Below are 72089 nucleotides of genomic sequence, written 5' to 3'. Positions count from 1 at the left end.
ATGTGCAATAAGCTGCCCTTCTTAGATACAAGTTGTTCAAGTTGTAATTTTTATTTTTTTGTTACTAATATTACAATTACAAATGTAAATATCAATTATCTGTGCAGTACTATTTTCTCCATTGACTGTTGAAAGACCTTTTTTTTAAATTATGTACTGTTATTTTATCTTGTGAGTTGATATTATATCTCTAAAGGCTTCTTTTCCCACTTTGTTCAATAAACACTTATTAAAACTAACAATTATTGCCAACCCAAAACTAATAGTTTATTACAGAGAGGTAGTTATTGGATAATGTTTGTGAGACTTTTACAGTGAAACTAGATTCACATTTGTAAATTTTGGTCTGTTGTGGGTGCATTTTTTTTTTAATATCCTGCTTCATGCTTCCTCTATGCCAGTGGTTGCAAACCTATGGCACGTAGAGCCCTCTCGGTCGGCATGCGGATCCCTCTCAGTTGGCAGGCAAGCGAAGTCTTCCCAGCATCACCCCAGTGATGTCATGAGCCGCGACTCATTAGCCGTGACTCATCCGAGCTTTTGCATGGCCGGTCAATGCGCTGCCAAGAATATACAGTATATATTGGACTGGCTGTGAGTTTTAATACATTCATTTTTATTAACACAAGATTTTAGCTTGTGCTGGTAGTCAGTGGAACCTTGCCACCTTGTGCAGGTAGTCAGTGGAACCTTGCCCCCTTGTGCTGGTGGTCAGTGGAACTTTGCCCCTCGTGCTGGTGGTCAGTGGAACCTTGCCCCCTTGTGCTCATAGTCAGTGGAACTTTGCCCCCTTGTGCTGGTGGTCAGTGGAACCTTGCCCCCCTGTGCTGGTAGTCAGTGGAACATTGCCCCCTTCTGCTGGTGGTCAGTGGAACCTTGCCCCCTTGTGCCAGTGGTCAGTGGAAGCTCTGTTATTGTGTTTTCCTTTTAAGACAAAAGATGTTAGTGTATGTTTTTTTTTCCCAAACTAAAACCTCAATATTCAGGTTTAATTGCAGTGTTGGCACTTTGTGATAAATAAGTGGGTTTTGGGTTGCAGTTTGGGCACTCGGTCTCTAAAAGGTTCACTATCACTGCTCTATGCTGTCTCCTACAAAAACGCACTTTTCATAAGAATTTTCATGTAAAATGTACCAAAAATACACTGCAATCAAACTGCCCACAGAAGTGTGAATAAAAAAACATTTTTGACTATATACTACAGTTTGATGAAAATATCACATACATAATGCTTTTTTTTAATTTAATTCGATTTTATTTCAGCTGTGATTAAAGACAGAAAAAAGTAGTTTACTGTCATATTGTTGTAGCGCTCAACCCCAGAGGTGCCACTGGAAATGACCCAGGTTTCCTTGACTTGTTCAGAGGCTGCCCAGCCATGGACACTGACTCCAAGCACACCAACAAACACAGGCTCAGTCTAGTGGACAACATTTTGTAGATTTATTGGAGCAATTAACAGGAGAGAGGGATGAGGGTGCAGGATACTCCACAACGCAAAACAGGTGCAGGAAGACAGATTCTCAAGTGATATAGCAGTAGTCTTTGTGGGAGGTAGAGGGGATAGTCATTTAAATTGAGACTCTATGTGAGCAGCCCCAGTCCTTTCCACAACGTCTTTCTTTAATCCCCAAAGCAAATGCATACCTAAATTCCAGACAAAGGTCCTACTCACAATGTCCAAAGACAGCTGTCGCAAACCAGCTTTCAAGCAACATTTTTCAGTAAATAAAACCTTCTTGCCTCCCCAAACATTTATCTCCTCCCTGGATACCTTCTGGGTGCCCCCTCCCAGGTATTTGCTGAGATCAGGTAATATATTTATAACTTCAGTGGCTGACCCTAATGCTCTATAGGTAGTGCCCTCCAGCAAATGTCTTTTAATTGAGATTCTTGCAGGTCCTCTACCAGGCACATGCTCAGACCAAGCAACAGCTTTTAGTACACAGGCTGCCCCCCAGGGGCAGCAGCCCCTAAAGAAATGACCTGAATGAGGAAAGAACAAACAGAGGGTGCACAGGCCTAGTGCATTACCATAAAAAATGTTTAATAAGAAATAAAATAGGTGTTGTACTCACAAACGAGAATAAAGTCAAGGCACATCATAAAAGAACAGCTGGGTCAACACCGCGCTGAGTAAGAGTCCGCAATGGGGAGTGTAGACATCCGGCACATCCGATAGGCTGACGTGTTTCGAGGACTTGCCTCTTCCTCAGAGCCCATGTGGTTGTATGTGGTTGTAGCCTGCATCAAGTCCATCCCCAAGCTCAGGAGCATTTGTGTTTCCTAAAGAAATGACTCCCTGAGCAGGCCTCCGCAAACATTTATCTCCCCCCCAGTCACCGTCTAGGCACCCTTTCCCAGGGATTGGCTGAGGTCAAATAAATATTCATAACTTCCACGGCTGATCCTCCTGTTCTATCTCTGGAAGCTTCTTCGAGAGTCAGACAGGAGCAATCAACCACCAGGGAAATCTGGCCATACGTAGAAAATAGATTGCCACTCCATTTAATACATCAGACCCAAAAAACTCAATTTAGAGTAGGGCAGGGCACTACATCGTGATTTGCAAGTCATTATAATTCCTGCAAGGGTATGAAACTGTTTTTTTTTTTTTTTTTTTTCCAAGAAAATTTATTAAGGTTTAACAAGAAAGGACAAGGTAGGAAAAGTCAAAATGATGAGGCAGTTATGACATGAATATTACATCAAATGTATCGAGTCATAAAGGTTAGCTGATGGCAAATAGCACAAACTTAAAGAAATAGAAGCAGACATGAGAGACGTTTGAGGATTGCTGGAGAATAGAGCTTGCATAAGTAGGTGACGGAAAAAGAATGCGTGAGAGTGATGAGTGCGTAGCTCTTATATAAAACAGAGGTGACACAGGCCGAGTGAATTTGCCCAACATTACCATGTCGAGGAAGGATCAGAAAAAAAAAAAAAAGACCCGAGGATGTAAGAATTGGGAATGTATAAAAGAATAGGAAAGCTGGAGAGTGAAGATAAAAGTATAGGGGGGAAGAATCGTGAGCAGAGAAAGCAATCAGAATAGGTGATATGAATGAGAACTGGTATGAAAAAAAAAAAAAAATAATAATAGGTGAATGCGATTGCTAGGTTAAAGGAATAAGGGGGAGAGTGGAGGGTTACCCGGGGACCTGTCCGACCAGAATGAAAAAGAAAAAAAAAAAAAGTAGTAGAGAAGCTACAGAAAGGAAAATGGAGGCAGAAATCAGGACTTGTGGGTTCCGTCACAAGAGATATCTTGGAGAGTTCACATTCCAGATAACATAAGTGGGCCTATGGATAAAGAGGAGGAGAACAGTGGAGAAAAACATTGTACCATATACAGTTTAGCAATGCAAAAACGGTATAACCTAATCAAAAAGATGAATGACCCAATGCCGACGAGTTTACAGACTGATACATTGGGCGGTTCGAGCAACATGGATCTTGAAGAAAGAATGCCTGTTCACGTACGGATAGAGAACCTGTGATATAGGAAGTCCATTTGCCTAGGTATTGAGACTCCTTAGAGGAAGTCGGAGACATTATTAAATTTAGTTTGTCAAGACGTAGAAGGAAGTTGAGTTCCTGCTTAATGTCAGTCAAGGATGGAAGGCAGTTGGAGATCCACTTCCGAAGAATAGCCCGTCTTGCTATAAGTAGACATGAGGATATCCAGGCTTTGTTGTTCCTGAAGGACGACGTTTGAGATGAGAAGAGGCCAATGACCGGTTGTTCCAGGAAGCCAAAGAGGAGTGGTAACGGGTGGATAGGTAATCGGAAAGAAGTAATGACATGTATGAAGTTAACCACTTGTTTCCAGAATGCCGCAATGGCTGGACAAAGCCAGAGTCTGTGTTTTAATGACGGAGATTGACTACCGCATAGAGGGCAGGCTGAGAGAGCCGGATCGTTTTTAGAGTAGATGCATGGCATATAGGCACGGTGAAGAATCTTTAGCTGTTGCTCACGCCAAAATTCGTTGTGGTTGAAGGCACAGGTGGAGTTAAAGCCTGAGAGCAACTGTTCCGCCGTCAAGCTATTATCGAACGCCTTGATCCAGGATTTCACTGCATTGAAGGATTCGAAAGGTTTGGCGCACAGAAGGTTTAGAGGTCTGTAGATGTTTGCTATTTTATATTTTCGAGAGTTTGCCAAGACATCAATAAACGTCGACTGAAATCTAATTGCTTTATTAGGCACAACGGAGTTGACAAAGTTCCGTATTTGAAGAATGTAGAAGAAGTGGTGTGCTGGTAGTCCATAAGTTTGAAGGATGCAGTTGAGAGGTTTCGGTGTACCCGTTGAAGTATCGTAGAGGTGTTGTATCAGGGTTAAATTCTGAGCTGTCCAGGTACCATAGGCATCATGTAATTGCGGAGGGGTAAATGAAGGATTACGATGAATAGGGAGAAAGCGAGAGAGCCACGGAGAAACCCCCAATTTGCGCCTGACCTCCCTCCAAGTGATAAGGGTGTCACGAAAGAGTGTGTTATGTTTTAGATGCGCTGGCAAGGAATTAACATTGGAGTGCAATAGGGCCGAGAGGTCATAAGGGCATGCTAGGGCCGATTCAATGCGGAAATTAGAGTACTGGGAGGAGTGGGTGAGCCAGTCCAGACTTATACGTAGAAGACATGACAGGTTGTAAGCTCGAACATTTGGAAGGCCAGAGCCTCCCTCACTACGTGGTAGAAATAGTTTGGCAAGTGCTATGCGAGGACGTTTGCCTTTCCAAAGAAAATTGGAAATTGCCCGATTCAATCTCGTTATGTCACTATGTCGTAGTAGAAGGGGTATGGTTTGAAGTGGGTAAAGAAGTTTTGGGAAGCACACCATCTTAAAGAGGTGAGATCTCCCCAAAAGAGACAATGGTAAATCCTTCCACATTTCCAACTCCCCAATAATTTTAGCAAGGACAGGTGTGTAGTTTAGTGTGTACAGAGACGAAGCGGACGTCCCTATCTTAATGCCTAGATAAGTGATACACCTGTTAGCGATTTTGAATACTGAAGTCTGCGACCATTTCGGGGGGCGCGCGTGGAATAGCGGAAGCACCTCACTTTTAGAGAAATTTATGCGAAGCCCTGAACAAAAGCGGAAGGAAGAAAAAATATGTTGAATATAGGGTAAGTCGAGGGACGGGTGCGAGGTAAAAATTAAAATGTCATCAGCGAACAGGGCAAGCCTCAACTCCTGATCCCCAATGGTGATGCCATGAAGGTTTGAATGGAATAATAAGAATCGTGCTAGAGGTTCCAGAGCCAAGTTAAAAAGTAACGGGGAAAGCGGGCATCCCTGTCTAGTGCCTTTGTGAAGCGCGATGGGATTGGATATGTGACCCGCTGCAATAACTTGGGCTGAAGGGGATGAATACATGGCTTGAATCACATGTAGAAAAGAACCATCAAATCCAAATCTCCGTAATGTTAAGAAAAGCCATTCGAAGTTAACGTTATCGAATGCCTTTTCGGCGTCTAAGGAAATGATAGCCGCATCATGGGGTGTGCCGGTCGAGGTTTGGCTCAAAACAGAGATCACTTTGCGGATATTCGACGTTGCCGAGCGCCCCTGCACAAATCCCGCTTGTGAGGGATGAATGAGATCTGGCAATATTGTTGCAAGGCGTGATGCTATAATTTTGGACATGAGTTTCGCGTCGAGATTTAGCAAGGATATCGGCCGATATGAACCTGGTTCCGTCGGATCTTTGTCTTTTTTTGCAATCAGTTTGATATGTGCTTGAAGACCTGAGGGGAGATAGTTCCCTCCCAACTGAATACCTTGAAAAACCGATTGCAATGTAGGGGAGAGAGTATCAGACATGAGTTTGTAAAACTCGGCTGTGTAGCCATCAGGTCCTGGGGCTTTACCAGTCGTGAGCGATTTTATAGCTTGGGATATATCTGACTGAGTGATGGGAGCATTCAAAGCTTGGAGTGTAGCAGAATCTATCTGTGGCAGCTGGATGAGGTCCAGAAAAGAGGTGGCTTTGCTAGTGTCTATTGGGTCCGAGCCGTACAGGGTTTGGTAGAAATTTTCTAAAATGGAAATAATATCTAAGGGGTCGCCTTGCAACATTCCCTGTGCATCTTTCAACGCTGTAATGAGAGTGGGAGTGAACGTTTTTTTGCAGAGCCTAGCTAGCAGCTTGCCCGGTTTATTGCCGAATTTATGGTAACGGAGGTCAGTATGCGATTTATGCACGGCTTCCTGGGCCGCTGCCCAAGTGTCAAAATGTTGCTTGGCCTCCGCCCATGCTTTCCTATTTTCATGGGAGTTGAGACCTGCCATGTCTCTCTGTGCCTGTTGGAGACGCAGGCTCGCTGTTGTGTAGTTACGAAGAAGATTTTTCTTATACGTGGAAGTGAACGCTATGATTCGACCTCGTAGGACCGCCTTGCCCGTCTCCCAAAAGAGGTTAGGGTTTGTTCGATGTTGTGCGTTTGTGTCGCAGAACTCATCCCAGGCAGTGTTCAAAGCCCAGAGTAGGTCCCGATTGTTTGCTAGGAAGGACGGGAAACGCCAAGTGCGCGAACGATGATTATGTTGTGCCTGCTGAATGGAGACTGAAATCGGGGAGTGATCAGAAATCGCTATATCGTGTATATCGGAGTCCCTAACGCTTTGTAGTGAGTAAGAGTTGACAAGGAAGTAATCAATTCTGGACAAAGTATGATGGACAGTAGAGTAAAAAGTAAAATCTCTACCATCTGGATGGGTCAGACGCCAAACGTCCGTAAGTTGTAGCGCTTCTGTAAAGTCAGACAATAGTGAGTGAGTTGGGGAGAGAGCGGAAGGAGGAGGGCAACTAGGGAAGTCTGGTTTCAATTTGTCTTCCTGAGTGTTCATACATTGGTTGAAATCTCCTCCTAACACCAGTGGAAGGTGCGTAAAATGTGACAGTTTTGAGGACAGATCTTGGAAGAACGGTTTAGGTGCAGAATTTGGTGCATAAACGTTGGCTAAGACTAGAGGAGAGGAATCCAAGTTAATGTGTACAGCAACGTACCGCCCCTCCTCATCCGTAACTAGCGATCTAATGTCTGGGGTGAGGCGTTTATGTATGAGGATAATCACCCCCGCCTTGCGGTTGTTTGTAGGTGAGCCCAGTACCTGGCCGACCCATAGTTTTTTCATGCGCGAAAAATCTGATTGGCTTAAATGAGTTTCTTGGAGAAACGCAATATCCGCTTTCAAGCGTTTGAGATGGCGTAGAATGGCCATACGTTTATGGGGTGATCTCAGACCCTTTACATTCCATGAAACTACATGAAGCATGTGGATATAGGCCAAGGGGTGTTCAGCAATGAAGTAGGAGCTCTGTAAGGTGGTAACTCAACGTGTTCCTTTCTGAGATTCCCGATCGCTCGTTGCATTGTTAGAGGTTGGCACAGCATGGGGTCTCCGGGCATATGGATAGTGAAATGGGAAAAGCGACAGAAAGAGGAGGGGGAAGGGGAAAAAACATCTGTCAGAATGACCCAACAGGGGTCAAATACAGACAAAAAATTAACAAACAGCATAAGTTTCATGGACTTCACATTATTCCGCATGATATCTTTGCTCCTTAACCTGCGTTACCGGAGGAGGTAAGATGTAAAACCTGCACCGAAGGGCAGCCTTGTCTATCAGCAAACGGGAAGAGAAGGGAGGCCCCAAAATATTGTGCGGTTCGGCAGCACCTGTGGGTGAGATGCAGCCCGTGCTCAACATCGGCACAGCAGTCAAGGAGAAAAGTAATTGCGCCATAACATTGTGAGCGGATATAAAAACGAGCCAAAGAACCTTAGGTGTATCTAAACAGAACGGAGCATGTAGGTAGCCACAAAATAAGACAGAGGAGTACCATTACATGAATCAATAACCGCGAAAACGTGAGCCTGCAGGGAAAATTATCAGCGGGAATTAAGACGGCCTATGTTTTGCCGGTGAGAAGTTGATGCGTTGGCGCTTAGGCGGCTCTTTTCGAGGACTGCGTTGGTCTCTCGGACCGGGGTCACGTGGAGACTGCTGTATTTGTCGAGGGCCCAGGTTGTCGGTTAAATTCTGCAGGAACAAAAGGGCTTCCTCTGGGTGTGTGTACGATTTGGGTTCCCCTGTGGGCGTGGTGAAGCGTAGTGTGGCAGGATATGCCAGAGTGAATTTGACCCCCTTTTGAAACAGTATGGCACAAATTGATTGAAACGCTTTTCTTTTGCGGGAAACTTCTTGGGAATAATCTGCAAAAAGTAAAAGCTTATGCCCATCCAGCTGTAGGGAACGTGAATTACGGAATGAATTTAGTATAGCAAGCCGGTCCGCGTAATTGAGATATTTGACAATTATTGAGCGTGGCGTACGTCTATCATTGGAAGGTGCGCCTAGGCGGTGAGCCCTTTCGACCTGGCATGGTGTCAGTATGCCTAGTGCAGCAGGTATACGTTTAGAGCAGATTTCAGCTAGCAAGCCCGAATTATAGGATTCTGGGAGACCCACTACGCGTAAATTGTTTCTACGTGACCGATTTTCTAAGTCATCCAGTTTGTCCAGAATACTTTGTTGCTCACGTTTAGATTGTGTAACTCCTGCCTGCATAGCTTGAAATTCATCCTCCAAATCAGAGAGGCGGTGTTCTACATCTGAAATGCGCTTTACGTTTTCGCCGAGATCCCTTCTAAGTTGTTCTATGCCTTGGGTCACAGCCCTATCCACAGCCTGTGTAATGGTAGGCAATAGTAGAGAGGCAACGGCTTGTGCAATTTTTTCATAGCCTTGCTGATCTGTAGGACTACAGGTGCCCACAAGCCCCAGTGTGGGGGTATGGGGAGGTTGTGGTTCCCTCCTACCTGATCCATGGTCTGTCCCTGGCTGTGTGTCCATCTCCACATTACTGCTGTCCGCCCTGGGACCTGTGGTGCCACTGCTGCAGCCGTCCTCAGCAGCGTGTTCGGCGGCCATCTTGGCTGCAGGAGAGGGAGAGACATCCCTCCCAGGAATCGCGGCGGGATCGTGGCCGGGTGCCGCCGGTTTCAGGTACCGATCCATGGGGATCGGGTAGCGGGTCAACAGGGGGCACCTCTGTGCCTAATGCTGAGGCTCTCCGGTGCAGGAAGCGGGCGTTATATGCCGGGGTATGCCGGAGCCGCGGGATACCGCCCCTGCTACATGCGGCGCCGGAACCGGAAGTTGAAACTGTTTTAAAATACCAACCAATATCTAAATTTATCTGATAAACCTGCATTTCAGGATTTCATATCAGTGCTGTTTTCCTTCTCCATTTATTACCAACACCTTATGACTGTTTGAGGTTACTGATTTTTCGTAAATATTTGTGCAACATCCTCTATCTGAAATCAGTATGACACAGCAGGTCTCATATTGCTTATAGGTTTTTTAATAGCCTCTGCTGTGCATTTGACAGATCAATGAACATAAAGAAATACTTTTAAATGGTCAGTCAACCCAAACTCATAGTTCAGCTTTTAGTAAATTCAGAAATAAATAACAATACATTTTGGTTTTTCATACCTCTATGGGACTCTACTGGCAATTGGTACTAGGAATAATGTAATAGGAGAGGCTGGAATACACAAAAGTGGGTATGGAAATCCAAACCTCCCAGGTGGAAAACAACAGAATTGTGAATTATGGTGGGAATATCTTGCTGTTGCAGTATCCAATATATATAAGAAGACTGACTCAGCCCAGCAGACTCCACCTATAACTAAAAGTTTAGGTAGACTAACCTTTAAAATACAATTCCACATTGCTGGCAAAATGGATAATGAACGGCAAAATGCCTTAAATCAACTACTTTGTAAATACATGGTAAAGCATTTGTGAAAATACTGGTTTGACATTTTTTGCTTTGACATTTCTGGCTGTTAACTGATTTTCTATCCCTTAGTTACATTTTTAGGAGAAATGCAGAAAGACAAAGGAGGGCACTCAATACCACCATTAAAACCCTACTCAGTGGCTCTGAGTTTTAAAACTAATTTTTACATTGCAGTATGGCACCAGAACAATCTCTCCTCTGGGCATTCTATACTTACCTACAGAGCCGCTTGTGGAGTGTAGAGCCTATCAGGATGGTTGGTTAACTGAAAATCCTGGGAAGTTTCTTTGTCCACCTACTAGATGAGCAGGTGTTATTTGGCCCCTTGCAAATGTTAATTAAACGTTCAGTTTATTGTTCTTCTATTATGGTATTTTATGTCATGTTGATACAGTACTTTTGTTCTATTAACTGGTTCCTGCTGTTTCTTTGTGGACCAAAGGCACATGGTGTGGGGAGTGTGTAGCCCCAGTCCATAGCACTGGCAGGAGAGGATTGGCTGCACGGATCAGAAACTGATACTGCAGCTGCAATTTCTCTCTCCCTCCCTGGTGGCCAGTAAGAAGAGAAGCAGCTGTGGGGAAAGAGTTTAGAGTAGGGGTGTCAAACTGGTGGCCCTCCAGCTGTTGCGAAACTACAAGTCCCATCATGCCTCTACCTTTGGGAGTCCCGCTTTTAACTGTCAATCTTGCAATGCCTCATGGGACTTTTAGTTTGGCAACATCTGGAGGGCCACCAGTTTGACACCCGTGGTCTAGAGAGAGTCAGAGCACTGGCCATTTCCAGTATGGTATGCAGCCACAGAGAGAACTGCTGGAAAAGACCCACCCATCACCCAGGGAAAACAGAGGAAGAGGAAACTGAGCTGCTGTGGATTCTGGGAAGGACAGAGCCTGTTGGGAGAAGCTTGTGGGGAATGTAGTCTCTGGAAAGACTGATTTTGAATTACAGATTGACTCTGTGACTACATATCTCAGCATTACCGGAGCTCTGTGGGGAGAAAAAGGAAGGACTATTCTGGAACTCAGTCTCAGTCACATTGTAGCAGGCTGCTGTTGGGTCGTTTTGCCGTAGTGTTGGGGATGCAGATAGCCTAAATAGCGGATGTCTCCTGCTTTGTGGGAATGCCACTGTCGAGCCTGGTATATCTGCCTGATTGAGGAGAGGACATCACTGCAACTGACATCACCCTGGCGAGAGGCTGCTGTCCATACTCTATCTACACTACACAGCAAAGCATGTACCATGGTGCGGAGTGATGTTTTTTACAAGGCACCCCAATGCACTTCTACAATGCACCCCAATGCTCCTGCATTGCAACAAACCACACAAAATACTTCCGCTTTTCTGGCAGTATGGCCATTTAGAAGGTCTTGCACAGATTCAAAATACCACGCCGCCAGTTTCAGGTAGCTTTACCAAAACATATGGCAGATTCAGATAGTTTTGCGAAGTGGTGTTATTACTACACCACATTAAAAAATAAATACCTTGAGTTCATAGAAAACTATATTGGAAGTAATTTAGACCTGCTGTAAGTTTGCATAGAGACAGGCACAGTGCTTATCTCTGTATGATGCGCAGCAAGGCAGCATGTTGGATGCCGCTACCCCCTCCCCTCCCTACCTGTGAATGTTTGTCAAAGCAGAGCTAAACCCTCCTATCCTCTACAGCCAAGGAAGCTGCCATCTTAGCTTTTGTTTGATTTGCAGTTGCTATGATGCTACACTTATGATCAGGGGCGGACTGACAACTCATGGGGCCCCTGGGCAATAGGGGATCATGGGGCCCCTGTGCCCTTGCCCAAACTCAAAAAAGCCTATGAAAAAGGTACCAGGGGCTTCTCATGGGGCCCCCTACTGACCCTGGGCCCCGGGCAGTGCCCGAGTTTCCAAATGGTCAGTCCGCCCCTGCTTATGATCCATTAAGGATGGCTTGACAGTTCACTTGAGAGCAGTTGTGACAGTTACCGTTCACAGCATGCCTTGACTATAACTATTATGGAAAACAGTTAAATTGGTGGGTTTAGTCACACTTTACCCATTTGCCTACTGCCCTATAGCAGATATACTGCTACAGGGTACAAATACATGATTTTGCAGTTCCGGGTAGGGGGTACGCGTGCGCGGCGCCCTACCCGCACTGCCAATGGCTGCAGTGGATGTTAATCACTGGATCGGCGATTCTTGGCTAGCACTCAGTGATTGCCGCTAAAGCTGGGAGGGGAGAGATCTGTGTGTAAAAAAACACAGATCTCCCACCTGTCAGCGTGGACATGCTGCTTTCTCTGTCTCTCTGCACAGCACAGCAGAGAGAGAGAAAACAGCATGTCTCCCTAGTAAAACACAACACAGTGTAAGCACAGCCCACAATTAACCTTTTGATCGCCCCAAATGTTAACCCCTTCCTGCCCAGTGTCATTAGTACAGTGTCAGTGCTGTTTATTAGCACTGAACACTGTATTAGTGTCACTGGGGATGTCAGTACCCGTTACTCAGTTCCCGCCAATGTCAGAATGTCCGCCACACTCTCTGCAATCCTACTATAAGTCACTGATTGCCGCCATTACTAGTATAAAAATAAAAATAAATAAACATTCTAGTATATATACCGCTATTTGTAGACACTAAAACTTTCACGTAAACCAATTAATTTACACGTATTGGGATTTTTTTGTTTAACAAAGACATGTAGCAGAATACATTTTGACCTAAATTTATGAAGACTTTTTTTTTTATTATTGGATATGTTTTATAGCAAAAAGTATTGTTTTTTGTTCAAAATTGATGGGCTTTTTTTGTTTACAGCGCAAAAAATACAAACCGCAGAGATGATCAAATACCACCAAAAGAAAGCTTTATTTGTGGGAAAAAAATGACGTAAATTTCATTTGGGTGCAGCATTGCATGACTGCACAGTTGTCAGTTAAAGTAACGCAGTAGTGTATCGCAAAAAATGGCCTGGTCAGGGATAGGGGTAAATCCTTTGGAGGGCAAGTGTTAAGGATGCTGTCAGCTTCATAGCCAACAGCCTCTTAGCAACCAGTGGGCGGAGCAAGATAGGGAAGCCATCGGGCGCGCTTTCCTGGAGGGATTTTATAGCTAATAGCGGGCTGCCTATTGGCTATGGATCTGCCAATAGACTGCTGTCAATCAAAAGTGGAGCAGACCTGATGGAGGACTAGTCTCTTTGAATCCCCATCACGATCCACCAGTGCAGCTTCCAAACTCCCCACTGCTACTTTGTGTGACAGGTGCAGTAGCAGAAGGGAGTTCAGCTGCACTGAGGATGGAGTGTCCATATGGAATCTCCAGCCTCAGCATGTCTTCATACACAGTGCTTCCCACAAAGTCATTTACCTGTTCCCAGGGAGGCATAATGATATTCAGAACTTTATGAATTCCCTTGACTGTGTGTTGTGTCATACAAAATAGTGTGCATTCTATTTTTGCTGCATGGTGGTGCGTGGGCAACCTGTTCAAAGGAATATGCAGCAATAATGCAGAGCAGGTTAGTGTGCAAGATAATGTGTGCTAAGGCAGCACAAGGTATAGATCTGAATGGGCCTCCAATGTTCAGTTTTCCCTGGATTGTGTGAAAAAAGACAGGTTTTTGTAGGAAAAATGAAGAAATCTCTTTCAAACCTGCCTGTTAAAAAGGAACTGATCTCTGCAAGTTGTGCCCATAAAAAAACAGGCAGAGGGCAAAAGCCTAATCACCAGGTTTACCTTTGGCCTCCCTGCATCCTATCTTTTCCTGTTATTGAATAACCATACCTTGTTCTGCACTGTGTTTTTGTATGACGGTGGCCATTTTGGTAGAGACAGGGCTTTGCTTCCTTATGTTAGAGCTTCCAGCAAGGAGAACGGTAAGCAGCTGAATAGTGACATCACCAAATTTCACCCCAAATCTTCTAAGAGCAGCAGGGTCTTAGATCTCACACTGTAAACTGACAACTATGAGGCTGTAGGTACACCAACATACCAGAAACTGCATTACTATTTTATACAAAAGATACATTTAGAGGGCAGCACAGTGGCTAAATGGTTAGCACTTCCACCTGGCAGTACTAGGATCGCCGGTTCAAATCCCAACCATGGCACCACCTGCCTGGAGTTTGCATGTTCTCCCTGTGCCTGCGTGGGTTTCCTCCCACACTCCAAAGACATGCTGGTAGGTTAATTGGCTCCTGTCTAAATTGTCCCCAGTATGTGTATGTATGAATGTGAGTTAGGGACCTTAGATTGTACGCCCCTTGAGGGTTAGGGACTGATGTGAATGTACAATATATATGTAAAGCACTGAGTAAATTGACAGTGCTATATAAGTACCTGAAATAAATACATACATTTCCAGGGTACTGTATAGACACAATTAACATTTCTATACATTCCCTATGTCATAGTAAATCTTCATTTTTTTAGTTCAGGTCCAATTAACTATAAAACTTGTCAAAATAAAGCAGAGAAGCACTTTACATGATATGTAGCATATATTTTGTTTATTAGATGGTTATTTTGAATGTTCGTCATAATTGTAAACAGTGCTTTCCTCCTATGAAATCACAGCTAACAAAATTATTCTTTTGATTTACTAAGGTTTGAATTGCAATCAATCAAACCTTTGTTCTTTGTAAACATTCAAACATAGACAAAAAAGGCAATATTCTTTTGAGTTCCCCTGCACATCATGAATGTTTGTGTTCACTTCATTTTATCTCAATTCATGTGACACTTTAATATCTCAAACTTTATTTGTTACGTACATTACTGGAAAGATGATAAACCATTGTGTACATTCATTAAGTAGATCGGAAGGCAACGCTTTTTCTCATTTTGGATAGAATAATGGAGGATTATAACCCCTTGTGAGTTTTTTTCCCATCTGTGTCCCATTGGGGAGATTTTCCATCAATTCCTGTCCCATAGTTATTACACAAAGTGAGAAGATAGCCCTCCAAAGTGATGGAAATCTCTGGAAGTCACCAGGATCACCAGAACCTATTAGAAGATTTTTCCTTCTGGTCACCACTCAAAATGTAACATTTAATTTTACTTCAGATCTTGGGGATTATGGTCAACAGGACAAAAAGAGAGGGTGAATCTCCAAAATGGGGACACAGACACCTTACAGTTGTTCTAATCCCCCTCCACTCATGTAAAACTAAAAGAAAAAAAAAAAAGTTTTGCCTTCAGCTTTCCTTTAGGTACTAAAATAGTTATTTCAATGTAGGATATTCCAACTTGGTACATATTGGCGTAGGATTAAACAGTATAATGATCTATTACCAAAAAGACAACATTCTTGAGATTGTCATATTGTATATTTTGTAGCTTAAGCCAGGTAGTCAGGATTCCTTTACCACGATGATCAGGAAACCCTCGATAGTGACGGTTTTGTTGCAATCAACCACAATGTTTAATTGTTTGGAGCCCGTCATGTAAGGCTTAAATTCAATGGTCACAGTTGTCTTCTCTTTGGGCTTCAGTGAAATTCTACATCATAAAACAAAAATGCATTTGATTTGGCTAGGTGTGACACATAATATGTTTTAATAAATACCCAAAATGTCAAGGAATTTCACTTTAAAATGAACCAGCCAGGATTAGGCATCTGTGCAAGTTTTAATTTCCACCCATAAATTGAACTTATTCAGCTTTAGCTAATGGAGGTTTTTGTTTAGTTGTACCCTCTCCCTTTCAGACCAGAAATATCATCTACGTTTTAGGCTAATGTCCCATTGGGGATTTTGCCACTGGCAACACATCACCAAGGTACAGTGACCATTACCTGTAATGGTATTGCCCTCTCGCTAGCCCATAACACTGCAAAATCTCACTTGCTATGAACTTGCTGATTCATCCACAGTGACAACACATCTTTATTTGTGCTCTACTACCCTTTTACATCACAGAAGAATCCTCATTATCGTTACAGGTGTGGTGGGCCAAGCCTATTCATATTGTTATAGTTCAATATAGCGGAGGTGCAGAACACCACTTAAAGAATATGAAGAGGCAAGCATTCAGAGCTTAATCCATTTATCAGTAATCCTAGCACAAAAAAGTAAAAGGTAGCAGCACTTTATTCCTAAAACAGTTTGACTGCTTTCACTGTATGTCTTTAAACCTAAAAAGGGCTGTACTTTGACCTCTCAACCATGTAGTATGTTTTTAACCTTGGAGAAGTGGGTGCATTTTTAACTCCGAAACATGTAGTATGTGTTTAGCTCTGATGAAGGGGCTTCATTTTGACCTCTGAACCATGTTGTATGTCTTTAGCCTCAAAGAAGGGGGTGCATTTTAACCTCGGAAACATGAAGTATGTCTTTAGCCCTGAAAAGGGGGGTGCATGTTTACTTCCTAAACATGTAGTATGTCTTTAGCTCTGAAGAAGGGGGTGCATTTTTACCTCTGAAACATGTAGTATGTCTTCAGCCTTGAAGAAGGGTGTACATTTTAATCTCTGAAACACGTAGTATGTCTTTAGCCTGAAAACGGGGGTGCATTTTTACTTCCGAAACATGCAGTATGTCTTTAGCCCTGAAGAAGGGCTTGCATTTTTACCTCTGAAACATGTAGAACGTCTTAAGCCTCGAAGAAGAGGGTGTATATTTACCTCCGAAACAAGTAGTATATTTAGACCTGAAGAAGAGGGTTGCATTTTTACCTCTGAAACATGTAGTATGCCTTTCGCCTCGGAGAAAGGGGTGCCTTTTTACCTCCGAAACATGTAGTATGTCTTTAGCATCGAAGAAGGGGGTGCATTTTTACCTCCGAAACATGTAGTATGTCTTTAGCCCTGAAAAGGGGGTTGCATTTGTACTTCTGAAACATGCAATATGTCTTTAGACCCGAATAAGGGGTTGCATTTTTACCTCTGAAACATGTAGTATGTGTTTAGCCTCGAAGAAGGGGATACATTTTTTTTTTCCATTATATATTTTATTACATTTTCTTTTAAGAAAAAATTACCTTTCGAAACCATCATAAATCTTTTTACATCATACATATAAACTTTATCCCCATACCCACCCCAACACACCCCTGTTCAATCTCATCTTATCCTCTCTTTCCCCTCCTTTTAATCTAGTCAAATATATAGATCTCTTTAACCATTTAAATTCTCTGGTACTACTATCGGGGGAACTTTAATTTTTAAGTATTTTTCTGAAGTTCTAAACTCTTACCATTTACCCGAAATCTTTCTAAACTTTTCCATTTCATCTTTCTCCATGTAACAAAGTTTGTCCATCCTACTAACATATTCTACCTTGTCTATCCAATCCCTCATTGTTGGTGGATCCTGGGCCTTCCAAAACCTAGGAATTAAACCCAATCAGATGATATATTAAACTGTTTTTATATTGTTTTACCAACAACTCTGTTCTGTAGAAAAGACATATCCATGGATCCTTCTGGATAGATGTCCCCAAAATCTCCTGTATATGATAAATTATCTCCTGCAAATATAACTGAATTTTGGGGCATTCCCACCATATATGAGCCATTGTCCCTATTGCCCCACATCTTCTCCAACATAAAGGTGATACTTCTCTCTGTTTATGTGCCGCACTCAGTGTACAATACCATCTAGACAAATATTTATAATTCATCTCAACTATATTCGTGTTCATCACCTCGTGCATTAACTTAAACATTTTCCTCTTCTGGTGATCATTCATATTTATACCCAATTCTCTTTCCCAACCCTCCAAGAACGATGGTGACCCAGCTCCCTCCAATTCAACTCCTAGATCCAAATCCTAGATGTTATATATCCACAACTTGCCTTGGAGCTCAGCAGTCTTTCAAATGGGAGCATGTCCGCTGTTATCCTCAGAGGCTGAGGAAGTGTTGAGACAAAATGTAGAAGGGGATACATTTTTACCTCTAAACACTTAGTATGCCTTCAGCCCTTAAAAAAAGGCGATGTATTTTTACTACCGAAACATGTACTATGTCTTTAGCCTCACAGAAACATGATAGCTTCTTATCTGCTGTCATTACCAATAGATGCTTTCAGCCCTGGATCCTTGCCTCCTCATTTGCTTTGTTTGATGTTCCACATCTCCTTTATATTTTAGGACTCCCCCAGGTGGCTATTTTATATTGTAAGCATCCTTTCACTGACCTCCATTTTGGAATCCACAGAGAAGAAAAGCACTTTGCTGTTGTATTCACAGCCACCATACATATCCAGAGAAAATGGTGCTATAAGAACACTTCTGAATGTGTTCACTACAATACAAACTAAGGAGCAAAACATTAAGTGTTATTACAACTTGCACAATGCACATGAATGTTTCAATTGCAAGTGTACTTCAAATGCCTCTCCTCTCTGCACCAAAATATAGAATTTTTTCCTGCCGTCATACAGATGGAAATGGAAAAATCCCCACACATTTTCCTAGTTTTACTGGGAAGGAGGAGCAATCATGGGCCCAAAGGTAAGGTGAGGTTCACATTTCGTGTCCTCTAGAGGGTTCTACTGGATACAAAGTTCTCACTTTGCCCTGCAGTCTGAAATCTCATGTACAGCAGATGTCATTCATAATGGATCAACGTAGGTACATCATTCTACTTACTTCTTTTCAATCTGCTGTTTAATGAGTCCACTGCCCTCTGCCAAAACTTTACAGTCTGATAGATTCTCATTAAGCGGGTTAGTGAATGTGACTTCAACACTTAGTGGATTATTTATAACAGCATCTCCGAGAACCTGAAAGAAAATATACATTAAGTATGGTTATTGGCCATTGTTTGGATGATTTTTTCCCAATAAACCAAAAAAAACATGGAAGTCTTTTATAGTAATTTTACACAGGTAAAACTAAATACAAACAATTTGGCTCACAGTTGCAGCGTGCTTCTGTAATGTGAAATTGCAGTTTGGCAACTAAAAAAAAATGTAAGCAAAAAACAGGCGAGACAGCAGTAGCGCCTCCTGAATGCCTGTTAGCGGCTCTTTTCAGAGGGCAGTTGGGATCACTGCAAATGTAAAAGAAGCCTAGAAAGCATTGAGCGCTGGCTGCCAGGGGAGAAGAGGACCGGGTAAAACTGTTCTTTGCTGTCTGCTAGACCTAAGCAAATGTTTAACCCCTGCAGTGTGGGGGCAGGAGCAGAGGGCAGTAAATGATCAGGCAAATATAAATATGTTCATGTTAATGGTTTATATCTTCAAAAATAATCGGTCACCGCAGTAATGAAAAGTTTCAATTGAGATGAATTTGTTTGAAGAGGCATCTGGCACTGAATGAAAGAGAGGGGTGCGAGGTTGGAAAGCGAGCTGAGTTTGCTAGAGTACAGATCTCACTGGTGTCTCCTTTACTCCCCACCTCCGTTCGCATGAAGACTCCATTGATTTCACTTCACTTCCCGTGCATGAATTCCCTCCTGCCCTTCACTCCCAACAAAATTTCAAACAACATGTCCAATGTAAGAAATCAGCCATGACTTTCATACTGGCTTTACATCTACATGTTGGTGCAAATAGTGCCATTCACTTAAATGCCACCCCAATGCACCTCCACATTGTGCGTTTGCTGTGCTGTGTCAGAAAAAAGGCGCAGTTATATTTTTTTATCCACTTGGATTGAACAGCTGCCTTAACGCAGCACATTTCAACAAACAACATTATGCACGTTAACACAATGCAGCAGAGCAGGCAGGGCCCTTAAGGATTTTACATTGCTTATCAATAAAGGGTTTTAAGTCTGAGTGTTCACAGCAATGTCTTTACTTACCTTAATGTTGAGTGATGGGGTTTTTAATGTAATAACTTGGGATATAAGCACTTTCCCTGTGTCATCCCATTTACAGAGAGCTGTCACCTCTACCACCTTGTCATCCAGGAGACGTTGTATATATTTGCTGTAAGGGATCTTGAATGGAATTTCTTTTTCTGCAATAGCAAATTTATTAGTATAATCATCTGGATTGTGCAGATCTTTACATCATGTTTTCTGGGTGCTCTCTCTTAGGATTAATTTATTAAGGGGACTGTATATTTTGGATAAGGGAAGCATGTCTATAGATCATCCCATTGACTTTTTCGATCTGTATGCACAGTCCTCTGACCAACAATGCTAAGAAGCAAAGTTTAGAAAAGTGGGCAAGGTAAAAAGTGAAGCAAATATAATTATTTGTAATGCTCTGTAGGTTAGCTATATAGGCTGTTTTTTTTTCTTTTTTAGACAGAGACTGAGTAGCAGTCTGGGATGAGTCAGCCTGTGAGTGAGGCAGGAGTTCAACTCAGGACAGGCTGGGAGGTTCTATACGTCAGGGCTTCTGGAGCCCTCCCACTGTTCCAGAAACTTAGAAAACTTTCTGGAAGAGGGGAGGAGACCTAGATCTGCATGTTTGAGGGACCCTGGCAGGAGACTGGGCATTGTGATCAGAGCAACCCCTAAATATCACAGAGCCTGGGGAGTGCATCACAGTGTCGAGTGGAAGATAGACTGAGAGAAAGGCTGGAGTGGGGAGCATGGGAGGGGGCCCCAGGGAGGGGGCCCCAGGGAGGGGAGCCCACCCACAGGCAGGATTCTGTAAGAGAGGATCTCCTCTGTCCCATCACCTCCTTGGGAGGACAGCTTGCGCAGCAGGGAAGGAGCTAGCCTAACATAATTATTATTATTATACAGGATTTATATAGCGCCAATGGTTTGCTCAGCGCTTTACATTATAGTACATAAGGTCTGAAGATAGCCATCAACCCACCATTTAAGCAGGAAAGGACAGAGTGAGTACTTTCACACCCCCTGGGCTAGATAAAGGGAGAAAGTGGTCAAGTGCCATACCCAACTAGTCTTCATTCTGGGACTGCTTAACTGCAAGCTCTTGGGACCCCCTTGCTCAGGGCTACCATCAGTTCAGCTGGTTGGAGAGGAGGATTCATGCAGGGTTTGAGGGGGTACACCAAGGAGCTTGTAATTCTCTTAAAGAAGAGACTGTTGCTATCTGTGTTTCTGTACATAGTTGCTAGGGCGTTGTCCTCAGGTTCTACAGTTCCTCGGGCATCCCATATGCCCGTAGACCCCATCCAAGTTTCAAACCCCTAATACAAAAAAAAAGCTGAAGGACTGTTCACTGATTCTAAAAGCAAAGTGTGGATAAATGCGTGTTGCCTGGCTGTGCATAGCTTTAGGGGGACCCAAAACACAGCAACTCCTAAGGGGGTAGTGCTACATATTAATATATAATTAGCAGTTTTTCAGGCCGTAATTAAAGTAGTCTATAGGTAGGCAATGTAGAATACTGCTGACCTACTACATCTTATTTGAATGACACAGGAGATCTGTATAGGGGAACGGGTGGATGATAGCTCTGCCCCCTCTATTCAGAGGTCCAGTGTCATTCATAGCAGCTGTAGCACAGCTGCTCTGAATGGTGGATTGGGCAAGGAAGGTCGAGCATAGTTGGGTTCTCTTAATGAGAGCTCCTTACAGCTGTTTAGTTGTATTAACCCCCGCTGCACGACAAGAATACGTTGGCAGCAGCAGTTGGACTGGGGGGTTGGGGGAAGGACTAAGGAGGATTACTACTGAAAGGAGAAGAAACAACACAAGGAACATAATACTAACTGTAAGTTATGTCTCTTGTGCTGATTTTTCTATTTGTGTTTTTGAGTTTAAGTATAACAGGAAGAAAATGTAAATTGTTAATAAAAGTAATTTTCCAGTCTATGATTATAATACCTTCTTTGGAAGCCATTGAAATAGATACAGATTCCATCAATATGTTTGTCATCACACTTCGGGTGTATCCAGTGATATTAGCATTAAAATGAACTGTTATTGTTTTGTCAGATGATGTTCCATTAGACAGTTTCAATGTGAGATCAATATCTTTGCCAAGCTCTGGCACTTCTAATTCTTTGAAGTTTCCAGTTATGTCTAGTTCGGAGACAAGTCTCAGTCTGCTCATCCTGGTCACAATGGTTGGTTCACTTGTCTCTTCCTCAGTGCTTGCAATTTCTTGCCTTCCATATAAATTCACTAGGGCATTGTGGTACGCTTCTCTTTCAGCTGCAGTCCCTATTTGAAATAATAAATAACGCAAAATAACAATTTTCCACAAATATCTGAAACCAGCCACAGATGACATAGCAGATGTACTGTATTGATCAGAGTGTTTGTATTGCCTCTTAAAGAAATATTAAATAATTAACGCATTTTAAATAATGGGGGAGGGCCTGATTTGGTGATATCAGACCACACAGATTGTAAGTGGGATGCTTTTTTAATGAGGCAACCTATGTTGCCCTATAGCAGCCAATCAGATTTAAACCTATACTAGAAAATACCTGTTGCAGAATGGACAATTCATAGTGTGTGTTTTATTTTTTAAGTTCTAAGACTTTTAAAGACAAATGTATCAAACAGCAGCAAACATTTTCATCATTTTTTTTTTGTAGAGAGGTCTCCCAGTTAACATCGTAACAAAAGGAGGAGATAAAGAATCATCCTGCTCTGCAACTTGGATCTGCAAACCCAGGCTAAGGTAATCTTTAGCACCGCTGCCTTCATAATCCGGACTGAATGTGAGCTGTCAGTGAAGTACGGGACTGTTAAACATGTTTTGCATCTAGCCTTCAGCTAAGAATACATAGCAAATAAATACAGTGAAAAGTACCTCTTACTAACACAGGGATCTATGTTTTAACTAAAGAAATGATAAAACCATCATAGAAAAGAACTGATAAGTCTATAGTAAAAAAAACTATGGCTCCAGTCCATACCTAAAGGATATCAATCAAGGTATCGGGCTCAAGTACACTTCTTTCAAGCAGTGATGAGGAATATTAGTTCCCTGGTCTTCTCCTCCCATGCCTGCCTCCAGGATTTCTCCAGGGTGTCACCCATCCTCTGGAACTCCCTGCCCCAACCCATCAGATTATCACCTACTCTCCTCTCCTTTAGGCGCACCCTGAAAACCCACCTCTTCAGGGAAGCCTACCCCACCACCTGCTAATTTGCCGACCTCCTCCACTCCTCCTACCACTCCATCCCCCACAGCCATTTCCTCCTGTACCACTATCCCCTCCCTCCTAGATTGTAAGCTCAAAGGAGCAGGGCCCTCGAACCCCTTGTGTATCGCATTGTATTGTTACTGTACTGTCGCATGTTCTGTCTCCCTTTGTAATGTACAGAGTTGAGCGAACCGTTGGCGCTTTATAAATACTGTATAATAATAATAATAATAATAATTTTCACCACCCAAGACAACAGCATTGCCCCAAACAGCCAGCTTTAAAAGTTTAATTCCCCGCCTTGTTTTTGAGTCAGTTGTTAAAGCACCTTCCTTTACCATTCTCACCGTGCATAGTTACTTCTTTCAGGTCTTTTGGCAAGACTAACTAGGAAACATCTGGTCACTTGCCTATTGCCAAAGGGTGCTCATCCAGCTCATCACTGACAACCAGTGTAAAAATGGATAGCGGGCAGCACCTATCTGAATTTTTGTGCCATCTAGTTACCCTTCAATTAGTTCTTTCACCACAAGATTCCAACTCCATTTTCCCCCCAGCAGAGGGTAACTCCCCTCTTGGGGCCTATTTGCAAGTCACATCTTCATAACAGCCCCTACAGATCTCCTCCTCCACCCAGAAACTGTCTCCTATTCTCTTGATTTGATAGAGATTTCCTCTAATGTTTGAATAGAATTGTGATGATAGTGAGGTTTTATGAACCCCAAACTTTGTAGGGAAAATAGAGGAGTCACAATGAACACTGTGCTTGTAGAATATAATTAATTCAGCTTAAAACAGACGTCTGTATTCTTTAATATCTCTGACTAACCTAGTAACATTGAAAGTCACTGCACTAGTGTAAATTTAAACCTTGCGTGTGTGAACGGCTTTGAAAACAGGTGTTCAGATGAACCATGGTATATTCATGGCTAAGAGGCCAGCAAGTCATAGGCTTCTCTTAAGAATAGATCACTGGAATGCAGTAAGAGCAAAGAAATAATATGTCTTTTATAAAGAAAATAATTTCTTTCTAATCCATAATATAGTTAGTTAAGATAATTATTTCGTATAGTAAACTAATTAGTTAGGAATAGTGTGTGATAGTACAGTCTCAATTATTGTTGGTTATGTTTATACATTTATGTGATAATTGTCCTTATGCTGAAAGTTGAACCTAAAAGAGTGAAGTTATGTGAAGCTAATGTATGTGAAGATCACATAGCAGTCCATCGTAACAGCATTGTGTATTTCTGTCGACTAAGAGTTTTTGTAGATAACATCACACTAAGAATTACAAGTGTAGAATACTTACAAATATGGACACTAAGAATCATATTTAGAAGATTTACAAATAAGGCTCTTACATATTTAGCTCACACTGAATTAGGAAATAACTGTTTAGTGGGTTGAGTCTCTTTGGTCTGTTAAAACATATATAAGATGTGCCTTAGAGACACTTAGATACACACACATATCCACACATTCTGCAGCTAACACACACTGACATTTTTGTTTTCTTAAGGCCTACAAAGCCTTGATACACCTGTTGTCTTCCCTTACAATACTGAAACACTTTTCATTTATCATAGAACAGGCAAGAAGCTAGATATTTTTCAAAGCTTATTTCTTTTCCATAAGCTACAAACTTGTTATATTTTACTCTGTATTTTATTTTATCTTTTGTATTCATTTTTATGTTGTTGCCAAGTGTGAATTAAATAAAAGTCACACTGTTTTAAATCAGCCTGGCACTAGAACACTTTACCTCAAACGCCTAAGAAAGACACTTAAATAATATAAGTGTCACAATATTTAACAGTGCTACTCTACACAGCTCAGCATAATGCACAATTGAAGGCAGAACAAGCAGAGGTGTCATAAACCTTCCACTAGCAGACTCTGCAAAAGACTTCTAATTAGGCCCTGTCATAAATAATCTGTCATAAACAGTCTAGAAGCAATATACCTCCTTGTTTTTGTTAATTAGCAGAGCCAAACTTTATACATAATCCATAATCTTTGCTGTGATGGAGTTTCCATTCTAAAAAGTGGTCACATTAATCTGTGGGAATATGTGAATTAGACAATCAACGTACGTATATTACAATGTCTAGAAGGCTAATGGGACATATTAGACCTCCTAGGTGAAATGTACATAATATATATATCGTATTTGATCTCTAATAAATTGTAATTTATTTGCTGAATAATATGTTGGTTGTCAGTTGGTGAAACCTTGTCAGATGGAAATAAATATGTATTTAGAATAGTGTGTCTGCTAAGCAGAATAAAATAACCCAGCACATCAATTGACACATCCCTAAGACCCTCTGAGTGTAATTAAAGTGGTACTAAATCCAGGACCTTGCATTCACTATATCTGGTCTCCCACAGTACAAACAATATGGAAATGCAATTATTTTAGTAAATATAAACTGCTAAATATCTTTTCTCATCTGCAGTTATAGCAGTCTTGTGACTTCAGCAGAGCAGTGGTTAAAGCTTGTAGGAGGAGTTTTTTTCGTTCTGCTCTAGGAGGATGTGAAACCCTTGACCCTCCGTCTGGACAGGGCTGATTGGCCCTATGCTGATCACATGCACTCTCTCTAGGAAAAAAAAACCTCTCTAGCAATACACACCAAATTGAGCATGTGCACGTGACTACGGATTCGGTCTATATCAGATGGTCATTTCAACAAGAGGGGGCGGAGAAGAAAGGATCAAACAGCCTTTTTACACAATGCAGAGGATTAACCCCTTAGGTTCCACAGTGAGTATAACAAGCATGCTTTACTGCATATACAGACTGAATTTACTGTTGTGGGTTTAGTAACACTTTAAATCTGCAACACCCTCCATGGACAAAAAATGCTGTTGTATTTGGAAACTGCAACTCTTATCTTGCCATTACAAGTATACAGGAATGCTAAGAGTCATTTATGAGGACCAGTGTCAAGGTCCTACCTTTTCCCTGAGGTTATGTTACTCCATGTGCTGGCGTCCATCTTGGATTCTGCTGTGCATGATGGGTATCCTTTTTATGTCTTTAGGTCTCTGAGTTCCACCCCCCAGAGGGGCGTGGCTGATGACATATAAGCCTGTGGCCCACACATGCTCTTTGCACTTGTGTCTTGTGTCTTTGTGTTACTATTACTCTGTTCTGACTCTCGTGACTCTCCTGGTATTCTGATTCGGCTTGTGACTTGACTATTCTCTGTATTCTCCTTTGATCTGACCCTCTGTTGCTGAACCCGGCTTGTGACCTGTGATTCTCGTCTGCTGTCCTGTACTGTTTTGTCCTGTTGTTGTTGACCCCGGCTTGTCTGACTACTCTTTTGTTTCTTCCACCAGCTACACGCCATTGGCGGCGGCCATTACCGCAGCTGAGGTGTCTCGGGGGCCGCGACCTGGTTCCTGGCTGCGTCAAGTCCATCCCCACCATCAGGGGCCCTGGTGAAGGGCAGCCTGGGACTTAGACTCCGCGCCCTGGGGGACTTCGGTCTGTGGGTGGTGGTTGTCGTCAGCCAGTGCGTTACATTGTTAGGCCTGCCTGTCCGTTCCTCAGCTCCTGCCCTGACAACCAGTGACTCTGATATATCAGATCTGAGTAACTCTCAGGGGTGGATTGACCATTCGCGCATTGCCTGAGGCCTGGGGTCAGTAGGGGGGCCATGAGAGGATCACTGTCCAGTGACAGTGTGGGGAGAGGAGGAGGAGCCAGTCTCAGATCCCGACCCAGAAGTAGCTTACCTGTCACTTCACATGGGGGGCAGAGCGGGACGGTTGAGGGGTCTGAACACTGTGCTGGTGATGGAGCCGGAGGGCAGTGGGAAGGTGAGAGGCATATCATCTATGATGCAGGGTTTTCACCGCACACACCCTGCACCCCCCATGGATGACATGTATCAGGAACAAAGTCGGAGGTGATCAGTGCAGTAGAGGGACAGTGACAGCACCGATCTCCCTGCATGGATTTCAGTGAAACAGCTGATAGCCACGGGAGGTAGAGGCTTCCAGCTGCCTCGTTGAAATCCATGCAGGGAGATCGGTGCTGTCACTGTCCCGCCACTGCACCAATCATCCCTGACTGTGCATCGGATTTCCCTCCTGGGCCCCCCCTCTCTGCTCCTCATCCCCCCTCTCACAGGTTTCTGATGCCTCGTCTTCTCTGACAGTGTCCAGCCCCTCCCCCCATCCTCCATGGCAGAGCAGAGAGAGGATCTGCTCTGCCTTCCTGTCCAGATCAACCGGAAGCTCTGTGATGCTTTTGAATGTGCTCCTTCCTTCCTCTCCTTCCTTCCTTCCTCCTCTTCCTCCCCTTCCTTCCCTCCCTCCCTAACTCCTCCCTTCCCTCATTTTCCTTCATTCCTTCCTGCCTGGGGGCCCCATGAGTTGTCAGCCCGCCCCTGGTTACTCTGCAAGCTAATCGGACTCTACAGAGAAACAAAGACCAGGCAAATAGAATTAAAAGTTTTTTTGCTTCTTTGAAAGGCTACCATAGTTCAAACCTCTGTTACATTTCCTTCTGGGCATGGCAGCAAGTGTTACAGATATTTCTTTAAGGTCAGAATTGCAACAATAGATGCTGTTTAAGGTGAATGCTTCCATTTAAATGTAATGTGGTGAGTATGTGAAGGGATTAACTATCCAGTTAACCTGCTTTACTGACATTCAATCTTAGTCTGCTGGTACTTAGATTGTTGTCACAGAGCAGGAACATCTCTGCACAGGGCAGGGGCGGACTGACAACTCATAGGGTCCCCGGGCAATAGGGGATCATGGGGCCCCTGTGTCCTTTCCCACACTCAAAAAAGCCTATAAAAAAGGTACCAGGGGCATTTCATGGGGCCCCCTACTGACCCCGGGCCCTTGGACAGTGCCTGAGTGCTTGAATAGTCAGTCCGCCCCTGGCACAGAGTAGGATCTGAGACTGAAATCGTCACAAGGACTTCTGCTACATACTACGGCTGGAAGAAAGTGGTCAAAAGTTGTAAGCATTCTTTACAATGTGTAGGAAAAGTTACAGGTATACTATACATCACAATCTTACCTTCTGCATATTTGTAGCAGGAAGTAATATCAATGCGGTTTCTAGAGCCAACTGCCTTCGTGCTGGTAAATTTTCCAACAGAGCTACTGTTAGTCTTAACTCTTTCAAAAGAATCTTCTTTCTTGTGGTAGATCCAAGAATTCTCATCTGCATTCACCTCAGAGAATACAAAAGCACCATCATACTTCAGGTGGACATCTCCTGCCTTTACTGCCTTCACTGATGTTGGTCCGAGCCGATAAATCCCTAGAGGAACAAACAAGCAGAAAATATTTTCATTTCACTTAGCTTGGGTTCACATATGTGCAGTGTGGTATATCGCATGTGATTCGCACAGGAACTGCACCGCATTCCTGTACAAATCACATGCGATTTGTGTGTGGTGCACTTGGAGCCATACATTTTGAATGGCTCTATTCGCACCGCACCCACACCAAAAACGTGCAGGACCCTTTTTTGGGTCCGCACTAGAATCGGATTGCATGGGTATTCACACCTATGCGATCCGATTCTGCACATCGCACCGCATTTTACGGACCGCTTTCGGGGTGTTGTTAACTTAACATACACACCCTCAGCGGTTCGCATGAACGTGGTGCGATTCTGATGCGGTGCGGAATTCGCACTGAAAACGCTGCGAATTCCGTACCACATCAGTGTGAACCAGGGCTAAAAGTCCCAATTTGCAGATGATGTAACATGCAATTAAATTCAGGGTCTGTTGAATTATATTAAAGTATATCTAAACCCAAAAACTAAAATGTAATATATAACCACTTGCCAGTCCTTAGATATGGCGGCTGCATTTGTTTTTTTCCTACACATTTAATCACATTATTTTCAACCGGTGATCATGCAAGTAACACACTTCCCATCCCGATGTCTACACACATTTCTCCATTGTATCCAAGTATATAGCCATGGTTGTCCCACAGGCCAGGCTTCAAAATGTTAATTTTACTAGATAGCTGTCAGCACCTGCAGTATATATAAAACACAATTTGCTTCTGTGACACCTCAGTTTTAGACTGGCAATATTACAATATCTGGGAAAAAATAAGGGAAAGTGCTTCTGGATGTAACAAATACAATCTGTCATTAGGCTTGGTTCACACTTGAGCTGTTTGCATGGCCATGGCAGACCATTCATTTGAACGAGCTGCCGTGCCTGCGTTTTCTGCAAAAATAAAAAGGTGCATGCACGTTTTTAAAAACACGGCTGCAGGGAAATCGCATGGTCAAAAAGAAAACTGAGCAGTCACAGAAGCAAATTTTGTTTTATATATACTGTAGGTGGTGACAGCTATCTAGTGAAATTACAATTTTGAAGCCCATCTTCTGGTGAAAAGATTAAAATGTATTGAATCCTAAAACAAAATGTTTAATAATTTCCCCGCAGTTCCTGCACCTGCAAACGCTCCGCGGGCTGAGATGCGTGGGGGTGCCATTCACACTAGGTTCATATCTGTGCGGGTGGCGTCGCTGCGGATCCGCACGAAACTCTGTGCAGCTGCACCACCCGCACAGAGAAATGCGGAACCCTGGGCGGGTGCCATTAGTTCTAATGGCACGCCGCCCGCACTGGAAAACGCAACCGCACTAGAAACTGAGTTTCCCGTGCGGGCTGTGTTTTCCAAAGAAGTGCAGGGACTTCTTCCCTGTGTGTCCCGGGGCACGGGAGTCTATTCAAATGAACGGTCTCTCGTGCCCGTGCAAAATGCGGCCCGCGGGGTTAGATAGAATGGCATCCCTGCGTGTCTCATAACAGCAGCGTGATTTGGCTTCGGGTGGTTGCAGGAGCGGGAACAGATGCGATTATCACACCTGCAACCAATGCGCACAGTGTGAACCAGGGCTTAATAAGTAATCAGCTTAAGGCCGGCCATACATGGGTTGAAATGCGACTGATTTTTCATCCGAAAATCAGACCTAAGAATAATTGGCCAATTTTCGCTCTGTTAGTGGGTCAATGGCACCGGCCGATTTTCGTGTTTTTTTTCCCTTTTCAGTGATCGGGCATGTTGGAAAATTCATGAAAAACTACCGATTTTCGACTCGCTGGTCAAATTGTACGATCGTTTTTATGAAAAGAATATGCGCATGAGCTGTGACCTGGAAGGAATAGACGTTTCGCCTGTTATATGGGGTGAACTTTATGACTTGGTCAGCCGATTTTCGAAATTGATGGCACCATTAGATTACCGAGCAAACGATTCGGAAAAATTTTTTGGAATTCAAACCATGTATGGCCTGGATAAGATCTTTCTTCATATAACCGCTGGAAAACCCTATACAGTAACCTTTGCATTAAGTGCTTTGCAAGTTGTATTTGGTAGTAAATAATCCTATTGGTTCAAGCATTTACACAAAGGATATATTGTAAATCCACTGTGTGCAAATGCCTTTGCAAACCCAGTTATTGCCTTGTAAAGTAGCATTGTCATCAGTGCTGTGTTGCACATAGTGTGTGCAGAGAGTAGAGCTATGGGAGGGACCCAGCATGCTATAGTCTGCCTGCAGAAAATAGGAGGGGGATAGCACAGCCATGACTGGCCTTTACCCCCAGTTCACATATATGTGGTCATGCGGGCCGCTTTTGCACGTGCACTAGAGCCCATTCATTTGAATGGACTCCTGTGCCCGTGACATGCAGGGAAGAAGTCCCCTGCAGGGCGAAAGTCCCTGCACTTCTTTGGAAAATGCAGCCTGCACGGGAACCTCGGTTCCCAGTACTTTTTTATTTTCCAGTGCAGACGGCGTACAATTAGAAATAATGGCAACCGCCCGCGGGTCCGCATTTCTCTGTGCAGGTGGTGTCGCTGCACGGATTTTTGTGCGGATCCGCAGTGGCACCACCCACACAGATGTGAACCTACGGTTAAAGTGGAACTTCACCCAAAATGGGAAGTTCCTCTTGTTTGCCTCCTCCCCCCTCCACTGCCATATTGAGCACTTTTTATATAACGTGTAAAGCCCCCCAGTTTCGACACTCACATACACTTTGTACTTCCCCCACTGCTCACACTCTGTGAGCACTGGGGGGTACACAAGGTGTATGTGAGTGTGGACACTGGGGGGATTTACAAGTTATATGTGAGTGTGAGCAGTGAGGGGTGTACAAGGAGCATGTGAGTGTGGACACTGGGGGGCTTTACAAGTTATATGTGAGTGTGAGCAGTGAGGGGTGTACAAGGTGCATGTGAGTGTGGACACTGGGGGGCTTTACAAGTTATATGTGAGTGTGAGCAGTGAGGGGTGTACAAGGTGCATGTGAGTGTGGACACTGGGGGGCTTTACAAGTTATATGTGAGTGTGAGCAGTGAGGGGTGTACAAGCTGTATGGGACTGTCAACACTGGGGGGCTTTACAAGTTACACCCCGGTCAGACCAAACCTGACTTTTAAATCATGTGACTTACAGTGAAGTTGCGCAATTTCAAAGTCAGATGACATGCAGATTTCAGGTACGGTTTCCAAGACATCTGATACAGATGTCTATGCAAATCGCACCAAGAGTAATGCATGTATTACTTTAGAAATCGGTGCGGCTCCGACCAAGTCAGACCCACGCGGTTATGACCGCTATAATTGCAGCCAATAGGGGGCAACTTGGCATGCAATTTTCAAGTTGCATGGCATGCAAATCGCATACCAATTCACATCCAGTGTGACCGGGGACTTATATGTGAGTATGAGCAGTGGGGGGTGTACAAGGTGCATGGGAATGCAGGCACATAGGGGGGGTTTACAAGATGTATGTTAGTATAGGCACTGAGAAGGGGGGATGTACAAGGTGTATGTGAGTGGACACTCTGAATGGGGAAGGGGATGTGCAAGATATATAAAAGTGTAAGCAGTGGGGGTGGGGGGTGCAAGATGTCTGTGAATGGGCAAAAGGTGCATGTGAGAGTGAGGACTTTAGGGCCAGGGATTTAAAAGGTGCATTTGACTATGGGGACACTGGGGAGGTCAACGTACAAGGTGCATGTGAATGTGGTCATGGGGTGGGGGGGCAAAATTTACAAGCTGTAGGTGAATGCAGGCATAGTTGTACAAGTTAAATGTAAGTATGGGCACTAGGGGCATGCAGGGCAAGCCCTGCAACAGATTTAGATGAGGGGGAAGGGGGGATACTAGTCTTGCCTAGGGCAGCACAAAACCAAAATACACCACTGATTACAATAATATTAATTATCAGATAAAACTGCAAATGAAAATGTGGCACATATCCTTTTAGATGCTTTGAGACCAAATGTTACATCCTATATTGCCAAGATAAAAGTAAAAACAAAAACAAAAGATATGTTTGAATACATAAAGAAGATTTTGTGCTTTTTTTTAATACAATTTACTTGTAACACCAACCAGAACTTTTCTCTTGTGGGGTTGCATCCACAACTTGCCATCCATTATAATATGATCCTATATCATCTCTGGTGAACCAAGCCTCATTCCATACATGAAAGTTCCTGTAGAAGACAATGCAAGAAAGCATGTTCATCATTTGAATGAATCATGAAATGCAAACATTAGCATTAGACTATTGGAATTTACAATTAAAATGAGAAAGCTATATGGTAGATTTTTAGATATTAGTCAGTTTAAGCCAAAAGTGCTACTCAAATTTCCTGCTTACTGATATTTATCCTGCCTAGATAGAGGGCCCCAGGAAAAAAAAAGGTATCTTTGGGTAGGCATTTGTGGCCTTTCTTATTATTTTCAGTGCTTGGTCCAGGGTGGCTACACCACAAGCCTGTACCGTGGGAGCGGGATAAGGTTGTTAATCTTGTATAAACTCTGAGACTGAGTTTAAACTGAGATTATACGCATGTAGCTCTTACCCATGGAAGGGCGGCTGAGCATGGCTAGGTTCCCTTTGATAGAGTAGAGAGGCTGCCAGACCTAGACACAGCTTAAATCGAACAACAGATGTAGGCTCAGCCTAGAGGATGTCCTTTTATGGATTTATTGCAGAAACTTGAACAGGAGAGGGATAAGGATCTGGGACTCTATATGAGCAGTCCCAGTTCTTACTGCAGGACACCCTAGCGGATGATGCAGGCTCACCCAAGGTTCCAAGTCTAAGCACTAGCCAGTGTTCACCAGAGCTTCTGATGGTAGAGATGAGTTTTGCTGCGTGCTAGTACCAGGTCGAAGTCCTCAGGATCGCACTATCAGGAGATGAGCAAGCCAGGGTCAAGTAGCAGATATAGCAGTTAGGGATCAAGCAGAAGCATAGTCAGTAAATAAGCCAAAGGTCAGTAACAAGTGGTTGCAGGTTGGTATCAAGCAGAAGCGTAGTTGAGGAACAAGCCAAAGGTTGGTAACAAGTGGTTGCAGGTTGGTATCAAGCAGAAGCGTAGTTGAGCAACAAGCCAAAGGTTGGTAACAAGTGGTTGCAGGTTGGTATCAAGCAGAAGCGTAGTTGAGGAACAAGCCAAAGGTTGGTAACAAGTGGTTGCAGGTTGGTATCAAGCAGAAGCGTAGTTGAGGAACAAGCCAAAGGTTGGTAACAAGTGGTTGCAGGTTGGTATCAAGCAGAAGCGTAGTTGAGCAACAAGCCAAAGGTTGGTAACAAGTGGTAGCAAAGATATGGATAGAAGCAGGAGAGACAAGAGCGAGATATTGGCTGGAGAAAGAACAACAATCTGGCAAACAGGAAGTGCAGAATCATGGCTTAAATAGGAAGTTCATTGGGAGAAACAAAGAGTTCATGGTTCAAACTGACGTTTATCCAAGTAATCAGGCAAGGCACTGTTCAGCATTTAAGGGGGCACAGCAAGAGAAGCCACAGCCAGACACCGCAAAGGTCACAGGTTCAGACCCTGACAGTGCCATTCTGAAATTAGATAAAAACAAAATTGGATATCTCATAACATTATATGACATATATGTTGAACTTTCAAAATACCAACTATACAGCACTTACTGCTTAAATACTCGTGATAATCATCGAATACTGTAAATACCAAATGTCCTTTCCTTATACAACACAGGAGCATGCCTCTCCAGAAAGCCACACTTTTTAAAGTATCAGTTTATCGGTTATGCCCTACCCATTGGGCTTACTATTTAATGGAGTCTATCTCAGACTGATGCTTAAGCAAGGAGACACTAACAACTGGTCCCAGCCTGGTCCATGATATTGCCATTTTTGGAATTGTACGTATATACTTATGAGGATTTTTTAAAGGAAACAGTTTGGAAGGAATTTTTCATGCATTCCATGGAGGAAGCAAAATGCAGGTTGCCCTATGATATTATTTTTAAATGTTATTTTTTAGAGGGGGCTATCCTTTCCATGCTCTATCATATTATATGGTCTTTCCTGTGGGAGAGGGGAGGGGCTACTGTATCTTTGGCTAGGGATAATATGAATATCGATGGGAATGGGGTAATTGTAATTATATGGCCAGTAGTGTATTTTGCCCCTGCAGTCTTTGTGTGCCCTAAGTGGGGCTCTCTGGAGCGGCGTGCTCCTGCACTGTATAAGGACGGGACATTTGGTATTTATATCCTGATTGTCACACATATTTTTACATGGTTGGTATTTTCAAAGTTCAATGTATGTATTATGTAATGTTATGAAATCTCCAATTTGTTTCTAGCTCGTTTCAAAATGGTATACTTCACTCCTGAGAAAGAAAGAGAGAAATACATTTTCAAAATGCGTTGTATTTCCCAGTATAAGGACTTGTCAATGATCACAAACAGTGTGGTTATATATTATGAGTCTGACCTGGGAGTACTATTTATATGAATACATATATCAAGCATTATGTCCTGGAGGTTACTGATATTGCAAACATTTTATATTCAACATTTTTGTACAATTTTATACTGATATGTAATAAAGTCAAGATTGTATATATGTTTCTGGTTGGACTGCCTTCAAACAGGATTTTTGTATAATGTGTGTAACCCCTGTCCACAACAGAGAATAGTTATCAAAAAATGCCCATGAAGACTCCTGGGATGTATAACATCATTTTGGCCTAGCCTAGGCCAGAAACCCAGAAGCAACTGAAGAAATGTACAAAAAGGTTAACTATAATATAAATATAATATACCTTCCCATCTTACTAATTCTAGCAGCATAGGTGTCAGGGATCCCCTCGATCCCCGCCGCGATGGTCCCGGCGCAGGCGCAGTATGCCGCCCTGTGCAGGGACTCGAGCACTGGGTCCGGGCCGGCCGCGGCGTTCGAGTTCGCGCATGCGCAGTAGAAGCCGTGGCCGCCCGCTGGGCACCAATGGCAGCGCAGGGCGGGATATTTAAACGACCCTGAGCTGTCATTCAGTGCCTTCTGGTCTTACCTGTATCCTGTATCCGTGAACCTGTGTATTGTAAGTTGCTGACCCGGATTGTACCTGACCTTGCTGTATTTCTCCTGCCCAGACCCTTGCTTTGCCTGACCTCTCTCTTGAATGCCCCCTATTGGATTTGACCTGCTGTTGCTGACCTGGCGTGTGACCCGACTATTCTATGCCCGCTGCCTTGTACCTTGCCGTCCTCTCTGTTACCGACCCGGCCCGTCTGACCTTGCTCATCCATCCATCCATCCCGTGCAGTGGGGTCTGCTGACCTCCTCATATCAGACTCTTCCCCGTGGGAGCCCTTGGCGCATACCACTACCACTGACGGACGCACCCAGTAGCCACGACCTGGTCTCAGGGGGCTCCAAGTCCATCCCCACCATCAGGGGCCCTGGTGAACAAGCACCCTGGGACTTAGACTCCGTGCGCTGGGGACGCCTATTCAGTGGAGTGCTAGTGGTACCGCCAGGCGGTCCCTTACAATAGGGATTAAAAATAGGTATAGAACTATTGGCACAACTTTTTTTTTTCATTTTGGATAGAGTAAGGGAGTGTTATAAACCATGTCAGTTTTGTACCATCTGTGTCCCATAGGGGAGATTTCCCTTCATTTCCTGTCCCATAGCCAAAACAGAATGTGGGAGGATACCCCTCCAAAGTGAGGAAATCCCTGGGTGTCACTAGAACTATTGTCCCCATTGGAAGATTTCCCCCCATTACTGTTCACGTATCAACCCAAAATGTATGAATTTAATTTACTTTCAATGATACCAGTAAATCGGACAAATAGAGATGGGAGCTTAGACAGCAATAAAAACAGGTGTTGTAATCCCTCTCCATTGCACCCAAAATGAAAAAAAAAAAAATGTTTTGACTTTAAGCACACTAAAATTGATTGAGAGAGTTTAGCTCCACTTTCAATAGCTTTATTAGTATCTCTATTGGGCCCCTTTGACTTGTGTACATGGGGCTTCGACTTCTCCAAAAGTCAGTTATACAACTTGGACTTTCCAAGGTTTTGTCCTGTCCCTGTCATTTAACTGTTAAATGCCACAGTCTCTACTGCTTACTGATGTTCTGGCATTTAGCAGCTGAATGACAGAGGTTGAATGTAGCGTCCAAGGGCGGACTGACAACTCATGGGGCCCCCGGGCAATAGGGGATCATGGGGCCCCTGTGTCCTTGCCCAAATTCAAAAATGCCTATGAAAAAGGTACCAGGGGCATCTCATGGGGCCCCCTACTGACCCCGGGCCCTCGGGCAGTGCCCGAGTTTCCAAATGGTCAGTCCGCCTCTGGTAGCGTCCGAATGGGCACTTAATCCTAGCAAGCAGTAGGTATTTGCAGACACCGCAAAGTATCTACATTTAAGCACCATTGTTATCTTTTTAGAACAGTTTAAGCTCATTTTAAGCCTGAAAAAGTGACTGAGCAAAAAAAAGTAACCAAAATGTTAGTGGGACTACCCGTTTTAATTATGGACCACTTGTGGAGTTCAGGAAGAAGTGGCCCTCGGCTGAACTCAAGCTGTATCCAAAATTTGCATGAAAGAAAATCCCTCTAGGTTTTGGGGTTCCCATGCAAGATATCTGAAACTACATGCAGACCCCATTTTCAATTTTGGATAAAGCATGGAAAGGTTAGAATCTCTGTCAGGTTTTTATTGAAGCATCATCCCATTAGGAGAAATCTTCCTTACCTTTCTGCCCTGGTGATACAACAGGATGCGAGGGAAAACTTCCTATTGGGGCGAGCCAGCAAGAAAAAATGTCCCAACTCTTCCACCCAACACTAATATGACGCAGAAGCCTCTCAGAGAGTAAACAAAAAACGTCCTTCACCTTTCCTGACCAAGCAAAATCCTTCTTCATTTGTGTATAACATTCTTCCCCTTCAGGACACTGCAGCTCACAGTAGTAGGGTTTCAGTAACAGAGGCAGTGCTGCCAATCCAGAAAACAATGGACACGACTAGGTATGACTAGCTTTGATTGACAAGGCTTGACAGGTGGACTTCACTGACAGAATCGACAGTTATTTGTGAGACTAACATAAAACTGTAGATGCATATGTACTTATAAAAAGTGTAGCACATATTTTTTAATAGGAGGCCATAATTCTACTCTAAAGAGAATTTCCAGGTATATTTTACATAGCTATATTAGTGCAGCTTGGTCCAATGTAACTATGTACTGTATATACAATACCTGGCTGATGAGCTTGAAATTGTCCAAAATGTCTTGGTATGCTGATGCCTTAAAAGTTCCCTTCACTGGAAGTAAGGGAGCCAAGCCCAACCCCTGAAAAACTCCCCCACACCATATTTCCCCATCCACCAAATTTTACACTTGGCACAATGCAGTCAGGCAAGTACTGTTGTCCTGGCAAACTCCAAACCCAGACACGTCCATCAGACTGCCAGACAGAGAAGCGTGATTTGTCACTCCAGAGAACATGTCTCCACTGCTCTAGAGTCCAGTGGCAGAGTGCTTTACGCCACTGCATCCGACACTTTGCATTGCACTTTGTGATGTAAGGCTTGGATGCAGCTGCTTGGCCATGGAAACCCATTCCATGAAGCTCTCTACACACTGTTGTGCTAATCTGAAGGCCACACGAAGTTTGAAGGTCTTTAGCTATTGACTCTGTAGACAGTTGGTGACTTCTGCAGACTGAGCGCTTCAGCATGCGCTAACCCCGCTCTGTAATTTTACGTAGCCTACCACTTGGTGGCTGTTGCTGTTGTTCCCAGTTGCTTCCACTTTGTTATAATACCACTAACAGTTGACTGTGGAATATTTACTAGCAAGGAAATGTTATGGATGGACTTACTGCACAGGTGGAAACCTATCACGGTACCACGTTTGAATTCACTGAGCTCCTGAGAGCGACCCATTCTTTCACAAGTGTTTGTAGAAGCAGTCTGCATGCCTAGGTGCTTGATTGTATACACCTGTGGCAATGGAGGTGATTGGAACACCTGAATCCAATAATTTGGAGGGATGTCCCAATTCTTTTGGCAATATAGTGTATATTTGATGAGGAATATAAAACATAAATCAAATCTTCGTTTAACCAGCTATTCATCATTACCAAACACTGTCTGATCCTCCCAGATTGTTCCCGTCTGAATCATAGGTAGTATCAATACTGAGATTTTCATCAGTGTCATGAGCAGAGGAAAAATTGGTGACAATGCGATTTGGAATTCCCAGGCATCTCATTACTGAAAGAGATCAAAACATGATGATTTTAAGTCATTTGCTTTTTATGCCAGATTGTTTTTTCTGATTGTAGGGTTTAGGGGCTTAGGTTAGTAAGAAATGTGTGACAACTAGACGTGTTTTCCATTACGAATCAACTAAATTTTTGGAGATTCGGATGTATACAAATCTCCAAATGAACAGCGTTACGAACGTCAACTAATCTGACAAAAGTTATAACGGAATTAATGAATTTATTTGTTTGTTTGTTTCACATGATGCGATAGTAGTTCGGGCCCATGGGGAAATTAAAATATTTGAAATTCGTTCCATAATTCAGAATCGATTACATTTGTGATTTGAATTGAATTTGTAATTGTCACAGTCAGTCAGTTCAGTTTCACAGTCTAATGCAATTATTAGGTATAAAAAATTTGGGGGCCGCCAAATTTTTCATTATTTATTCCATTGCATCCAAAAATATCAAATCTTTCCATATAGTTTTGATATATGAGTAACAAATACACCCAAAATATTGAAACCAATAACGAATACTGTATATATCAATCTTCAGAAAAAAACTGCAACATTTTTAGAATCCAGCCAGACCAACGAATATACAAAACAAATGCCAAAGCTACGAAACAAATTCCGAAAATGAATTCGTTCAACATAACAAATATGACAAAAGAAAATTCTTTAATGAACAAATGCATCCCAAATTAAACAAAACAAAAATTTCCGGTATGCACGTCTAATGACAACCAATCATAATCTATATTTAAATTATATCACTTCAGTAAACCTAAATTCTGATTTTTTTCCATGAGATACTACTTTTCAGATTTGTTTTTCATACTGATATTGACAGATATGTTATCTGGGGATCATATTGGCTTTTTTATAATAGCACAGTATGTCAATTTGTATAGGGTAAATATTTTTGGCTATGTTTTTGTCCTGGTGCTGTGGTTAAGGTGTTAAATGTACCTGTGCATAGAACTGCAGCAAAGACCCAGCACTGTCCATATCGAACTGGACCAGATTGTGCCCACTGTTTTAGTATGGCCACACTTCCTGACCAGCTCATAGGACTACGACCATCAGCATATTTCCCACTCCAATTGCCCATGAGTACTCCGTTGTCATCATTACTGTTAACCTTTAAAGAAAAACAGACAACCTATATATCAAATTGGTAGGAAATGATAGCATTCCGTTTATAGAATCTCAGACTACTGATATTAAATCTAAAATAAAGCACCGATGAAATGGTAACAACAGTACAATAAAATTAAAATTACCTTAGCAAATCATGTAGATGTACAGAAGGAAGGGAGTAAGAGCGTGCCTAGAGAGTTCTAGAGACATGGACTCCTGTGACATGGACCCAGTAGCATGTAGCCCTCTTTGCTAATAGAAGGTCCGCTTGGGTCTGGGTAAACCCTAGGGAGTACTTATTTAAAATCAAAACCAAAAATATAATATATTGCAGCTTACCAGTGCTTAGGAATAATAACTGCATTCATTTCCTTTTATTATCCATTTTTTTTAAATTTTCATCTGCTGAGTCGGTCTTCCACTAGCAAACTTCCTGTATTAGGATGACAGCACTCGCCCACCTTACTGTATCAGTACAACAGAAACAGGATAGGACTACAGGACTCTGCCCCACTCCTCTCCTTCATAACACAGAGAAGTCGAGTTCTGTAGTCCTCAGAAATAGTTGAAAACAATGTAACTGATTACAGTCAGCAATGGCAGAAAGCACAAGACGTTATCCACTCACAAGAAATTTCTGGCAAGATTAACAGGTATTTTTGCACTTTTAGAACAGATATAACAAAATACTTTCAATGGTATATTTTACAGACCAAAAGGTACCAAATAAGAGAAGCATTTTTTTACCATTTTATTTATTTATTATTTTACCATTTTATTTTTTATTATTTTTTACATGTTTTTTAGGAGTCCCGTTGGGGGGTTTGGTGACAGACCCCTGACATCTCACCTTTGAGACAGAGAAAGGAGACTGAGGACACAGCCCTCAATTTCCATCTTTGCAGCCTCAGCAGCACAGAATGAATGGAAAGGAAAGGTTTGGTACAGAGCTTCCTGTTCATTCACAAACCAAAGCAAAGTAAATACAGTTTACTATGCCTCAGTTATGAATTGACAATCAGTACCAATCACTGACTGTCCATTCAGACAAGGAAGGGGGCCGGTAAATTACATATTTGCTGGGCCCTTCCCTGCTCTCCATCCTGACAGATCCCCTGCAGCAGCCAGAGAGACAGGGGAGGGGGGAACCTGGCAGAGCTGTAGGGGATAAGGGGGGGGGGGGGCTGCTGCTGGGGAGCCCTACTCAGGAGCCCGTTGCAGCAGGAGATGGATTGGAGACATTGCAGGGCAGCATATAGAGGAACCATCCATTTCCCTTCTGCATCCGCTGAATGCCCAATCATCCTCCTTTCCCTCCTGCAGGCATTCAGTAGCTGCAAGAGAGAAATAGATGGATCGGTTCCTCTATATGCCTCCCTCCTATGCCCCTTCTATCCAAGAGGCCCTCCGGGCTAATGCCCAGTGTGCCCTATGGCCAGTCCCGGCCTGGTAAAGGCTAACTAAAAATTTGCATTTATTATTGTTTTGCAAATAAGCCTACAAAGCATTGAAACCGCAATCAGTTGATGGCATTTGAAATGCCAAGCTCCTGCAGACTCTCCCTCCAGCTTTATCTCCATACTGAGGTACAGACTTTCAGTTAGAAAGCAGGAAGACGTGTCAATAAACTATAAGTGTGATCATCACCACGCTTGTGTTTTTTTGAGAACCACAAATCTGTCTGCTAGCAGAAGAGACTTTTAGTTTACTCTTCATCTCTGACATGACTGTGTAGGGAGAGTTGTGCCGAGTTCATATTTGACAGCTGAATCCCCGTATGCTGTCAGGAGGGGCTGCTCTGGGGCAGAGTTTGAGCTGGGGCTTGGCAACATGTTACACCCTAATATGGGTGTAATTTGGTCTTACTGGTGGAGTTAGCATTTAGGTGCCAGGTGATTCTCTGGGTATCTTTTGTGCTTTGATGCTGCTTTTCTGGCTGGTTCCTATTTCCAGTATTGGATTGGCCATAGATGGTCAAAATTCAGCTGGTTGAGTAGGGACTGGCCAAATTTCTTGTGCTGCCATCCGTTTTCAAAAGAAGTTGATTGTTTAATTGACGTCTGTCAAGGGATAATGTAGGAAAACTTTTTTCGATCAGCAGCTACACCAACAAACTGCAACTGCTGATTGGTGTTTTCTGAAAGTGCCAGGTCCCACTGTCAGAATACCAGTGAACGGGGTTCCTCCATCCAGCTCACTTATGTGGATAGAAGAATACATTTGGGGGTTTTTTTGCTCAGCCCTGTGGCTGAATGAGAAAAAAATATGGTCAGCTATAGAAACTAGACTACTGGGAATGAGAACCACTTCCAAGCCAGGATGGGGATCCAGGTGATAACTATGAAAGCCCCCTGAAAGATAGTTACCTAACATGGGGGTTGATATTATTTGAATCACATGAACATCCTAACAAGATACTTTAATTCTGAAGCCTATCTGCATGATAAATTGCCATCTTTGATGGACATGAAGCATCTGTTTTTTCACATTAGCAAAGAGGAGAGCAAGAGGTTTGGTCTGCGTTACAGAGTTACTTAAAAATGGCAGTTCAGTTCAAGATTGAAACATCAGAAAATTTGCTGGGAAATCAATTATTGATGCAACCAGTTTTTGATTGCTGTACACCTCTAGAGAAGGAACTGATGTAACTGATAATATTGATGGTGATAGAGTATTGTCTATACAGCAACATATTGGTTCTAATTCTCATTTAGACAATTTATGCTAAATTTAAAACTGCATATTTATGATATTATCTGCACCTATTATTGTGTGTGTTATTGTGTGTTTCAAACCTTGTTGAAGCAGTTTAAGGAAGACCATTTTCTGTTTTACTATGACCGTACCCCAGATTCATGCCAGATTCATAGACATGCTTTGCGAATTTGGTGTGAAGTGCTCTACCTTAAGCCCTGACCTTAACCCTACAGAATAAATGTTTAAGGTGAATTGGAATGCCAATTGCAAATAAAGTCTTCTCATCCAATGTCACTACCTGACCTCACAAATAAATGTTTTCCTAAATGGGCACAAAATTCCACAGACATACTCCAAAATCTTGAGGAAAGGCTTCCAACTTACTCCAGTATCAATCCCCATGGTTTTGGAATGGGACATCCAAAAGCCCATGTAAATATGAAGGTCAGGTGTCCACAAGTGTTTGGTCTTATAGTAAGTAGATTGTTTTGGCCTGTTTTGATGAGCTACCAATCGAACCAGAATAGTTTGTTTTATCAAGTTCATGTTGACTTACCATTGCACTGCACACTCTTGAGACTTCCTTTGGATCACGGAAAAGGGATACATCCACCATCGTTTGTTTTTCCAAAATGAGCAAACAGATTGTCAAAATTTCTTCCTCAAACTAGATCAGAAACAGTATATAATTTTAGTGACACAGACACTTTTATTCTTCTTATATTTCGTTTTTAATTAATACATTCATTTTCCAATATAGTATTTACACACTGCTGATAGTGATTATATAGAGAACAGTATGCATACCCCTTGAAATTTTCCACATTTTGTCATGTTATAACAAAAAATATAAATGTATGTTATTAAATTTTAATAAATACACTACACCATGGTAGCGGTCTTTTTCTTTTGACTGCACACATTGCCATATCCCATTGTTAAGGGAGAGAGTTGGAGAAGACCTTGGTAACGAACGCCTTTCCCAAATTTGATTTGGATCATATGATATATAGGCTTTTGGTAAGTCATTCAAATTTACCATATGTGGTGAAATAGGTGATCGATTGGACACATCACTGGTGTTGGGCACATTAATGGAATGAAAGCACTATAATATTGATGAAATCACTGAAAGCATCGTATGGAATATTTGAAGAAATGGACATTTATTGAGATTTTGAATTGAAGAAAATGTTTTAATTTTACTGTTTACACAATTATTGTGGTTAAATATTTCAATGGTGGGATTAGCGCCTTTATTTTTCACAGATTTAGGTCAATAATAAAGTTGTGGAGAAGTAAAGCAGGGTTAGATTATAAACAAATATACCAAGCTTTGAACACCTCATGGAGCACTGTTCAATCCATCATTCAAAAATGGAAAGAGTATGGCACAACTGCAAACCTACCAAGACATGGCCGTCCACCTAAACGGACAGGCCAAGAAAGGACAGCATTAATCAGAGAAGCAGCTAAGAGGCCCATGGTAACTCTGGAGGAGATGCAGAGATCCACAGCTTAGGTGGGAGAATCTGTCTACAGGACAACTATTAGTCATGCACTCCACAAATCTGAACTTTATGAAAGAATGGCAAGAGGAAAGCCATTGTTGAAAGAAAGCCATAAGAAGTCCTGTTTGCAGTTTGCGAGAAGCCATGTTGGGGACACAGCAAACACGTGGAAGAAGATGCTCTGCTCAGATGAGACCAAAATGGAACTTTTTGGCCTAAAAGCAAAACATTTTGTGTGGCGGAAAACTAACACTGCACATCACCCTGAACACACCATCCCCACTGTGAAACATGGTGGTGGCAGCATCATGTTATGGGGATGCTTTTCTTCAGCAGGAACAGGTAAGCTGGTCAGAGTTGATGGGAAGATGGATGAGCCCAATACAAGGCAATCTTAGAAGAAAACCTGTTAGAGTCTGCAATAGACTTGGGACTCTTACGGAGGTTCACCTTCCAGCAGGACAGCAACCCTAAACATACAGCCAGAGCAACAGTGGAATGGTTTAGATCAAAGCATATTCATGTGTTAGAATGGCCCAGTCAAAGTCCAGACCTGAATCAAACTGAGAATCTGTGGCAAGACTTGAAAATTACTGTTCACAGATGTTCTCCATCCAATCTGACAGAGCTTAAGCTATTCTGCAAAGAAGAATGGCCAAATATTTCACTCTTCAGATGTGCAGAGCTGGTGGAGACATCCCCAAAAAGACTTGCAGCTGTAATTGCAGCAAAAGGTGGTTCTACAAAGTATTGACTCAGGGGGGCTGAATACAAATGCACACAACACTTTTCAGATATTTATTTGTAAAACATTTTGAAAAACATTTATCATTTTCCTTCCACTTCACAATTATGTGCCATTTTTTGTTGGTCTAGCACATAAAATCCCAATTAAATACATTTATGATTTTGGTTGTAATATGATAAAATTTGGAAACTTTCAGGGGGTATGAATAGTTATTCAAGGCACTGTACATGTGTATATATATATATATATATATATATATATATATATACTCACCAGCCTCTTTATTAGGTACACCTGTGAAATTGCTTGGTAACACAAGTTGCTAACCGGCCAATTACATGGCAGCAACTCAATGCATTTAGGCATCTAGATGTGGTGAAAATGACTTGCTGAGGTTCAAACCTAGCATCAGAATGGGGAAGAAAGGAGATTTAAGTGACTATGAACGTGGCATGGTTGTTGATGCTGGTCTGAGTATTTCGAAAATTGCAGATCTACTAGGATTGTCATGCACAACCATCTCTAGGGTTCACAGAGCATGGTCAGAAAACGAGAAAATATCCAATGAGTGGAAGTTGTGTGAATGAAAATGTCTTGTTGATGTCAGAGGTCAGAGGAGAATAAGCAGACTGGTATAGATAGAAAGGTAACAGTAACTCAAATAACCACTCATTACAACCAAGGTATGCAGAATACCATCTCTGAATGCACAACACATCGAACCTTAAATCAGATGGGCTACAGCAGCAGAAGTCCACACCGGGTTCCACTCCTGTCAGCTAACACCAGGAAACGGAGGACACAATTCGCACAGGCTCACCAAAGTTGGACAATAGAAGATTGGAAAAATGTTGCCTGGTTTGAGGAGTCTCGATTTCAGCTGCAACATTCAGATGGCAGGGTCAGAATTTGGCGTAAACAACATGAAAGTATGGATCCATCCTGCCTTGTATCAACAGTTAATGGATGTGCAGCCGACAACTCTGAAGCAACTGCGTGATGCTATCATGTCAATATGGACCAAAATCTGTGAGGAATGTTTCCAACACCTTGTTGAATCTATACCATGAAGACTTTAGACAGTTCTGAAGGCAACAGGAGTTAGGTGTACCTAATACAGTGGCCGGTGAGTGTGTATATATGTATACACATGGGAATTGAAGAGGTATAGTCACCTTGCCCATGCAGTGCTAAGTACTCTGAAAAAGCAACCCAGGAGTGTCACTAGCATCAGGCACCTAAGGCACGTGCCCTGCATCTCCTGTGGGGTGCCCTGTGCCCTGGACCTTACAATCTCTGCCCCACTGCAGGGATCGTGAGCTGCCCTTTGCAGAAACTCTATCACTTTGCCCTGTGTGGGCATGGTGACAGTGTATTTCTGAAGCCTGACTCCAGCTATTTTTTCTTTTATAGTTGAATGGAATTTAAAAATTCTATCAGGATTTTTTTTCTGTCTGTGACTGTGATTTTTCCTCACTTCCCAGCACTGTGACAATAGGACAGGAAGTCATAGACTGGGATAAAAGACTTGTCAGATGTCCTAACCCTTTCTTACCCTACAAAAATATGTTTTTATTCTTGCCTGTGTCCTCCTTTGGAGAGATTTGCTTTTGCATACAAATCAATATAATGCTTGTTGACAAAAGAAAAAAGTTTGGGGTCACCTGTCCCAAGTTCCAGCCCCGTTCACGAATGCTCTCATTATTTCCGAAGTATATGATAGTGCTGTCATTTAGTACATACTCCTTTCGCTCTGTCTCATCATCCAGAAAAACATCATCATCTAAAAAAAAAATCATACAGTTATTTATGATTATATTATACCGTATATATTTAGTATATATGATGTTCATTGTTTGATACGCTGTGTTTTGGAACTTTTGGGTTTGCAGCAACAATCTAAAGTCCATTCTGGTGAGGTTATGTCCCATTCATATTTAATGTCCCTTAAGTGTTTTCTGAACGTGCATTTTTGTACTTTTTTTGCATGCCTTTTTACGATTTTTTTTTGTGCAATTTCACGGAACTTATTTGGGGTGCCATCTGCGCAAACCTCATAAAATTATGCCTGAGCAACAATCAGTGTAATAGTACTCTTAGCCCTGGTGTGATGACATCTCCCCAGGGTTGGCCTATGACAACATGCACTCTAAAAAATAACTCAAGCGACCTGTTACCACCACTTAATTAAATGTGTATTTCCAAGATAAAAATCCTAATTTATTGGTTTAAATAAACTTTTTCATTTAAAAACCTACTTTCATGAGTTGTGTTGAAATGATAATGTTGGAAATTACATCAACTTAATATTGTGTGTCATGTACAGTTACATTTCTGCATTCATTGTTGTACAATGAAATTTAAGTTAAGGTACCTTAATAAATTTGACTTGGTAACTTAATTTTGCTCTACATTGAGAGCTGCATTGCAAGTCTCCACCCCCATTCACTTAACACAAATCAAGTCTCAGTTGTTTCAAAAACTGTTCCTTGAACTTGATGGACTGAAAGCCAGTGCTAAAGTAATGGGTCTCAAGTACAGTATTCTCTGAAGAATGTATGTGTTCCATAGCACAGTCATACTCAGATGACATTTTTCACTTTTATTTCAGTTCACAAAATGGTTGTCGCAGGGTAATGCGGAAAGTATATAGCAAATTGTAAGAAAGCTCACAAAATATCAACTTTCAATATCCTCCAATAGCTTCACTATATTGCCACAATTTGTTGCACAATATAGCAAAGGTCTTGTAGAGAAACAGTTTCTGCACCAGACAGACAATATTAAAAAAATCTTAATGCAAAGTGCTTACTCATTCATCAGTACAACTTTAAGGATTTGATTTTGGTGTGCAAAAAATGTCAATTGTTTAACAATTGGATTGTTGGGCCTTGGTTCACACAATGAAGTGCATGTGAATCACAAAGGAACTGCAACACATTCCTGTGCAATTCACATGTGGTTCGGTGTAATGCAATTTGAGCCCATTCATTTTGAATGAGCTCAAATCACACCACATCGCACCAAAGACATGCATGCACCAATTTTTGAACCAAAGTGCAACCAGATTGCATGTTTTGTTTTGTACCATGCAATCTGGTGCCGGCAAATGCACTGTGTTTGCAACACTGACATCCACTGCAGACTGCAAGGGTAGTGCGATTTGAATGCGGTGCGCGAAATGCACACAGATTGCGGGGTTTCTGCAACACATTCTAGTGTAAGCCTAAACTGATTAATTCATTTTTGAAAGCTAGTATAAAAAAAACAAAGCTAAAAACTAATACAGAAAATCAATTTGGATCAACTTGATTTTTAACTGCTTTTTAACTTTAAAAAACTTGCTCATAATTGTAGCAATTAAGTACACGTGACTTGAAGGTTTCTTATAAAAACTGGAAAAACTATTTGAATTAACTTAATATGTTTAAGTACTCAACTTAAAAACATGTGTTTATAATGCCAGTAATTAAGTTGGCGGTAAATAAAAATGCATTCATTTCTATCAGAAAAGCTAATTACCTCAATGCAATGTAGTTTGTTGCTTCAACTTAATTTCACCAGACATTGTCATAACTTAAAAAGCTTGATGCAAACTGTTGCGTTAATTTTTTTTGTTGAGCCAAAACATTATTTTTTAGAGTGTGAGCTTGTCGGAAGTGGTCTGAATGACACTGGCCACAATTCAACTTGAAAGACTGGTGGTAGCTAATGGGGGATTACTGAAGAGGAGAGTCTAAATAAACTGTACACACTCTGGTGCTTCTCCCCCGTCTCTCCTATTGTTTGTCCTAGTAACTTGCTCATACTCTATGTGCTTCCCACACAAACAAATAAGCTATATTAAATCAATGAGTTCAGTGCTACAAATCAAAATTGTACAAACAATACCAAAGATAAATCAATAAATGTCATCCTCTTGTGCTAGTCTTTACCAGTTACTTTCTAGTACAACATGATAACATCACCCTCCCTACACGTTATGTCACGTCACATGACTTCATCAGTTGCTCTGAAGAAGTTGTGTGTTGTGCTATAACGCATAACTGGTATACACTAGCAGTGAGTGATGGTGTTTGTTTTAATGCTTTTACTCAATGGATTGATGCTGAACTTACATAGTTAGTCTGGCCGAAAAAAGACAAAAGTACATCCAGTTCAACCATTACAAATAGAGATGAGCGAATTTCTCAAAAATTCGATTCGGCTGATTCGGCGAATTCCAGTGTGAAATTCGATTCGATGCGAATTTCTTCGCTACGAAGATGACTTATAAAAAGGGTTTCTAGGCTTCAGAGAGCCTTTAAATTAGTGCAGAACACTGTACCTTTAATTTAAATGCCCTTGGAGATGAGGAAAGAGAAGGAGAAGGAGAAGGATGAGAAGAAGGAGAAGGATGAGAAGAAGGAGAAGGAGAAGGATGAGAAGAAGGAGAAGGAGAAGGATGAGAAGAAGGAGAAGGAGAAGGATGAGAAGAAGGAGAAGGAGAAGGATGAGGAGAAGGAGAAGGATGAGAAGAAGGAGAAGGATGAGAAGAAGGAGAAGGAGAAGGATGAGAAGAAGGAGAAGGATGAGAAGAAGGAGAAGGAGAAGGATGAGAAGATGGAGAAGGAGAAGGATGAGAAGAAGGAGAAGGAGAAGGATGAGAAGAAGGAGAAGGAGAAGGAGAAGCAGAAAGAGAAGGATGAGAAGAAGGAAAAGGAGAAGGATGAGAAGATGGAGAAGGAGAAGGATGAGAAGAAGGAGAAGGAGAAGGATGAGAAGAAGGAGAAGGAGAAGGATGAGAAGATGGAGAAGGAGAAGGATGAGAAGAAGGAGAAGGAGAAGGATGAGAAGAAGGAGAAGGAGAAGGATGAGAAGAAGGAGAAGGAGAAGGATGAGAAGAAGGAGAAGGAGAAGGATGAGAAGAAGGAGAAGGAGAAGGATGAGAAGAAGGAGAAGGATGAGAAGAAGGAGAAGGAGAAGGATGAGAAGAAGGAGAAGGAGAAGGATGAGAAGAAGGAGAAGGATGAGAAGAAGGAGAAGGATGAGAAGAAGGATGAGAAGAAGGATGAGAAGAAGGATGAGAAGAAGGAGAAGGATGAGAAGAAGGACAGTTCTGTGACAGTTTCTGTCTATTTCTGACAGTTCTGGGACATTCACTCCATACAGCTGTTTCAACCGCTGTATGGAGGGAATGTCATGGAACTGTCAGAAATAGACTATTAATGACAGTTCTGGGACTGTCCTTCCATGCAGCGGTTGAAACATTGTATGTATTTGTTTCCATAAATGGATCCATTTATGGAAACAAATACATACAATGTTTCAACCGCTGCATGGAAGGACAGTCCCAGAACTGTCATTAATAGTCTATTTCTGACAGTTCCATGACATTCCCTCCATACAGCGGTTGAAACAGCTGTATGGAGTGAATGTCCCAGAACTGTCAGAAATAGACTATTTATGACAGTTCTGGGACTGTCCTTCCATACAGCGGTTGAAACATTGTATGTATTTGTTTCCATAAATGGATCCATTTATGGAAACAAATACATACAATGTTTCAACCGCTGTATGGAAGGACAGTCCCAGAACTGTCATTAATAGTCTATTTCTGACAGTTCCATGACATTCCCTCCATACAGCGGTTGAAACAGCTGTATGGAGTGATTGTCCCAGAACTGTCAGAAATAGTCTATTTCTGACAGTTCTGGGACATTCACTCCATACAGCTGTTTCAACCGCTGTATGGAGGGAATGTCATGGAACTGTCAGAGTCCCAGAACTGTCATTAATAGTCTATTTCTGACAGTTCCATGACATTCCCTCCATACAGCGGTTGAAACAGCTGTATGGAGTGAATGTCCCAGAACTGTCAGAAATAGACTATTTATGACAGTTCTGGGACATTCACTCCATACAGCGGTTGAAACATTGTATCTATTTTTTTCCATAAATGACATTCTGCAGATACACTTAGAGGAGCGCTGCAGATACACTTTTTGCCGGCTTGGAATTATTCTTATTTTCATCCTACTTCTTCTTTTTCTTCTTATGAGGATGAGGATGAGGATGAAGAAGAAGAAGTAGGATGAAAATAAGATTAATTCCAAGCCGGCAAAAAGTGTATCTGCAGCGCTCCTCTAAGTGTATTTGCAGAATGTCATTTATGGAAAAAAATAGATACAATGTTTCAACCGCTGTATGGAGTGAATGTCCCAGAACTGCCATAAATAGTCTATTTCTGACAGTTCTGGGACATTCACTCCATACAGCTGTTTCAACCGCTGTATGGAGGGAATGTCATAGAACTGTCAGAAATAGACTATTAATGACAGTTCTGGGACTGTCCTTCCATACAGCGGTTGAAACATTGTATGTATTTGTTTCCATAAATGGATCCATTTATGGAAACAAATAGATACAATGTTTCAACCGCTGTATGGAAGGACAGTCCCAGAACTGTCATTAATAGTCTATTTCTGACAGTTCTATGACATTCCCTCCATACAGCGGTTGAAACAGCTGTATGGAGTGATTGTCCCAGAACTGTCAGAAATAGTCTATTTCTGACAGTTCTGGGACATTCACTCCATACAGCTGTTTCAACCGCTGTATGGAGGGAATGTCATGGAACTGTCAGAAATAGACTATTAATGACAGTTCTGGGACTGTCCTTCCATACAGCGGTTGAAACATTGTATGTATTTGTTTCCATAAATGGATCCATTTATGGAAACAAATACATACAATGTTTCAACCGCTGTATGGAAGGACAGTCCCAGAACTGTCATTAATAGTCTATTTCTGACAGTTCTATGACATTCCCTCCATACAGCGGTTGAAACAGCTGTATGGAGTGAATGTCCCAGAACTGTCAGAAATAGACTATTTCTGACAGTTCTGGGACTGTCCTTCCATACAGCGGTTGAAACATTGTATCTATTTTTTTCCATAAATGGATCCATTTATGGAAACAAATACATACAATGTTTCAACCGCTGTATGGAAGGACAGTCCCAGAACTGTCATTAATAGTCTATTTCTGACAGTTCCATGACATTCCCTCCATACAGCGGTTGAAACAGCTGTATGGAGTGATTGTCCCAGAACTGTCAGAAATAGTCTATTTCTGACAGTTCTGGGACATTCACTCCATACAGCTGTTTCAACCGCTGTATGGAGGGAATGTCATGGAACTGTCAGAAATAGACTATTAATGACAGTTCTGGGACTGTCCTTCCATACAGCGGTTGAAACATTGTATGTATTTGTTTCCATAAATGGATCCATTTATGGAAACAAATACATACAATGTTTCAACCGCTGTATGGAAGGACAGTCCCAGAACTGTCATTAATAGTCTATTTCTGACAGTTCTATGACATTCCCTCCATACAGCGGTTGAAACAGCTGTATGGAGTGATTGTCCCAGAACTGTCAGAAATAGTCTATTTCTGACAGTTCTGGGACATTCACTCCATACAGCTGTTTCAACCGCTGTATGGAGGGAATGTCATGGAACTGTCAGAAATAGACTATTAATGACAGTTCTGGGACTGTCCTTCCATACAGCGGTTGAAACATTGTATGTATTTGTTTCCATAAATGGATCCATTTATGGAAACAAATACATACAATGTTTCAACCGCTGTATGGAAGGACAGTCCCAGAACTGTCATTAATAGTCTATTTCTGACAGTTCTATGACATTCCCTCCATACAGCGGTTGAAACAGCTGTATGGAGTGAATGTCCCAGAACTGTCAGAAATAGACTATTTATGACAGTTCTGGGACTGTCCTTCCATACAGCGGTTGAAACATTGTATGTATTTGTTTCCATAAATGGATCCATTTATGGAAACAAATACATACAATGTTTCAACCGCTGTATGGAAGGACAGTCCCAGAACTGTCATTAATAGTCTATTTCTGACAGTTCCATGACATTCCCTCCATACAGCGGTTGAAACAGCTGTATGGAGTGATTGTCCCAGAACTGTCAGAAATAGTCTATTTCTGACAGTTCTGGGACATTCACTCCATACAGCTGTTTCAACCGCTGTATGGAGGGAATGTCATGGAACTGTCAGAAATAGACTATTAATGACAGTTCTGGGACTGTCCTTCCATACAGCGGTTGAAACATTGTATGTATTTGTTTCCATAAATGGATCCATTTATGGAAACAAATACATACAATGTTTCAACCGCTGTATGGAAGGACAGTCCCAGAACTGTCATTAATAGTCTATTTCTGACAGTTCTATGACATTCCCTCCATACAGCGGTTGAAACAGCTGTATGGAGTGAATGTCCCAGAACTGTCAGAAATAGACTATTTATGACAGTTCTGGGACTGTCCTTCCATACAGCGGTTGAAACATTGTATCTATTTTTTTCCATAAATGGATCCATTTATGGAAACAAATACATACAATGTTTCAACCGCTGTATGGAAGGACAGTCCCAGAACTGTCATTAATAGTCTATTTCTGACAGTTCCATGACATTCCCTCCATACAGCGGTTGAAACAGCTGTATGGAGTGATTGTCCCAGAACTGTCAGAAATAGTCTATTTCTGACAGTTCTGGGACATTCACTCCATACAGCTGTTTCAACCGCTGTATGGAGGGAATGTCATGGAACTGTCAGAAATAGACTATTAATGACAGTTCTGGGACTGTCCTTCCATACAGCGGTTGAAACATTGTATGTATTTGTTTCCATAAATGGATCCATTTATGGAAACAAATACATACAATGTTTCAACCGCTGTATGGAAGGACAGTCCCAGAACTGTCATTAATAGTCTATTTCTGACAGTTCTATGACATTCCCTCCATACAGCGGTTGAAACAGCTGTATGGAGTGATTGTCCCAGAACTGTCAGAAATAGTTTATTTCTGACAGTTCTGGGACATTCACTCCATACAGCTGTTTCAACCGCTGTATGGAGGGAATGTCATGGAACTGTCAGAAATAGACTATTAATGACAGTTCTGGGACTGTCCTTCCATACAGCGGTTGAAACATTGTATGTATTTGTTTCCATAAATGGATCCATTTATGGAAACAAATACATACAATGTTTCAACCGCTGTATGGAAGGACAGTCCCAGAACTGTCATTAATAGTCTATTTCTGACAGTTCTATGACATTCCCTCCATACAGCGGTTGAAACAGCTGTATGGAGTGAATGTCCCAGAACTGTCAGAAATAGACTATTTATGACAGTTCTGGGACTGTCCTTCCATACAGCGGTTGAAACATTGTATCTATTTTTTTCCATAAATGACATTCTGCAAATACACTTAGAGGAGCGCTGCAGATACACTTTTTGCCGGCTTGGAATTAATCTTATTTCCATCCTACTTCTTCTTCTTCATCCTCATCCTCATAAGAAGAAAAAGAAGAAGTAGGATGAAAATAAGAATAATTCCAAGCCGGCAAAAAGTGTATCTGCAGCGCTCCTCTAAGTGTATCTGCAGAATGTCATTTATGGAAAAAAATAGATACAATGTTTCAACCGCTGTATGGAGTGAATGTCCCAGAACTGTCATAAATAGTCTATTTCTGACAGTTCTGGGACATTCACTCCATACAGCTGTTTCAACCGCTGTATGGAGGGAATGTCATAGAACTGTCAGAAATAGACTATTAATGACAGTTCTGGGACTGTCCTTCCATACAGCGGTTGAAACATTGTATCTATTTCTTTCCATAAATGGATCCATTTATGGAAACAAATAGATACAATGTTTCAACCGCTGTATGGAAGGACAGTCCCAGAACTGTCATTAATAGTCTATTTCTGACAGTTCTATGACATTCCTTCCATACAGCGGTTGAAACAGCTGTATGGAGTGAATGTCCCAGAACTGTCAGAAATAGACTATTTCTGACAGTTCTGGGACATTCCCTCCATACAGCGGTTTCCGGCAAAAAGTGTATGTGCAGAGTTCCTCTATTCTGCAGATACACTTAGAGGAGCTCTGCAGATACACTTAGAGGAGCTCTGCACATACACTTTTTGCCGGCTTGGAATTATTCTTATTTTCATCCTACTTCTTCTTCTTCTTCTTCTTCATCCTCATCCTCATCCTCTTCTTCTTCTTCTGAGGATGAGGATGAGGATGAAGAAGAAGAAGAAGAAGTAGGATGAAAATAAGATTAATTCCAAGCCGGCAAAAAGTGTATGTGCAGAGCTCCTCTAAGTGTATCTGCAGAATAGAGGAACTCTGCACATACACTTTTTGCCGGCTTGCAATTATTCTTATTTTCATCCTACTTCTTCTTCTTCTTCTTCTTCTTCATCCTCTTCTTCTTCTTCTGAGGATGAGGATAAAGAAGAAGAAGAAGAAGAAGAAGTAGGATGAAAATAAGATTAATTCCAAACAGGCAAAAAGTGTATGTGCAGAGCTCCTCTAAGTGTATCTGCAGAATAGAGGAACTCTGCACATACACTTTTTGCCGGCTTGGAATTATTCTTATTTTCATCCTACTGCTTCTTCTTCTTCTTCATCCTCATCCTCATCCTCAGAAGAAGAGGATGAGGATGAGGATGAAGAAGAAGAAGAAGAAGAAGTAGGATGAAAAGAAGAATAATTCCAAGCCGGCAAAAAGTGTATGTGCAGAGCTCCTCTATTTCTGACAGTTCTCTCACAGCTTCTTCATATGTACAGCGGTTGAAACATCTGTATCCTAAATGGAAACTAATAGATACAAATTGTATCTATTAGTTTCCATTTAGGATACAGATGTTTCAACCGCTGTACATGTGAAGAAGCTGTGAGAGAACTGTCAGAAATAGAGGAACTCTGCACATACACTTTTTGCCGGCTTGGAATTATTCTTCTTTTCATCCTACTTCTTCTTCTTCTTCTTCATCCTCATCCTCATCCTCTTCTTCTGAGGATGAAGATGAAGAAGAAGAAGAAGTAGGATGAAAAGAAGAATAATTCCAAGCCGGCAAAAAGTGTATGTGCAGAGTTCCTCTATTTCTGACAGTTCTCTCACAGCTTCTTCACATGAACAGTGGTTGAAACATCTGTATCCTAAATGTAAACTAATAGATACAATGTTTCAACCGCTAAACATGTGTTCCTTCTGTCAGAGAACTGTCAGAAATAGCGGAGCTCACTGCAGGGACACTTTTGCCGGCTGATCGGGAAATGTTCGATTCGCGCACCCGAAGTAGGCAAAATTTCGGTTTCGCCGCGAATCGAATATTTCCTGAAATTCGACTCGAATTCCGGTTCGCCTGGTTCGATTCGCTCATCTCTAATTACAAACAAAAAAGTTATAATCCTACACCCACAGTTGATCCAGAGGAAGGCAAAACACCCAGCAAAGCATGATCCAATTTGCTCCTGCAGGGAAAAAAATCCTTCCTGATCCCCCGAGAGGCAATCGGACTTGTGATTCACCTGTGTGCACTGTGTGTCTGGTGAACACTAACATGTTAGTATGATCTTTTAATAATTATTATTGTTTTTTATAAAAAGCACTATGAGTGTTATTTATGCTATGACTCGAGTGACAAAATCTGAAGAGACATTACAGAGGAGGAAAGGCTGAGGATATGATTTAACCCCCTAGGTTGGTTTGGTTTGACTCTATAGGAGCCTTTCCTAACTGGGGTCCCGTGGTACTCTGGGTGCCACCTGAGTCCTCAGGGGTGCCGCATCCTGTCACAGAAAGGCATTTGGATTTGACCAAGCTCCACTCAGTCAGTTTTGTGCAAAGCAAAGGAGGGGGGAGAGGAGTCTTCCAGAGTCCTGAGCTCTCCGCCTTCCCCTACAGGGCACCTGGAAGAGCTGTACCTGAGTGCAGTACCCAAGTGAGTGCAGGTACAGTACTGCACTTTTTAAAAAGGCTATGTGTATATGTGTTTGTGTATATGTGTGTGTGTATGTGAGTCTGTGTGTAAATATGTATGTTTGTGTGTGTATATGTGTGTGTTTCTGTACAATGCTGTGAAAAAGTATTTTCCCCCTTCCTGATTTTTTTTGTCATATTTGTCATACTTAAATGATTCAGATCATCAAACTAATTTTAATTTTACACAAAGATTACCTGAATAAATACGACATGATGATTTCATTTATTAAGGGGAAAAGATCCCCAAACCTGCCTGTCCCTATGTGAAAAAAGTAATCGCCCCCCTTGCTAAATCATGAATGAACTGTGAATAACCACATTTTTTGGAAAGCTGGGGTAAATTTCACTTGCCACACCCAGACCTGATTACTGTCAGACCTGTTGAATCAAGAAATCACTTAAATAGAAGCTGTATGACAAAGTGAAGCAAAGATAAAAGATCTCAAAAGCAACATATCATGCCATCTATATAAATTGAAGAACAGATGAGAAACAAAGTCATTGAAATGTATCAGTCTCGAAAGGGTTACAATGCCATGTCTAAGGCTTTGGGACTCCAGCGAACCATGGTGAGAGTCATTATCCACAAATGGAGAAAACTTGGGACAGTGGTGAACCTTCCCACTAGTTGCCAGACTACCAAAATTACTTAAGAGCACAACGACAACTTTTCCATGAGGTCATAAAAGAACTCAGAACAACATCTAAAGAACTGCAGGCCTCACTTAAGGTCAGTGTTCAGGATTAAACAATAAGAAAGAGACAGGGCAAAAATGGCATTCATGGGAAAGTTCCAAGGTGAAAACCACTGCTGACCAAAAACAACACAGGCTCGTCTCACATTTGCCAAAAAAATCTTTATTATCCTCAAGACTTTGGGGCAAATGATGAGACAAAAGTTGAACTTTATGGAAGGTGCGTGTCCCGTTGCATCTGCCGTAAAAACAACACAGCATTTCATAAAAAGAACATCATACCAACAGTCAAACATGGTGTTAGTGGTGTGATGGTATGAGGCTGCTTTGCATTAATTGATGGAACTTGCATAATTGATGGAATCATTAACTCTGCATTTTGAATGTCCGGCCACCAGTTTTTGACCTCCAGCTCAAACACACTTGGGTTATGCAGCAGGACAGTTATCCAAAGCAGACCAACAAGTCCACCTCTGAATGGCCAAAAAAACAAACTTAAGGTTTTGGAGTGGCCTAGTCAAAGTCCGGACTTAAATCCGATTGAGATGCTGTGACATGACCTTAAACAGGCGCCTGTTCATGCTTGAAAATCCTCCAATGTGTCTGAATTAAAGAAGAGTGAGCCAAAATTCCTCCACAGCGATATGAAAGACTCATTGGCAGTTATCGCAAAAGCTTGATTGCAATTGTTGCTGCCAAGGGTGGCACAACCAGTTATTATGCTTAGAGGGCAATTATCTTTTTACACAGAGTCAGGCAGGTTTGGACAGCTTTTTTCCCTTAATAAATTAAATCATCATTTAAAAACTGCATTTTTTTTGTGTAATATTAAAATTTGTTTGATGATCTGAATCATTTAAGTGTGACATATATATGCAAAAAGCAAAAAATCAGGAAGGGGGGAAATACTTTTTCACAGCTCCTCTATCTATGTATGTGTGTATGTATGTATGTGTGTGTGAGTGTATGTATGTGTGTATGTATGTGTGCATGTATGCGTATGTATGTGTACAGTATGTTTATAAATGCATGTGTGCATGTATGTGTGTATGTACGTTACTTTTAATCTTGACCCCTAAATCTGTACGATCAGAATTGCTTTTTCACGGCTTGTTCACAACAGCAGCAAGGACAGACAGTGAAGAGGTGATATGTTGTCTCCTCAATGCCTGTTTTAACCTCCTAACTGCGGCATTACCAATCTGCAGCCACATTTTAATGGACACAGTTGCGGGGTGGTTGCAGCGTGGCCTCATTTGCCTGGGGCTAAACTTCCTGTAACAGTCACTTCATGTGTATGGACAGTGCAGCTAATGAGAGGGCAGTTTTGGATGGTACAAAAACAGCTCAACCTCGTGCCTTTACCATCCCCCATGTGTGAACAAGCCCCTTCAGTTTGTTTTTAGCAGATTGACTGAAACTGATCAAATTAACTGAAAAAACAGACAGGGGGACCTAGTTAGACCACTTCTGTGAAAGAGTCCTAAAAACAGCTAAATGCTATTAAGGTACATCAAAACTAAAGACGTGGAAACTCTCAGGCCCCTTTCACACTATCACGGACATGATCAGACCCTCCTACCAGTGATTTGCATGGAGATTTGGAAAAGCATAGATAATTTTCTTCACAATATTGGATGTTTGAAGCAAACATAGGCCACCTTCTAGTCAAACAGGCCTGAGAGCTCCCATGTGACCAAAGCCAAATGTCAAGACAGCACCTGCTTTAAAAATTGTTCATTTGTTGCCTACTCATAACATTTTTAGGTAGATCAGTGTCTACACTCTTTCAATGAGTTAGTAATCTATAATTGGTTACTCACTAAGCTCTTACCATTGGCCCATGGGTTGAAGAGTAGAGTAAATTCTGGCAGTTTATGGGATGTGTATCCTTTGGAGAAGAAGCGGGCACTCAGCTTGTAAGATCCAATGGTAGCAGTAGCGGGAGGTGTGATCCATACAGTCAGAGAGTTTGAGATTGTTGAGTCGTAATCTGCCCTCCATTTCCCTTTAGTGACTTTTTTTTTTTTCAATAGAGAGAATGTGGCTTCTGTTCCTTTGGCAGTGCTAGGTGATTTCCCTTAAAGAAACAGCATTATAGAATGAATGTATGGCACAGCAAATGGTGAGCACTCAATTCCAATCCAGAGGGGTTAAGCCATACAACGATATGGATGGGTGAATAGTTCTGATTTCAAAGATGCTTTATTTAACTACTTGCCCTCCTAAGGATTTATCCTCCTTCTTGACAAGGCCATTTTTTGCGTTATGGCGCTGTGTTACTTTAACTGAAATTGTGCGGTCATGCAACACTGCACCCAAATGAAATTTACGTCCTTTTTTTTCCCACAAATTGAGCTTTCTTTTGGTGGTATTTGATCACCTGTGCGTTTTTAATTTTTTTGCACTAATAGCAAAAAAAGACTGACAATTTTGAGGAAAAAACAATATTTTGGACTTTTTGCTATTAAACATGTCCAGTAAAAAGATTTAAAAAATCAAATTTCGTCATAAATTTAGGCCAAAATGTATTCTGCTCCATGTCTTTGTGAAAAAAATCCCAATACGTGTGAATTAATTGGTTCATGTGAAAGTTATAGTGTTTACAAATAGAGGTATAGATAATGGGATTTTTTTTCTACTAATGGCGGCGATCAGTGACTTTTAGCAGGACTGTGGTGGACATTCTGACACTGGGGGGCGGGGGGCTAACTTGGTGTCACTGATACTGATACCCCAGTGACACCAATACAGTGATCAGTGCTAAAAAAAAATTACTGACACTGTACCAATGGCACGGGGCAGGAAGGGCTAATGTGAGGGGCGATCAAATGGTTAACTGTGTGCTGGGAGCAGGGGCGGACTGACAACTCATGGGGCCCCCGGGCAATAAGGGATTACGGGGCCCCTGTGTCCTTGCCCAAACACAAAAAAGCCTATGAAAAAGGTACCAGGGGCATCTCAGACAGTGCCCGAGTTTCCAAATGGTCAGTCCGCCCCTGGCTGGGAGTGTTTTACTAGGGGGCGGGGGGTGTGTTCTTCACTGTAAGCACACTGATCGGGACGGCTGTACCGTGCACAGCCATCCCGAGCAGTGTGCTCGAGCTGACAAGGAGGAAGATTGTTTGTAAACAAAACAATCTTACTCCCCGTCGGAGATGTCTGGTAATCACTGAGTGCTGGTGGGTAATTACCGGCCTGGACCCGGTGATTGACATCCGCAGCCACGAATGGTGGTGCGGGTAGGACGTGCGCCCCCTACCCGTAAATGCAAAATTACATATATACACATGATTCTGCACACAAGTGCTGCCCTGTAGCAGTATATCTGCTATAGGGCAGTCCTTAAGTGGTTGTAAACATCAGACATGAAATATGAACAAAGAATATCCCTCTATAGTGTGTATTTGTCTCAGTTAGGAGCACTAAATGTCATTTCTGTGTGCTGCTTCATTCCTCTGTTATCAGCATGAAGCACTTCTGACAAGTTTTCCCGACACCAAGAGAAAAGTGGTGACAGAGGAGGGAGCGCCAGCAGATTGACAGCCTCAGCTCTGTTCCTGTGAGCTTTGTTGAGGGGGGGGGGGGGTGTCTCTTTCCTCCAGTCAGTGCTCAGAGCTCTACTCACTGAGCCCTGCAGTGTGTAATCTCAGCTCTCCATCTCCTTTTTTTTCTGAACTCTCAGACAAGCTTGATAAATTCAGCACTTTGAACGGATATAGAGAAAAGAAGACTGCAGAGAGACAGGTATAACTTATGCAGGAGGATTTGTTTTTATTTCTGTGTATCACTTAAGGCCAGTCACTTCACAGGGTATATGAAAGGGTTTATAACCACTTTATTGTTTCAATCATATCCAATGTATTTCTGGTTTTTATTGTATCCCTATTATTAAACTGTTACTGAACCTACAACAGTAAAATCAGTCTGTATATGCAGTAAAGCATGCTTGTTATACTCACTGTGGAACCTAAGGAGTTAATCCTCCACATTGTGTAAAAAAGCTGTTTGATCCTGTCTTTTCTGATCCTCCCCTTCTTCCAATGTCTCCTAAATATCTCTCGATAGAACAGAGGCTTGGGGGCAAGCTTCACATGCTTGGTGTGTATTGGTAGAGAGTTTTTTTTTACTTGGGAGAGTGCATGTGATCAGCACAGGGCCAATCAGCACTGTACAGACAGAGGTCAGGGGTCCTGCATCCTCCTACAGGAGAATGAAAACTCCTCCTACAAGCTGTAACCAGTGTTCTGCTGGTCACTGATAGAAATCACAAGACTGCTATATACTTCTGATGAGAAAAGGTATTTAGCAGTTTATATTTAGTAAAATAATTGCATTTCCATGTTGTGTGTAGTGTGGGAGACCAGATATAGTGAATGCAGGGTCCGGGGTTTAGTAACACTTTAAGGGCTTTCGCTGAGAATTTTCAGTAAATCATCCACCCATTTCTACGTACGTCTTTGCCCCTCTGGATTGCAGAAGAGCATTCACTTTTTACTGGAGCATATTTTGCCTTTTACTGTTAAAACCCCTTTGTCAATGACATGCAGTGCATGGGAACAGCCTATACTTTGCAACACATGACAGTCTCAAGTTTACACCCGCATTTTTTTTTCTTTCTCCAGTCTATCAAGACACACAGGTCAGTGGCAGGGGATCAGTAAAAGAAAAAAAAGAGGATTTAGCTGTTGACTTTTCACAAAAATTCTACTTTTTCATATCAATAACAGTCTTGTTTAGTCTGCATAGGCTACACATTATTGCCATAAAAGGGGTGCCTTTGGAAAAGCTGGTGCAGCAGATTATAAGGATATCATTACATTTATACAACATTTATACTGCACATACATTACATTTATTTAAACCTGCAGCTTTCTTTAAAATAATACTTGGTGATCCTGCCACAACGGTCCTTGTTCAGGTATTTCCTATTATGGGGTGACAACACTTTGTCCCCTGTCTCTCAATTCTTTTCTATGTCACCTTGTCAACCGGTTTTTCAGTGGAGACTACAAGTAGCTATGCTGACACACATTGCACAGGCATGGACCACAGTTGTCACCAACAAGAAACCTTCCCTGAGAAATGCCATGTAGCCGCTGCTGGAGTTCAAGTATGCAAAACAAAGTATGAAAAAAATTAAAACAAAATATTTTATTTTAAAAAATGTCAGTTGTTTCTCACACTACTTTAGCAAACTAAATTTTATTTGGTCAGGGTTTACATCTACTTTACTTACACGCCATCTCCTCTTTGACTCTATACTTTTGCAAGAAAAAAAAAAAATACATGCATCTGTGTTGGGCAGTATTTTATGAAAATAAATGGAGTTTGAGGAATGGAATAACATTACTATTGATTATTTTAATTTTCAGGTAATGGTTTGGAATTTGTCTCACAAACATTAACTAATAATGCACTCCGCATTTGAATTTCAAAATGTCTTACCTGTTTTCACATTAAAGGTAACATTTTCTCCAGTTTTCAGGGTCCTGTTGAGAGTTAGAGTCATCTGAAAGGCTTTTCCTCTTCTCACAATGAGCTGCTTGGATTCATAGTTACTGGTGTGATGGTCAAGCCTGTTCTTTGCGATATGAAGGTCGACACTTTTCAGATAGAGCATGTCTGGAGAAATACATGGCAACATTCAACATACAATCTTGTCTGTATTTTATCCTATGACTTTTAAACAATCCTAATAGCATGGCTTCTTGAGGGAAAGTTTTCTTGACTTTTGCTGATCCTTTATAACAGGTTAAGCAAAATATGTAGTTGGTGCCTTTATCAACCAAGTAGATTTCAAATGTTGTTTTTATGTTTCAGGTAAAACATGAAAGCAAACCCCTCATTGACTAAAGCCGGCCATAAATGGAGAGATTTTCTTTGGGTTGCAGGAAAGAAAATCACTTGATTCCATCCTCAGAACCACTGTGTTCTCCTGGCAGCGGAGGGTGGAGGGTGGGGGGAGCCACTATAATAGCCGCTAGCTATAATCGCATGTTAATTCCGACAGGCTGGTTGTACTTAAGTTCATGAATCGATCAACTTGGGTACATTCAGCCTGCCCATACATGGTTTGAATCTCGGCCCTGCTGAACCAGCTAAGATTCTAACCATTTATGGTCAGCTTAAACTCATTGGTTTAAGGCTATGTGCAACTTAAAACAAAGTGCATATACTGTACCTTTTCCCCTTTAACCTAAACCAGAATTCTCCAAACTTTCTAAAAAAAAGGACCAGTTTATTGAACCTCAGTCAGAATAGATAATGTCTAAGGCAGTGGTTCTCAACCTTCCTAATGCCGCGACCCTTTAATACAGTTCCTCATGTTGTGGTGACCCCCAACCATAAAATTATTTTCGTTGCTACTTCATAACTGTAATTTTGCAGTGAGAGGAGTAGTGCCACATCACTGATGTCAGTGGGAGGAATAGTGTCCCATCGTTGGTATCAGTGGGAGGAATAGTGCCACATTGTTGGTGTCAGTGGGAGGAATAGTGCCCCATCATTGGTGTCAGTGGGGGGGGGGGATAGTGCCCCATCATTGATACTAGTGTGGGGGGGAATTGTGCTCCATCATTGGTGTCAGTGGGGGGGGGGGGTAGTGCCCCATCGTTGGTGTCAGTGGGGGAAGGAATAGTGCCCCATCGTTGGTGTCAGTGAGGGGAGGGGTAGTGCCCCATCGTTGGTGTCAGTGGGGGAAGGAATAGTGCCCCATCGTTGGTGTCAGTGGGGGGAGGAATAGTTCCCCATCGTTGGTGTCAGTGGGGGGGGGGAAATAGTGCCCCATCATTGGTGTCAGTGGGAGGAATAGTGCTCCATCATTGGTGTCAGTGGGAGGAATAGTGCCCCATCATTGGTATTAGTGACACCAATGATGGGGCACTATTCCTCCTACTGACACCAATGATACTTACCTTGCTGACTCCTGCTCCAGCCTGGGCTCGCTCCCTCCCTCTACCATCTACAGCCAGCATACCTGGCTGCAGCAGCACCATCTGCACGCTACAGACACTTACCTGTCAGCCGTCTTCCTTCTCCGGCAGCTCCCTTGCTCGATTTTCTTTGATCTTTGCGCTGCTGCTCGGCTCCTCCTCCTCGCCGGTGATTGGCCGCCTGTGTGCCTCTCCTGAGCTACAGTTCCGGCGGCCAATCACTGGCGAGGAGGCGGAGCTGTTGAGTGATCAAGGGGATGTGGCCAGATGACAGGGGCGGCATGTCACCCCGCGCACACATCGCATCCAGGGAAATGTGGACATATCTGCATGTGGCGGACCCGCCTGGAGACTGATAGAGGAGCGGTGTCTCGGTTCCTAAGACCATCGGAAATATGTGTTTTCCGATGGTCTTAGGAGACCCCTGTGAAAGGGTTGTTCGACCCCCAAAGGGGTCGCAACCCACAGGTTGAGAACCTCTGGTCTAAGGTTTGGTGTTCAATGGAAGTAAAAAAATAATAATAATGCCTGTAATCAGTAAGAGGTGGAATAATGCCCTATCGCTGGTATCAGTAGGAGGAATAGTGACCCATCATTGGTCTTAGTGGAAGGAATAGTGCCCCATCATTAGTCTTAGTGGCAGGAATAGTGCCCCGTTGTTGGTGTCAGTGGGAGGAATAGTGCCTCATCATTGGTGTCAGTGGAAGGAATAGTGCCTTATAATTGGTATTAGTTGGAGAAATAATGTCCCATTGTTATTGTCAGTCGGAGGAACAGTACCTCATTGTTGGTATCAGTGGGAGAAATAGTGTCCCATCATTGGTGTCAGTGGAAGGACTACTGCCTGTCATTGATGTTAGTAATGGAAGTAGTGAGCACAAAAGAAACTGCTCAGTTGTTTGTGTCATTGGGAGGAACAGTGCTCAGAGGGCCAGGGAACAAGAATCAAAGGGCCACAATCAGGATACCACTGTCCTAAATTAACCTAATTCCCCAACCCCCACCACAGATACATACCATGGCTTCTGGTACTGGTGGACACCCAGTGCCACAAGTCTCACTGTCTTGGCCGTGCCTGTGCATTACAGCTCAAAGACTTCCATAGAGCTGTGTACTGAGACTGGAGACAAAAAGAGACAACTACATAGAAATCTCTGGACCTGTACTGTGCAGGTGTGCTACTAGCAATTGCATGGTCCTGTGACACTGTAGCCAAATAAAATTTATAAAAAAAAATGTCACACAAATAGAGCTTTTGTTTGTTGGTACCTAATCACCACTAAGTTTTTTATTTTTTGCTATAAACAAAAAAAATACCTGAAAAGTAAAAAAAAATGCATGTTTTTCTATTATAAAATTTTGCTAACACACAATCTTTCTTCATAGACGTAGGCCAAGATATAGTCTGCTACATTGCTTGAATCTGTGTATATTATTAAGTCTGTGTGAAACGTACAGTCTACAAACTAAGGAGTATACTGTATATTTTCAAAATGTATCAATCCTGATATACCTCATTTCCTGAGGCCCTAAAATTGCAAGACATTACAAATACCCCTCAGATTACCCCATTTCGGAAAGTAGATAGTCTAAGGTATTTAGTATGAGGCTTGGCGAGTTTTTTGAAATTGTAATTTTTTTCCACAATTTTTTTAAATATGAAGAAATTAAATAAAACTTTTTTTTTAAATACATACTGTCACCAATACAATACAGCGTCATTGTATGACTGGTGTGGCGGTGATCAGGAATACTGACTGGTGACAGTATTTAAAATTAAAAAATAAATAATATTTTATTACATTTTTTTAAACATTTTTTTTCTTTTCTAACATTTTTTTTTACATAGTGACACTGTACTACTTTGAAGGGAGGGGGTTAATCAGGGATTTATTTTTTCCATCGTTATTGCTTAAAGCAGCAATGATCTCTGTCATAAGCAATAGTTTTTACTGTCAAGAATGGCTTTCCATTCATGACAGCTTGCTTATTGTTGATTGGTAGGGTGACAGGTACCACCTGATAGCTGTCGGCCAATCACAGCATCATAAAATTAAACAAGTTGCTCATGAATGAAAGCCATTCATGACAGTTTGCTTACATAATATCATGTGATTGCTATGATAGGCTCACAGTGGCCGATTACAGAGCACCATGATCGTGCTGCTACCGCCACAGGGGGTGTGCTAGTGTGCATGGGCGACATACCACTACACCACTTTGCCTGCCTGTGCCAACCACTAACAGTACATTTACTGTGAGCAAGTCGGCAAGTAGTTAATTGTTTAGATAAATATACTGTTTAATTATCTAAAGCCAAAATGTTTGGCATTTAATTTCAGATATAGTAGCGAGGGGTTACAACTGGGTTGATTCATCCGGTGGCAACTGTCTAAAAAACTATTGGACTTTCTGCCCATTGTCATACCTCCATACTCCTCCCCTGTACATACTGCCCACTGTCATACCCTCCACACCCCTCTCCTGTACATATTACCCAATGTCATACCCTCCACAATCCTTTCCTTTACATACTGCCCTCTGTCATACCATCTACACTCCAATCCTGTACATATTGATCACTGCCATATCCGCCATACTCCTCTCCTCTACATACTGATCACTGTCATACCCTACACACTCCTCTCTGGTACCTACTGATCACTGTCATGCCCTCCACACTCCTCTCCTCTACATACTGATCACTGCCATACCCTACACACTCCTCTCCGGTACCTACTGATCACTGTTATACCCTCCACGCTCCTCTCCTGTACATACTGCCCTCTGTCATACCCTACACACTCCTCTCCTGTAACTACTGCCCACTGGCATGTCCACTGTTACACACTCAACACTCCTTCTCTGTACTTACTACCCACTGTCATACCTCCACACTCCTCTCCTATACATACTGCCCTCTGTTACACCCTTCCCCTACCTTGGAATATACTTTTCATTTTTATATATTAAGTTGTAAGAATTTTCAAATAAAAGTGGGCGCACTTAAGGACTTCACTGGATGGCCAGTGGGTGGATTCGGTAGAATGGCCAGTGGGCGATCCCTGGGGAATGTTGTTGGACAGGCCCGGGGGGCACAGGCCTAAAGTTGTGTAAGGGGCCCCGAGAATTTTGGATGGCTGCCCTGATTATAACCTCTAGCAATGAACATTGTGTTCTCCTGGCAGGGATGGCTTTCTTTGCCCCACTGCCTGGAGAACACAATGGCTCTGTGGGAAGGATTCCCCCATCACCACTGACCCGTGGTCACAGGAAAGAAAATCACTCCATCTATGGTCAGCTTTACCCTTATTAGAAAAAATACTTACTGGCCATGTTATGTGGTCTGTTCTTCGCTCTTGCTATACAAAGATGCAGTGGTGAATTATCAGTACCGGTACAATATTTATACACTCCAGGTCATGTAAAATAAAATTGTGAAAGTTGGTAGGTGTGCCTTTGGTTTTCAAGTTCGTTGTGGTCTCCTACTGACCTGTGTCATATGGTTACTGAGCGTGAAAGGGAATTAGCAAATACATTCAAGGAGATTAAGTCATGATTTTTCTTATCTGAAACAAACGTCTTAAATTTAGATAAACGTGCAGACTTATCTACCAGAAATGTCAGTTTCCCCATCATTTAGTTTAACCAGTTGCTATTTTTTTTTTTTCATTTTTCACGTTAAAACTTCTAAAACATGATCTATTTTCTGAAAGCAGAGGCCTTGTAGAAAACAAGGTGGTAGTTGCAGGGTGTTTTTTTGTTTTGTTTCATATGTATTTTATTAGATATTCAAAAGAAACACATCAACAATACAGTTCACAGGTCTCAAAAGATATTCACAGACCAAGCAGTTCATAAAGACAAATTAATACAACCAAGCCGCAACAATGAACATGAAATAAGGATTTCAAGGATCAAGAGCACCTATAGCCTTTCAAAAACCAAGCAAGGAATATACATAAAAGTACCGGGTTCATTTTTTATGTTGCATGATTATTGTGCAACTGTTTATCAAATGTATATTTTCATAGAAATATACATGTAGTGATGCCCTCGTGTTGTTGGAACCCCTAAGCTCTACACAGCCAGGCAACAGGCATTTTTCACACTTTCATCCAGCTTGGTTTTGTTATTTTATTAGGGGAAATAACTTGGATAGGGAAATAGGGATTATATAGTTACATAGTTAGTCTGACTGAAAAAAAACAAAAGTGCATCCAGTTCAACCATTAAAAAAAAAAGAAAGTTATAATCCTATACCCACATTTGATCCAGAGGAAGGCAAAAAAACCCCCCAGAAAAGCATGATCCAATTTGCTCCTGCAGAGGAAAACAATTCCTTCCTGATCCCCCGAGAGGCAATCAGAAATTCCCTGCATCAACTTTACCTATAAATGTTAGTATCCAGTTATATATTATGTATTGCCCAGGTTGGCTTGAATTAATGAAGGGGGGACAACTTCCTTCCTATGCACAGAAACAGATCCTGGACTGTTCTATTCCTTGAAAGCCGTCAGTCTTTGTGGATCAGTAGAAACAGCCTTTTACTCTCCCAGCTCCACAATCTGCATACACTACCAGCTCTCCTGGTTGCTCTGAAGATCTCCTGGGACAAAGATAAAGGATTGAGCCCAGTGCTGTCCTTTGAAAGCTTGCTACATGTGGCATTCTTTCCCCTTAGAGATAATTAGCAAAATGTATTGTCTTAATCGTACAGTACCCTAGTAATCCTACCCCACTCAGTGAGACCTCAGTTTTTTGGTAGTGTCCTAAAATCATGGACCATTTTTCCCTTACAGAGAAATCACTCTTAGCTTATAGTATTTGTGAACACACTTCTATCATAGGCAACATTTACACATTAATAATAACTAATAATTTTCTAACTTAAACTGTTCTTAGAAGGTTGTGTTCCCATGGATGTGTTCAGTGGTGTATTTACTCATTGTGCTGCCCTAGACAACACTAAAATTGGGCTCTGTCCCTACACTGTCCAAGTCAAACTGCGCCTGAGTAGCATTCAGCCAGCCATGGTTCTCAGTCCTCAATCCAACTGCCGCCCCCACCTAAAACCCCAACTCACCCCCTTGGCGGCAACACCGCTCTCCCCCACCGCCATCAACCCCCCCGAACCACACGATTACACTGCTAACCTTAAAAGATTAAACAGAAGGAGTTGGCCTCGCTCCAGCAGTGAGCAGCTTGATGGATCGCTGCCAGTGCTTCATTCAGTTCCCATCCCTGAAGCTTGTGCTATCTCTTCCAGGGGTGGCGCTGCCCCCCTGAAAATTGCCGCCCTAGGCAAACGCCTTGTGGTAAATACACCACTGGATGTGTTCCCAGATTTTTCAGCAGAACTACAAAAGCAAAGCCAAACATATAGATGTAAAAAAAATGTGCTAGATCAGTTAACGTTCTTTATGCCATGTTTTACCTGACCCAATTGGGGGTGGTTGCTGAGGGTGAAACACATTTTTCGACAACCCTACAGTGGCAGTGACTTGACCACAATGAACACTCACTCTTCCAAAGAGAGACGACACTGACTAGATGACATACCACCAGAAATATATGAAAGGTTCAGACTCTCTCTCAGACTCAAGTTCTTCTCCCAGAGCTATTACAAGTCTTTAATGAAGCAGAAACTGATACTGTATATCAAGACCAGTCAGGGCTTATTCCAGGCAGATCCACAACCCTCAATAATAGATGATTCTTCTTGAGCTTACAAATCCCCATTGATAACTGGTAACATGGCAATACTGTCATCAGACGCTACCAAAGTGTTTGACAATGTACAACGGCCATATCTGTGGGCAATAATAAACCGATTTGGGCTGAGTTATGAATTTATCAAATGGATAAAAATATTATACTCAGCACCTTTGTCTCACTTACGTATTAAAGGAGAACTATCAGACCCGCTTCCAGTATAAAAATAGGCACAAGATAAGTGTGTCCTTTGTCAGTCCTGCTCTGTGCATTAGTCCTGGAGCCTCTGGAAGCCTTGTTTAGGGATTTAACTGTAAGGGAACAGTAGAGGACAAAGTTTCAATATATGTAGATGACACCCTACTTTACCGGGGCGATACCTCACTGAGAGCTGCTATGTCCCACATACAGAAATTTGGTTTATTCCTGGGATTTAGTATCAACTAGAGCAAGTATTTTTACTTCTAGACTCCATCATAAGTTCTATACCGAACTGTGCCTTACAAATTAAAATAGTTCACTCATTAAAATATTTAGCATTGATTTTTACCTCTAGGCCTCAAGAATACCTGGTTAAGAGCTTGCAGCCCCTAGTACAAACCTTACAATATACAAATACAAGTGTAATAGCTGTTGTACAGTTGCAAGAAAAAGTATGTGAACCCCTTGGGATTACGTGGAGTTTTGCATGAATTGGGCATAAAATGTGCTCTGAACGTCATCTAAGTCACAACAATAGAAGAACACAGTCTGCTGAACATAATACTACACAAATATTAGATGTTGCCATGGTTTAATTGCACATAACATGTAAACATTCACAGTGCAGGGAGGAAAAAGTATGTGAAGCCCTAGCTTAATGACTTCTCCCAGAGATAATTGGAGCCAGGAGTGAGCCAACTTTGACTCCAATCAGTGTGATGATATTGGATGTGTTGCTGACACCTGTCCTGCCCTTAAAAAACACACACCTGTTTTGGGTTTACTGGTTTCAAGAAGTACTGTCTGATGTGAACCATGCCTCGCAGAAAAGAGCTTTTAGAAGACCTACCATCAAGAATTGCTGACTTGCATGAAGCTGGAAAGGGTTACAAAAGTATCTCCAAAAGCCTTGATGTTCATGTATCCACAGTAGGACAGACTGTCTACAAATGGAGAAAGTTTAGCACTGTTGCTACTCTCCCTAGGCGTGGTCGTCCTGTAAAAATGACTGCAAGAGCACAGCGCAGAATGCTGCATGAGGTAAAGAAGAATCCCAGAGTGTCAGCTAAAGACCTACAGAAATCTCTGGCACATACTAACATTTTTGTTGACACATCTACAATAAGGAAAACATTAAACAAGAATGGAGTACATGGGAGGACACCACGGAGGAAGCCATTGCTGTCCAAAAAGAATATTGCAGTACGTTTGAAGTATGCAAAAGAGCACCTGGATGTTCCACAGCACTACTGGCAAAATATACTGTGGACAGATGAAACCAAGATTGAGTTGTTTGGGAAGAACACACAACACTATGTGTGGAGAAAAAAAGGCACAGCACACCAACATCAAAACCTCATCCCCATTGTAAAACATGGCGGAGGGAGCATCATGGTTTGGGGCTGCTTTGCTGCCTCAGGGCCTGGATGGATTGTTGTCATTGATGGGAAATGAATTCCAGAGTTTATCAAGACATTTTGCAGGAAAACGTACGACCATCTGTCCGCCAACTGAAGCTCTGCAGAGGATGGGTGAGGCAACAGGACAATGACCCAAAGCATACAAGTAATTCAACAAAACAATGGCTGCAACAGCACAGAATACGCCTTCTGGAGTGGCCCAGTCAGAGTCCTGACCTCAACCCGATTGAAATGCTGTGGCATGACCTTAAGAGAGCGATTCACACCAGACATCCCAAGAATATTGCTACACTGAAACAGTTTTGTGAAGAGGAGTGGTCCAAAATTACTCCAGATCATTGTGCAGGTCTGATCTGCAACTACAGGAAACGTTTGGTTGAGGTTATTGCTGCCAAAGGAGGGTCAACCAGTTATTAAGTCCAAATGTTCACATACTTTTTCCTCCCTGCACTGTGAATGTTTACATGTTATGTGCAATTAAACCATGGCAACATCTAATATTTGTGTAGTATTATGTTCAGCAGACAGTGTTCTTCTATTGTTGTGACTTAGATGACGTTCAGAGCACATTTTATGCCCAATTCATGCAAAACTCCACGTAATCCCAAGGGGTTCACATACTTTTTCTTGCAACTGTAGGTTCTCTCTTACTATAGAGGGCAGAGTAGACCTGATCAAGATGGTGTAGGCACGCCAATTACTTTATATGACTAACCCATGTGGGTCACCCAGAAGTAGTATAAGTAGATTGATACCCAATTTAGAGCAGTGAT

The 72089-nt window shown here is 42.1% G+C and overlaps 1 protein-coding gene across 1 annotated transcript; it reads right to left on the bottom strand.

The window, feature by feature from the left end:
- Nucleotides 1–14308: 14308 nt before the first annotated feature.
- LOC149465853 (protein-glutamine gamma-glutamyltransferase E-like) lies at nucleotides 14309–67444 on the bottom strand. The gene is made up of 13 exons (XM_089673385.1): nucleotides 67309–67444; nucleotides 62493–62669; nucleotides 58879–59124; nucleotides 46146–46264; nucleotides 42779–42889; nucleotides 39355–39526; nucleotides 38255–38387; nucleotides 32213–32316; nucleotides 27849–28094; nucleotides 21525–21863; nucleotides 19575–19732; nucleotides 18417–18550; nucleotides 14309–15324 (listed from the first exon to the last, which is right to left on the bottom strand). Exons 1-13 carry the CDS (start codon nucleotides 67313–67315, stop codon nucleotides 15177–15179), a joined length of 2094 nt encoding a protein of 697 aa, XP_089529511.1. The 5' UTR covers nucleotides 67316–67444; the 3' UTR covers nucleotides 14309–15176.
- Between the last annotated feature and the right edge of the window lie 4645 nt (nucleotides 67445–72089).

The sequence above is a fragment of the Staurois parvus genome, unplaced genomic scaffold (genome assembly GCF_062004578.1).
Source record: "Staurois parvus isolate SC_StPar_1 unplaced genomic scaffold, SC_StPar_1.0 ptg000137l, whole genome shotgun sequence".
Classification (NCBI taxonomy): domain Eukaryota; kingdom Metazoa; phylum Chordata; class Amphibia; order Anura; family Ranidae; genus Staurois; species Staurois parvus.
This window is presented reverse-complemented; position numbering and strand designations above follow the sequence as displayed.

Bases quoted from the DNA above. Each gene is read 5' to 3' on its own strand.
- LOC149465853 (XM_089673385.1), bottom strand. The intron at 28,095-32,212 runs GTTGGTGTTACA...TTGTTCCTCTAG, and splicing joins CCCACAAGAGAAAAGTTCTG to GGATTTATCGGCTCGGACCA. The intron at 15,325-18,416 runs GTAAGTAGAATG...TTTATGATGTAG, and splicing joins AAACAGCAGATTGAAAAGAA to AATTTCACTGAAGCCCAAAG.